We start from the raw sequence: 72089 nt of genomic DNA on the forward strand, positions 1-72089 counted from the left end.
GAACTTTATTGGGACAGCATTACTGTCCCAATGGACAGGAAGTTATTTTTCCAGTTAAGGTCTGGTTCCCTTCCCCTGAGATCCTTGACGGGTAGATGGCGGAGCTCGAATACCTCATGCTGCCCGGTGTGTGGTGCAACTAATGAAAGCATAGGCCACTTTTTATTTTTGTGTGAGGCCTATGCTCTTCAGAGGAGAGTATGGCTGGCCCCAGTTTGTCGAAACCTTGGGGCATCTAGTGGTGTTGAGGGGCTAAGAATCATCTGTACTTCCACTGACATGCCTATTGTTCTGGGAACAGCAAAGTATTTGGGGTGGGCAGTGTCCATTAGGCGGAGGGCTATATCTGTTAATACAATCTGATATTTGTTTTAAAGTCTAAACAACCTTTTTATTGTTAAAGCTTGCACAACTGTTTTAAAAGTATTTACATGTATGAAATACTGATTTTAACTAATATGTATTTTTAAATGTATGTTTGTGCTTTTATGAGTATATATCTCGAATAAAGCTTTACAACAAGAACAGATAATGCAACAACAGAAGTTGAAATAGACGTATCAAAAATTTTACATCTAAACAGAACACATCCTGATTGGAAAAAGTGGTTAATATGGCCTACTGACACACACAACTGTCAAGATAGATTCCTGAACAAAACATAGGGGTTAAAAATGACCAGACTAGACCCTAGATACTCCCAGAGACAACATCCAGGGATAGTAACAACATACAGTGTAGAGAAACTGTGCCTTGAATGGCTAGAATCATCCACACTGGCAGAAATTAAGCAACACTTAACTTTACTTAAAGATGGTGCTGACTTGCGTGATTTCATTATGGGACCACGCAAACAGCGTCAAAAACGTTTCATAGCGGCCAGCATATATGCGGCATACAACGAGGCTTGGAAAGAAAATCAAATTGAAACAGCTGAAAAAAATACGAGAAATTGATTGTATTAATTTGGAAAAATCACTTTCTGTTGTGGACAATGGGTTAATGACTCTGTCCTCCAGATTATATTCACTGGACAGTATTGTATCATCTGCCATAGATATAATAGAAAAAGACTTGCTAATGTTACAGCATGGCCAGTCGCAATTGCGTTCTATTGTACAGTTAGGCTGGACGCTGCAAAATCTTCGTTCAGGCTATGTGCCATGGCGTTTAATCAACACAACGTCATTGTTTTCCATCTTTAACCTTACTTTATTTATTTATTTTATTTATTTATTTTAAGAGTTTTCTATAGCGCGAACATGACCCATGGGTATCAGAGCACTTCACAATACAAGAGGTAGTTATAGACAAGCATTGTTATATCACTTTTCACAGTATTATGAGGTAGGTAATATACAGCAATAAAATGATAATCTCAGTTAAATTTATACCAAAAAATATATATATAGCGTATAATATAGGTTTAGTATATAGCTAAATATATGTGTAAGCAGGATCGATCGATCATAAGTGTCTATTTCCTGTGCATATTTCAGTTCCAGTACTTGATTATGTATTCTATAGTCCCAAGCCTTGCCTTACGGAAGGAACTTAATCATTAGGAAGGCCTTAGTTTCTCTCTTAAAGGATGCTGTGTCTGGTATCTTTCTAATGGTTGGAGGAAGTGAGTTCCAGATTCTGGGGGCTGCTCCTGAGAAAGCTCTATTGTACGTTTTCTTCTTCCGGAAGATGGCTGGTCTCAACACACGCTCCTTTGTACTCCTGGCCAGTCTGTTTCCTCCAGATAGTTTAATTTTCTGAGCAAGTAATTAGGTGTATTGTAGTGGAGCGCTTTGTGGGTTATGCATGCCATTTTTAGCTGGATTCTGGCTTCATAAGGTAGCCAGTTTAATGCTTTCAGGTGTGGGGATATGTGGTCAAATTTCCTCGACCCAGTGATCAGTCTTGCAGCAGCATTGAGACATGCCTTCAGTGGTGCTGTTGAGATTTTTGGTAGACCTGCTAGCGTTGTACATCCATATTCAATCCTCACGATAACTAGTGATTGAACTGCCAATTTGAGGTCCGCCTTAGATATGAATGGTTTCACTTTTCTAATGTAGTTCAGATGATAGCGGGCGCTTTTTGCCATTGAATTGATGTGGGCTTTCATGTTTAGGTTCTCATCTAGTGTGATTCACAGTGATTTTGCTGAGCCAACTAGAGTAGGGGTGCAGTTTATTGCTGTGATCATATTGGACCATTCCTTCACTTCTGTGTTTTTCTTTGGTGGTGAGATTAGTAAGAATTCCGTTTTTTGTGCGTTTAGTTTCAGATGATTGTCAGTTAGCCATTGTAGTGACATTTTTAAGGCCTCATTCATTCTCTTGATGTCTTCCATGGATGTGATCTTGATGTAAATCTGCGTGTCATCCGCGTACATGTGATAGGATATTTGAGATTTTTGAAGGATTTCTGTGAGAGGTTCGATGTAAAGGTTAAACAGTGATGGAGATAACGTAGAGCCTTGAGGGACTCCAATTGAGTTGGGGCATGCTGGTGATAGTGATTGGTTGACCAGGAATCTTTGCGTTCTATTCTGAAGGAATGATTCAAACCATTTTAGCACATTTCCAGACAGTCCCATCCTGTCCTGAAGCCTGTTCAGTAATTTTTCATGGTTTACCATGTCAAATGCTGATGATAGGTCAAGGAGGATAAGTAGACATGTTTGATTAAGGTCTAAAGCCTGTAGTGCATCATCGACAATATGTAGGATCGCTGTTTCTGTGCTGTGTCCTGTTCTGAATCCTGACTGGCAGTCGTCTAGTAGCGAGAAGTTAGCAATGTGTTGGCTTAGTTGGTTTTGTACACATTTCTCTATTAGTTTGGCAAGGATAGGGATGTTGGTCACTGGGCGAAAGTTATTTCGATCTGCTGGGTCCGCAGTAGGTTTTTTGATGATGGGGACGACTTGACCTGTTTTTAGGCAATCTGGAAGGATCCCTTGGGATAGTGAGGCGTTTATTATTTTCGTCCAGATGGGAATCACCATGTGGTTTATTTCTTTGAAGCATTTTGAGGGTAGTGGATCACTATAGTGGTTGTTAGGTTTGATGTTTAATAGTGTTTTGGCGATGGTATTTTGATCAAGTAGTTTGAAGTTAGCCCATTGTGCCTTGTTTTTTGTCCTAATGTGGGTGTTTTCCAAGGTGATGTTGGGTGTTCGGTTGTCCGTATCACCAGCTTCTTTCCTGAGCTGTCTTTCTAGTGTATTGGCCTTGTCTGTGAAGAATGTTGAGAACTCTTCACAACTTATTTGAGTTTTTGTAGTTTCTTTGTTGGTTTTGGACAATTTATTGGATTGCTGTTTTAGAATCTCGAATAGTTTCCGAGGTCTGTTTTTGGCATTATCTAGTTCACATCTGATAAATTCTTTCTTGGAATTTAGGATCTTTTTGTTGTATTTGCTCCTGATTCTTCTGAGGGATTTCAGTTTGGGAGATGATGGGTGTTGTCTCCATTTTCTTTCAGCTAGTCTTAGTTTCCTCCTTTCTTCATTCAGTGTTTCACTGAACCATGGATTTTTAAACTTCTCTGTGACTCTTTTCAGTTTTAGTGGCATCGTGGCGTTGACTATATTCGTTACTGTTTTAGTGTAATGATCTGTAAGATCCTCTACATTCTGCAAGTTGTTTGGTGGATTCAGGTTCTTCTCACAGCTCTCTACTGGTAATTCCATATTCGGATCTTTAGTGTCTCGCATCCATTTCTTGTGTCTGGTAGGTTGTATGGTCTTATTCTTTTTCATAGTGTTTATCTGGAAGGTTATGGCATGGTGATCTGACCAGTCACACGGCTCAATTGATAGAATTGAGGTATTGTTGGTTTTTGAAATTATCCAGTCTAATGTGGCTCCTTTTACGTGTGTTGGCTGTGTGCATGCTTGGTTAAGCTTTAACTCCGTTAGAAGGTCTTTCAGAGCATTAACCTGTTTGTCATCTTTGTCATTCCAGTGTAGGTTAAAATCCCCTAGAACAATGTTATTATTTTCCGTATTGGCGTTGGTGGTGAGGATTTCCATTAACTGGTCTATGAAAGTAATATTATTACCTGGAGGGTGGTAAAGCGCATGCAGATTGCATCTTTGACTATCTGCTGTTCTTATCTTGAGACTTAGGTGTTCACACGATTTGAGTGGTTCTGATAGATCTTGGCTGACCTCTATGTCTGATCGGTAAATGCAGGCGACCCCTCCCCCTGTCTTTTTCAGTCTATCATGTCTCACAATACTATACTGTGGGGGTACTAGTAGGTCCATATACGGAGACGAGGATTCCGATAGCCATGTTTCTGTCAGGGTTGTCACATCAATTTCCTTGTTCATGATGAGGTCAGCTATGTCTGATGCATGTTTTGCTGCCGATCGACAGTTAAGAAGTAGGCATTTCAGATGTTTCCCTGTGTTCCTCGTGTTCATGTTCTGAGAATCGGAGATTAGTAGCACTTGCTTTAAGTTGTTAAGATTGGTTTTCCTTTCATTTTGTCTTGATGTTCTATTAGCATCGATCTGGACTGTTCTAATTTTTTCCCCTCTGTCGCAGTTTGTAGGCTCATATTCCCATAATAAGGATAGCGTTTCTTCTTCTGATAGGTAATTAAGGTTCCTATCAGGTTGGTTTTGCCTGTTTGATAAGGGCAATGCCATCTTATTGTCCTTTCTTTGAGAATTACGTAGAACTTCTCGGATGTGCTCATCTTTGGTGTGGGTGCTTACTATGATTTCAAGCACCTTTTCCATCGCTTGTAATGTGCTTAGAATATTGTCTACTCGTGTTTGAAGCTCTTTGATTCCTCTTAGAGTCTGGGCTGAGGTATTAAGGGCGTTCACCCTCGTATTTCTATATCCTCGTTTTGCAATCCCGTGTTTAAGTTTTGTCCTCTTCATCGGACATCTTCTCTTTTTGTCATTATTTCGGTTGTCTGCTCCGTCTCTGTTCACACTGCTCTCTTTGTTTAGTGCTCTTAATACCAAGTTTGGGTGATAACATACATTTACATACATTTACATTTACATTATACATTACACATTATACATTATACATTACATTACAACATACATTTACATTTACATTTACATTTACATTTACATTTACATAACTCTTTTGTGTCTTTCTAGTTGACCTTCGTGTTGTGGTAGCGTGGGGTAAGGAAGTGGTGTTATCTTCTATTTCAGTTGTTTCCATATTTTTATTGGGTGCCATACTCGTCGGTGATGACATGTCCATGTTGAGAGGTGTCGAATCTTCCCTCTGAGAAGGTTTCAGGCTGACATTCTCATATTGTGTATCCATTACAATTTTTCCTGTTTCCTTTCTGTTATTATGGAGATGCGTTGAATCTTCTTTATGAGAGAGTACCCGGGCTATATTTGTATATTGTGTGTCCACTTCGGTTCTTACTGTGTCATTCCCCGATTTCGATCCTCCTAATCCGGTAATGTCTCCTTGATGTGTTGGCTGTAGTGGATCCTGAAGGTTTCTAGTTGGTGTGCAGTCTGTGTTGGTAGTACTGGAGGGGTCTATGGTGTCTTCTTGTGTAGTCAGGTGTCGTTGAGATCTTGAATTTTCTACGCATTCTTTTAAGGTTGAGAACAAGTTGTCGAATTTTTCTAATTCACTGTCAGCTGCTTGTATGAGTACTATACCGTTTTTATATATAGTTATGCATAGGTTCGCTCTACACCTTTGTGATGGTTGGCTCATACGTTTTGTGCCATGTGGGATGTTGGTTATACATTTTATGTTAAGCATTTCTGTAATGGTATTGCGCCAGATCGCCATTCTTCTAGTGAAGAATATAAAGTCATTCACGATAATACCTTTATCTGTGTGAGAGGGGTCCAAGATAAGCGTGTCCGGTTTTTTCCTCAATAGATTGTGTTTGAATTTTTTGGCTGCGTTCTTGGATAATTTGAATGGATATTTTATGACATGAGCGTTCGTGCCTTCCCGCTCTAAGTAATTGTCCGTCATAGTTGTTGATAGGTATGGAGTATGTTTAATTATGGCTTAAGTTTAATTATATGGAGTAAGTTTAATTATATGGATTAAGTTTATATATATATATATATATATATATATATATATATATACATATATATATTCACTGAAAAAACCATAGGTTATAGACCATATATAGTTAGGAATTCGCATTTACAAAACCTTATTTTACTCACACAAAACCATTGAAATTCCATATATAGTTAGTTGCACTAACTATATATCGCGCACCCGCAATCCACTGCTGATGATGTCACATATTACATCATTCATGACATGGTCAGTGACATCACTGATGACATCACTGATGACATCTCAAATGACATCACTGATGACATCTCAAATGACATCACTGATGACATCGCTGATGACATCTCATTTGACATTACTGATCACATCACTGATGATATCATTCATGTGATAATACGATGAACCTCTTCAGACTCTAATATAACCTTAGATACAATCAGTGTAAACAGACATTCACAGACTGTCACTCATCCATGGAGTTACTCACACACCTAGTCAGTCATGCAAAGAATCAACCACACCTCCATTTCCTCAACTATACAGTTATACAAACTTTACTTATTCAAACATATACTAACACATATTTACTCTCTTATACAATCCCTGATACAAGTTCACAATGATCCATACAGCCACTCACACATTCACTGGCTCTTATGCACAGTTATTTATATATGTCAACTCTCACATGTACTGTGTTTTACATATGTTCTTACTTTGACATGTAGCACTGAGATATCCATTCACTCACCAATACACTCATGCACACAGTCAACCGCCCATACAGCTGTTTCCACATGCACTTTTGAAACCATACATCTAGTGAATCAACTGCTCACACATCTATGCACAGAGTCATACGCCTCCCAGCCACCCACACACACACTCAGTCTCCCATACAAATACCTGGGCAACCAATCAATAACCCATATAGTTACTCATATAGCTACTTATCAACACATGCAACAGTTTACAGAACAACAGACATAATGATGCACAAATTAAGACAGTTTAGTCACTAACCCATGCACTCAGTGAGACACATTTAATCACTCACTCATACAGTCAGTCATGCACCTACTAAATCCTTCATCCAGACACTTATACATCCACTCATTCTTCAATATGTAAGACATATTTTAACTTTACAGAAACATACAGTCACTGGATGTTGTCATCAGTGATGTCATCAGTGATGTCATTTGAGATGTCATCAGTGATGTCATCAGTGATGTCACTGACCATGTCATGAATGATGTAATATGTGACATCATCAGCAGTGGATTGCGGGTGCGCGATATATAGTTAGTGTAACTAACTATATATGGAATTTCAATGGTTTTGTGTGAGTAAAATAAGGTTTTGTAAATGCGAATTCCTAACTATATATGGTCTATAACCTATGGTTTTTTCAGTGAATTTTCAAGGTTTTGTAAATGCTAATTCCTAACTATATATGGTCTATAACCTATAGTTTTTTCAGTGAATTTTCAAGGTTTTTTAAATGCTAATTCCTAACTATATATGGTCTATAACCTATGGTTTTTTCAGTGAATATATATATATACATACATATATAAACATATATCATCTGTATATCTATATAAATACAAACATAAATGCATGCATACATATACTTATATGCATACAGATGCATGTTATTTACATGAAAGTTGAAAAAACACTAATAAAAGCAAAGCTAAAAAGCCACCTCATTACAAACAGAATGGCTTTAACTTAAACGAGGGCGAGATCTATTGCATTTTCAATGCTTGTTTACTTTGGTTCCATCAAGAAGGCATTCAGATGTGTCACACATTTGCCATAAATTCTGAATGTTAGCACTCTAGTTGCACATTAGATCACTGTAGTAAAGCTACTGCTCACCAGGGACGTCTGCTGCTGGTATTCAAAGTGCATGTTTCAGTCTGCATGTCAGAATTTTTTTCATGAAATAGAAGAGGATTTGAGAAGTCACTCAAAATGATCCCTAATTTTTCTTTCTGAAGCATTAATCATACTTTCTATGGCAAAATTAACCCCCTCATGTTGTTCCTTTTTAAATTGAGTGTTTTCAGACTTACCACTTCATTCCAATCAAGATGGCTTCTGGTGTGCCATACTTTTGTCATAAGTAAGACTGTTAGCGCTCTAGTTGTTCTTTAGAACACTCTGGGACATTCTGTCATTGGGCTATACTTGGGGTACATCTGGGTGATATTTGGGCTACATTTAGGCTCTTTTGTCTCTGGTGGCCATCTTGGGAGACTGTATGTCAGAATTTTTTAATGAAATTGAAGAGGGTTTGAGAAGTCACTCAAAATGTGCCCTAATTTTTCTTTCTGCAGCACTAATCATAATTCATATGGCAAAATATACCCCCTCATTTTGTTCCTTTTTAAATTAAATGTTTTAAGAGTTACCACTTTATTCCAATCAAGATGGCTTCAGGTGTGCCATACCTTTGTAATAAGTAGGACTGTTAGCGCTCTAGTTGTTCTTTAGAACACTCTGGGACATTCTGTCATTGGGCTATACTTGGGCTACATCTGGGTGATATTTGGGCTACATTTGGGCTCTTTTGTTTCTGGTGGCCATTTTGGGAGACTGCATGTCAGAATTTTTTAATGAAATAGAAGAGGATTTGAAAAGTCACTCAAAATGTGCCCTAATTTTTCTTTCTGCAGCACTAATAATACCTTCTAGTGCATAATATACCCCCTCATTTTGTTCCTTTTTAAATTAAATGTTTTAAGAGTTACCACTTTATTCCCATCACGATGGCTCCAGGTGTGCTATACCTTTGTAATAAGTAGGACTGTTAGCGCTCTAGTTGTTCTTTAGAACACTCTGGGACATTCTGTCATTGGGCTATACTTGGGCTACATCTGGGTGATATTTGGGCTACATTTGGGCTCTTTAGTCTCTGGTGGCCATTTTGGGAGACTGCATGTCAGAATGTTTTAATGAAATAGAAAAGGATTTGAGAAGTCACTCAAAATGTGCCCTAATTTTTCATTCTGCAGCACTAATCATACTTTCTATGGCAAAATATACCCCCTCATGTTGTTTCTTTTTAAATTAAATGTTTTAAGAGTTACCACTTTATTCCAATCAAGATGGCTTCAGGTGTGCCATACCTTTGTAATAAGTAGGACTGTTAGCGCTCTAGTTGTTCTTTAGAACACTCTAGGAGGCTGCAGTAGAACACAAAGGAATCAACTGACAGTCTCTGTCCTTGTTGGATGTACATGTTTTACTGAGAATGTCAGACTTCATTTTCACATGACTGAGAAAGATAATGTGAATTTACAGAAAATATGCTTTCAGTTTAGCTTATAGATCCCCTTCCAAACCACTGTGGGAAAATCATGAGATATTAGTTTTCTTTCAAACAATATTCATGATATCACAGCAGAAGGTTTTTTCACATGGTAAAATCACCTTAGAACCCACCACAATTCCTAAAACGAGTATGGTACCATCAACAAATGATTTATAATGTAACTAAAGTCCTAAAACCCTCTATTAACTACAATGCTTTTTAATGAGGTGCTATCATGTATATTGGTCCCAAGATGGCTGCCAACACTTCTTGGATGAAGTGCTGACAGCCAATCAGATCAGATGTGTGGTTAGGCTCCGCCCAGATATATATCTTTTTTTGAACCTAAATTACTCAAAATCCACTGGAGCACATATATTGAGACCTAGCAAAGGCACATCGGGCTAACAGTCCCTACAATTTTGCCAAGTTTCGTGCAAATCCATTCAGCCGTTCGAGCTAAAAGTGAGGCCAACCGCCCTATGGAAATTAACATGGGAAAAACGCGTTTTGGGACCCCCTTTTTTCTCGGCCCCCCCTTGATGAAACCCCCCCAAATTGTTAGGGGCTGCTCAGAAACAAAATGTTCCATTTTCCTGAAAATTTCAGCCAATTCCGTGCACAAACGCCAAAGTTATTAGACATAGAATTTTCAAAAATCCCATAGAGAAAAAATCCTAACTATATATACCTACTGGCGACCGCCAGTAGGTAATATATACACACACACATATATATATACACATATATACAACCATTTATTTATTTATTTTTGTCTAACTACTTAGTTTGTGTTGTCCTTTTCGTGTTCTCCAGACTTTCTTCCAGTATCTGTTATTGTAAAAAGTTATTTCAAGATGGCCGCCTGTTATCTGGCTTATCTGAGGGCTGTATGCCTTTCTCACTTTCAAGCAGCCTGGAAGTCCTCTTTCAGTTGCCTTTATTTGCTGCAGCTATCCTAGTCCTGGAGCTCTTTTCTCTTTCCATAGACTGGTTGTCATCTTTTACCTTCACTTACTTGCTGCTATCATTTTTGGGTGGTGTTTCACTTTTGTGCAGATGTTCGTGGCCCCAGTCTGTAGGACTAGATATTGTCAGCCGCTAGTAGTATGTGTGAGATGTAGCTCGCTGTTCCTTCAGTGATGATTATTATCCTGTTCACTTAGGCTATCGATGTCAGCGGCGGCCGCCATTTTAAAGTCAGGCAGACCGGGTCCTGACTCCTCCGGTTCTTCTACTTTATTTATTTATTATGTTTTATTTCATATTTGCATTTGCATCGGGGAATATGGTGTATTTCGGCTCCGTGATCTCATTACGGGATTATCACAATTCTGATAACAACTTTCCAATTTAAAAATTGCCTTGAATATATACCGACTGGCCAGTATGAACGATTGGGTAAAGGGTACATTAAGTCAGCATGGAAATTACCATGTACACACACATGCTATAGTGACAGCAACAAAAATGTATTTCTTAGTGGTGAAAATTGCAAACATTCACTAAGCAGTATACTTTTGTTCCAGGAAATTAATTTACACGGGCCTGTGAAGGAACTTCAAACAACCTTTCATGCCACCAGCATGTCACACCTGCAACGCAGATAGAGCCTTTCTTTAAGCAACTTTCTAACGGGAGTTACATTCTGATAACGGATCACAGCCGTTGTGGCTTAATGCCAGGGAAAGCATATTTCGTAAGCGTAACTTCCATGGTCACTTGCTGTATGCAAGCATTGTTTCCAAACGGCCCTGAAGATTCCGAGACGCTGATTTGGCCTACGTTGAATGTCTCTTCTATACGAATTGATACTTTAAGCAGAATGAAGTCTGTGCTTTTACAGACAACAGTGCCCATAACGTCATCAAAAGAGACGTATGATCTCCAAGTTGCAAGGACAACATCGGAGATACATGACCTTTTATCAACAAATTGCCCGTGCATTTCACAGAAATGCTTAGCCAAATTCTAAATATGTCAGATGCCGTAGGTATCTCAGGCGTATTTAAGACGATTTTTTTGGGACTGTTAACACCATTCAAAGCAATCCTAGGAATTATTCCTAATTTTGTCCATTCAGTCTTTGGCGGCATACCCCTGACTTTGGGACTTGTAGCAGGCATTTTATTTTTGACCCTCCTGCTCCGATATGGCAAGCCAAAACACAGACATGACTCCGGCAAGGATGGAAGAAATGATCCTAGCAGTACGCTACCGGGACCACATAACTAGAGTCCTTGGATTGGCCAGGCTGAGAGATCTGAACATGACCTGGTTTCTTTCATTCAGACCTATATGGCAGACCTGCATCTTACCTGTGCTTCGATGTATGCTATGCGGAGAGGAATGCATGTTAGACACCTGTCTTGCACTTCCATCAGCAGTACCAATGGATATCGATACTTTGCTAAGTCCTGTAACGGCTCATGCATCGTGTTGTCCCCAGCGGCTACCAATCCTGATGACGGCATTCGTTGAGACTCCTGTGCTACGACTAGGTGGCGGCAGTGGAGCAATACATGAAAGCAACATCACCCAGGTACGGCCTTCTGTGAGCATTGCTGTTCCAAACATCGATGATAGCAATCATTCTCACACCTGCCAAGTTACAGCATTATCGAACTTGGTCGAACTGTCTTCTGAATATGTAGACCTATTCTTTAAGAGCCTGTCTGATATGATGTTCTCCCCTGAACAACAACAATGAATTTTTGGAAAAGCATTCCGGCGCACAGCGTTCCCATGAACTCTGAATTTGGCCTTCAGTTTTGATCAACAAAATCTACAAAAAAGCGTTTGGAACTCTATTCCCCGTTCACCATGAAAACATGTTTTTTTTAAAATTGAACACTTTTTCAAAATATTTACCTTTTTTCTTGCACGAAAGCTTTGCTTAAAGTAGAACTATTCATGAAGAACAGAGCTTCTATTTTACGGTAGATCTAGAGACATAATAACTTTACCTCAGCCTCTAGCACATGTTACAGCAAATGCATTTATATGTGATGAAATCTGTATTCAGAGACATTTCATGTGTCATTTTTTCGCAAAATCGTTCAAATGATTACAAATGCTATAAAGTTTGAATGATTTCTATGCTTAAAGACGTACAGTACATATATTTACATGTATTTCAAATACGCCATTTCAAATGCAATATGTATTTTGGGGTGGGAAGTATTACACACGCATCTTATTGCTTTAGTTTTAGTAATTTGATGGACATAAATTCGTGGAGTGGGTGTCGTGTTCTTATCTAGGACCCCAATCAATATTGTGACCTTATGCCCCTATACGGCTATAATCAATTCATACCCCTATAATGGCATAAACGATCAGAGCCATATTTCAGAAACTCGCCTCTGCAGCTCATTACACTAGATGACACAGCAGAAGCCACTATCTTAGATTCCTAGATTACACACAGAGTTCTTTCAACAGATAAAACCCCCAGCAACCTGGGAAAGCCCCGCTTGCTATGTTTTGATTAGTAATAGAACTCTAATGAGCACTGTAAGAACGACCAGTTCTTAGTAACATCCTTATTGACGTCTTATGTCCAAAAACTTACATCAAACAAGGCACCTTTTAGGTATAAATAATCCCAACATTGCTTAAGCAAACACAACAGCGGTGGTTGTGAATACAGGAGCAGAACAGCTGTCCCTTGCAGAGTCCAGCAGATGCGAGAAGCCCACAGACGCTGCCCCTCCTCCTCCTTGACCCGCTGAGAAAGACGCTGTCTTTTCTCCTGCCGAGAAAATCCAGCTCCGGCGTTTCCAGCCTACCCTTGCGGGTAACTGGGATATCGAGTCCTGAGGGGAGATACCAGGCCTCCAACATTCTATTCCAGAGGTACAGTGTTGACTAAACCCGTAGAGAGAATTCTTGAAGCAAACCCCTGGCAAAACCAACTTAACTTAAATTGCTACTTACTTATTCCCTCCCATGTATTAGGCTTAGGTCAGGTACACTGGGGTAGGCGTAGTTAGAAGCACCAGTTGAGGACGTTATCTAAATGTATATATGAATGTATATATTGTACTCATTTTAACTATCGTATGGCTAAGAAACCATATCAATGCTTTTACAGTATTATTTCGCAATCCTCCTTTTACTGTACGCACTTTTTATAATAACAAGTCTTGCAATTGTGGCAATTCATTTCTCTTGCATGAGAAGAAAGACTGTTCAATAAATATTACCTTTTTATTGAAAACACCCGTCTCTCTATTCTCTGCATCCTGGTGAAAGTAATTCTTGCACAACTGACTGAGTGAAATAGCTGTCTATTGTTTCACACAACTCTAGAGATTGACTCTTATTCTAAGGGAGCAAAGTTGTCATGTTGATGCGGTTGTTGGAAAACTGAATCTCTTCTTGTCTGAGCCAGGGGAGCTGATCACTTCCTATTCAGTCAAGAAAGTTTCCACTGACCTCTGAGCTAGTTGGTACAAACCCAATTAAGTCTAACATAGTCAGTAGAGACCTGGAAGACCGCACTTCTACGTCTACACTGCTGTTTATGTTATTCCAATGCGCAGGGCCTATAGGTAAAATACTAACTACACTACAAAATGAGTCAGGGTTGTTCACTGAAATGTGGTAGTTATATACATGGAATGTGTATAGTCACTTAAACTTTTTACAGTAGTAAATGTGTTTTGGTATAATGCATGGTCTCATATTTTTTTGTCTAATATCACACTGTGCATCTGTGTACATTAAGGAATTATATTCGCCCTTTTTTAGATATTTTCCATCCTCTCTTGTCATACTTCCTCCTCTCTCCTCTTACTCTTTCCTCTGTCCTGATACTACCCCCTTTTTGTTATATTCTCCTCTGTCCTCTTACTGCCCATCTTTGTGCTTATATTTCCCTGTTTTTCCACATTTTCCTCTTGTCTCCTCATTTTGTTCCCTCTCTCTTCATACTTCATCTTTCTCTTCATATTCCCTGTTCTCTCCTCTTTCTCCTTTCTCTCTCTCAGTACACACTCTGGGCAGATTTACACGCCCCTTGTGCGTCTTTGTTGTTTTATTGTGCTACTTTGTTTATGTAATATTGGCAGAAATAATGTAGTAAATTGCATATGTATTTGCAAAATGAGTCAGGGTTGTTCACTGAAATGTAGTAGTTATGTACATGGAATTTGTATAGTCACTTAAACTTTTTACAGTAGTAAATGTGTTTTGGTATAATGCATTTGTCTCATATTTTTTTGTCTAATATCACACTGTGCATTTGTGTACATTAAGGAATTATGTTCACCCCTTTTTCCATATTTTCTACACTCTCTTGTCATACTCCCTCCCCTTTCCTCTTACTCCTTCCTCTCTCATCATACTACCTCCTTTTTCTTATATTCCCCTCTCTCCTTATACTTCTCTTTTCTCTTTATACTTGCCCCTCTTTTTGCATACTTCCCCTACTCTTCATATTCTCTCCTGTCTTCATATTCACCCCTGTCCTCATAGTTTTTACTGTCTACGCATAGTACTCCCTCTCTCCTAATACACTCAGTCTTCCCTTATATTTGTCTTTTCTCCATATTTTTTTCTCTCTCTTTCATTATATTCCTTCCTCTTTTATCATACATACTCTTCTCTCCTTATATTCTCAATTTCTTCTTATTCTTGCTCTTCTTTGCTCATACTCCCTATTCTTTTCTCATACTATTCTTTCTCTTCTCATACTGCCCTCTCTCTGCTCACACTTCTCCTCTCTTTTCTTATACTCCCCACTCTGTCCTGATATTCCCCTCTTTTCTAATTGTCACCTTCCTCTCATCATTCTGCCCCCTTTCTTTATACTCCCCCTGTTTTCAAATTCTCCTCTCTTTCCTCTTACTTCTCCATGTCTCCTCACACTACTCCCTTTTTCTTATATTCCCTTTTGTCCTACACTCCTTCTCTCTGTGTTCATCTTCTCCTGTCTCTCTTCATATTCCTTTTCTCTTTTCATGTTCTCTTCCCTCTCTTTATACTTTCCCTTTCTGTTCATACTGCCTGTTCTCTTCTCTTACTCCTCCTTGACTCCATGTGTATACTCTCCCGCACTTTCCTCATACTCCCCATCTTTTCATACTGACCTCTCTCTTTATATTTGTTTCTCTTGTCATACTCCTCCCTCTTCCCTCATACTCCTTTCACTCTTCATAATCCCCCATCTGTTTATACTCCTTCCTTTCTTCTCATACTGTATCCTCTTTTCATGTACACCCCTTTTCTCCTTATTCTCCACTTTTCCTCACATTCTCTCTGCTCTCTTCTGGTACTCTCCTCTCTTTCCTTATACACACCCCTCTATCCTTATATTCTTGTTTTGTCCTTATACTATTGCCTTTTTCCACATATTCCTTGTTTTCTCTTTATAAGCCTTCTCTCTCTTCTTATACTGCCCCCCTCTCTCCTCACACTCTCTCTCTTTCTTCTTATACTCCCCCATCTCTCCTCATACTCCCACCTTTCTCCTCATACTCCCCTTATTTCTTCAAACTTTCTAGTCTCTTCATACTCCCTTTATCCCCTTATACTGCAGTGTCTGCTTATACTCCCAGTTCTCCTCATGTTTTCCCTTGTCTCATACTCCTCCTTCTCTTGTTGTAACTCCTTCTATTTTCATACTCCCACATTTGTCCTCATAATCCCCCCTCTCATCTTATAAGTAATGTAATAGTATATTTCATATATTTATTTTTGTAGTGTCATATATATTTTTTATAATAGATTCTATGTATCAAAACTGAAAAAAGTCATCATGCCTACAAAAACTGAAAAGAAGAAACAACGAAAGAAAGCTGTTTATTTAAAGAGAAGTCATCCACAAGATTTACCTGAAGAACAATGTGTTAACAAAAAGAAAAAAAGTCCTGGTAAGAGAAAGAAGACTTTTCTGAGGAAATTATTAAACACTAAGAGTAGTGTGCACAAAGTCAAAAATACTATTAGTGTATCTGCAACTAAGAGAAAAGTGAACAACCATGGAAAATCATCTTGTGAAAAAACAGTATATAGTAAAAGGAGGAAAAACCAATTTAAGGTAATTAGGAAAATAATGTTTTATAATACAGTTGTGTCGAATTTGATTAAGGAAGTGAAGAACCGTAAAAAAAACAGCATTTTATAAGAAGAAGAAACGTATAGAAAATCTAGTTGAGAAAGCTTTCGAAATGAAAAGAAAATTGTTTGTTTTAGTAATCAATAGAATTTGATCACTAGATAAGCCAATCCATTTAATGAAGGCTAAAAGTAAGTGGAGAAGAGTAATTAACAGAAGTAATTTTTCAGATTTTTTTGGATGAATGGAAACATAGTTCAAGTTCTGAGCCTTTTTTAATGAAGAGAGGTATTTTCAGAGCAATGATTTGTTGCATGCAGTTGACACCAGTGGTCGTGCTTATGAGGTTACAAATGGTTGTCTTATTGAGAAAGAGAAAATTGTTCGTAAAAATGCAGAAGAGGTGTTAGCTGATGAAGTTTTAGCTAGACGTCCTAAAGCTCCAGTGTACACTTGGAATTGCAGTAGTATTTGTAGTGTACGGCAAGAATCTATTGATTTTTTACGCAATTTCGTACATAACTTTACTAAGAAAAGTGTTAAACAAAAGATTAAGATGTTGCAAGGACTAGACCCTTGCAGAGTGAGAGAAAATACTGGTTTGCAAGGTCATTCTCTGGCTTGTCTTTCTAAAAAAGTATTTTGAAGTGTTTTTCACCATTTCAGGATGTTAGCAGTTCATCATGCTCAAATGAGGAAATTAGTCATAAGATCGTATTATGCAAAAAGTCCAGCACTAATGTTAAAAAAGTTGAACAGTGCTCTTTTGCGTGGATCTGTATCAGATGTAATGAATATTTGTGATGAAATTCAGGTTAGTTACTTTGGTCCTCAGGAAGACAGTGTAGAAACAGACATTAATAGAAGGAAATGTGAAGAGAATGTACAACATTTTAGTCTAGAAAATTTTGAGCAAGAAATTACAAAGTTTAGGTGATTTCAGGTGAAAGGCCAAGTTATTCTTGTATCTGCTGTCGACGAACTCATTATAAAAATCAGACCTGGACTGTTGATTTGTATTATAAAAGTGAAAAGAAAACTAATAATGAGTGGAAGGGTTTTGCAACTTATTCGTTGATAGAGAATTGTTTTGATTTGGGTTCTGATCAGCGTATTTGTAAATATTGCTATAACAAATTAGACGAGAACAAAATGCCTGCTGGAGCTGTGCATAATAATTTTGAGTTGGTAAATATTCCTTCTGAACTGATGGATTTAAATACCTATGAGTCTATTCTTATTCAATGTGTGCATCCATTTCAGGCTATTGTTGCTATGGAGCCTAAGACAGCCTAAGACAGGGAAATTACCTCCTTCAGATTTACAGAGAGGATTAAAGGGAAGAAGTGTATATTTGCCTCTAGATTTAAAGAACAATATTGAAACAATTGGTGTAGAAAATGTAGAAGATGAACCTTTAGTTATTCTTGATAATGGCATCCCTACTAAGAGTAAGAAAAAGAATTAGTGGATGTTAGGAAAGTGAAAAAGACAACGTTGTATCTGGTAAAAAATAATCAATATTAGAAAAATGTGTATGTGAGAGAAGAAAAAATACCTGTAGAATCTAGTGACTCGCCATCTGGACAAATTGAAAAAGTGGATGTGTCAGGAACTGAAGAAATCTACGAACATTACAGTGTTTATCCACTTCATTCCAAAGAAGTGATGGGGAATACTATTGAGTTATTCCAAATGAAAGAAGCAAAGGGAAGTCCCATTAGTGTATGGGAAAAAAGCTTGGAAGCTCGTTGTTTCTCTCAGTTGTTTCCCACAGGAAAAGGAGGACGATATCATGACCGACCTGTGCAGATTCCTGCATCTGAATACCGGACATCAAGATTGTATGCAGAAGATCCAAGATTTCGACAATGTATTCTGTATTTGTTTCATCTTTTGTTTGAGAGTGATTTGTCTGGACTTTCTTATGCAGTAAACCATATATTGAAAACAGGTGTACATCTGCGAAATGTTTCGGCAAAGGAGTTTATGGATACAGTACTGCAGAAAGATAATATTTTGGAATCTCAGCTAATTAATCTCATGGCATGTCAGCGTGGTACTAATGAGTACTGGTACCATCGTCATGGAGAAATTAAATGTATGCTAAGGAACTTAGGAACTCCTACATAGTTCCTTACTCTAAGCTGTGCTGAATATGTTTGGGATGATTTACTTCAATTTCTTCGATAGGCAAATTCAAATATACCCAATAATGAACACAAGACACCTGGAGAATTGTGCTCTTTGGATCCAGTTAATGTATGCAGGTATTTCAACCATAGATTTGAAGCTATGATGTCTTTTATCACCAATTAAAAAAAAATCCTCCTCTTGGAGAGGTTCTGGATTTCTTTTGGATAAAGGAGTATCAAGCGAGAGGTGCTCCTCACATACACTTGCTAATATGATTCAAAGATGCTCCCAAATTTGGAACAGACTCAGATGATACTGTGTTGTCTTTTATTGAAGAATATGCTTCATGTGATATACCAAAAAATTCAGCAGATAAGGACTTAAAACAACAAGTCTTACGATTCCAAAGCCATCGTTGTGGGAAATACTGTTGTCGAAAGTACAAATCTAAGGACAAGTTCTAAACCAAATGTCGTTTTGGAATTCCAAGTCCTGTATTATCGAAAGGAAGATTTAACAGTTTTATATCATCTTTGCAACATACTATCACAAGAAAGTCTCCAAAAAATACCTACAACTTAAGAAGAAATGAAGAGTCAAAATACATAAATGACTACAACCCAGTCATTTTGTCCATGTGGAATGCTAACATGGATATTCAGCATGTTGCTGACAATTCCATTGCTGTAGCTCGATATGTAACATCCTACATAACCAAATCAGAAAAGACAGAATTGAAGGAAATGTGGGAAGAGATTTCCAATGAGAAGAGTCTAAGTAAGAAATGACATAGTTACAGTTTGAAGATGTTATCTCATCGAGAAATTGGAGCATATGAATGTTCGAATCGTTTATCATCTGCAAGTCTATACTCCAAATCTTGAAGAATCATTTGGGTGAGTCTAGGTCTTGCTGCAACACAAAATTGAGTACTTAAATCTGTACAAGAAATTGAATATTTGGAGGAAAAAGAGCCAGAAAGCACAGATATTGTGAAACAAATATGTTGGATACATATTATCCAAATAGAAGTCATCATCTTGAGAACATGTGTCTCTATGAAGTGCTGCAAAACTATATATTTAAACGGAATGTTACCGAAAACATCAATAATGGTATATATGCCGTGATTAGTTCTGAAGGATGTTTGGTGAAACAAAGAAAAGGACATTTGATTAATCACCGTAAACTGAGTTGTGAAACTGCTGACAAAAGGGAATTTTACTATTTAGCTCTTTTGCAACTTTTCAAGCTACGCCGTTCAGAATTTGAACTACTTGGAGATTTTGAGAGCTATGAAGATTCGTTCAACGCGAGTAAGGATACTATAGAATGTCCTGTTTTTGCTAATTATGTGAAAATGTTGAACGACGAAATTGAGGAAGAAGCTACAATTGCAACTGAGATTGCTAGAAACAGTTCTCAAGACAGTCAAACTTCTGCTCCGTTGAGTCAGGATCCACTGGGGGAACCAATTGTTCAAAATGAAGCAGCAACTGCAAATGGGAGAGGTGGTAACAGCAATGTATCAAGCTCAAGAAGATGTAACAAACTTAGGAAACTTGGAAGAACAATGAAATGTTGATCAGAAACAAATATGTGAGCAAGTGAGAGAACAGATTGATCATGGATTACTTCTTGCTCATCATTTCAACCTATCCGAATGTACGTGAATGGACAAGCTGGAACAGGCAAACGTTTTTTATTTAAAATAATCACAACTTTTCTACAGAAAACAACTGAATCACATTTCTCTTGTGTTGTCACTGCTCCAACTGGATTGGCAGCACACAATATTAAAGGAATTACTTTACATTGTTTATTAATGCTACCAGTAGAGCATGAAAACAAATTGGAATACCACAAGCTATCTGGAGAAGCTTGTTGTGAAGTTTCAAGATTCTTGAAGAAAATGAAACTTCTCATTATTGATGAGGTAAGTATGGTATCAAACTTAATGCTTGCCTTTGTGCATTTAAGAATGCAGCAAATTCTTAAAACAGAATGTGACGTATTATTTGGAGGAAAACACGTCATAGTTTTTGGAGATCTACTTCAACTTACTCCTGTAAAAGGACAACCAGTGTTTAAAACACTGGCGCATGAAGATACCAGAAAGTCTTGGGGGAGCATTGGAAATGTTAACATTTGGTCATATTTTGAGTATAAGGAACTTATTACAAATATGCGACAGGCAAATGATGCTGGTTATGTAACTATTCTTCAAGATATAAGAATTGGAAAAGTGACTTAACATGGCAAAAAAGCTTTACAGAGATGATTACTTTCCAATTTGTTTCCAAATGAAATTATTGTTCCTGAGAAAATATATATGAGAATTGCAGAAAACAAATCGGTAATCTGCTTAATGCCAACACTGCGTGAATGTTCTATATTTAATGAAGAAATTTTAAAGTTGGAAAATGAGGAAATTATATTTTGAGTATAACAAACTTATTACAAATATGCGACAGGCAAATGATGCTGGTTATGGAACTATTCTTCAAGATATAAGAATTGGAAAAGTGACTTAACATGGCAAAAAAGCTTTACAGAGATGATTACTTTCCAATTTGTTTCCAAATGAAATTATTGTTCCTGAGAAAATATATATGAGAATTGCAGAAAACAAATCGGTAATCTGCTTAATGTCACCACTGCGTGAATGTTCTATATTTAATGAAGACATTTTAAAGTTGGAAAATGAGGAAATTATAAAACTGGAACCTTCTGATAAAATAGAACATGAAGGAATCACTATTATTTTGACCAAAAAGTTGAAGAGGAAATTGGATTCTTTTGAGAAATCGAAACTGCTGCTTAAAGAATTTATATGCAAGTGTAAACTGTAGGGTAATTTTACAACATAATTTGAATGTGGAAAAAGGTTTAGTAAATGGACAATGGGTAAAATTGTTGATTTTGTAAATTATGTAAATAGAGATGGTATTGAATTTTTGAAAATCAAATTTGATGAAATTGCAGAAGTATAACAATTTAGTCATTGTTCAGCTCGGTTTTTGCTTGTAAAAGATATGTATGTACGCAGAAAACAGTTTCCTATTTCTTTGGCGTATGCGGTGACCATTCATAATCTCAAGGTTTAAGTGTAGATAGTGCTTTAGTGAATATTGGTAGTACCGTGTTTAAAGAGGGTATGGCATATGTTGCTTTGTCTTGAGTGGGAACTTTATCTGGATTGTACTTGATTGATTTTGATGAGACAAAGGTTAGTTCAGATGCAAATTGTGTGAAAGAGTATAATAGGTTAAGAAGAGAATATGCACCCAATTTAGGTCAATATCCAGTATTTGCAAAGCATGTGGTAGGTAGAAAAAGAAAATTTGAGAATATCTGTAGTGAAGCTATAGAGACAGAAAAAGAACAAGATGAAGTTGTGATTGCAAGCAAAAAGAAAAAGGACAGTGTTGAAGAGAATGTTGGTTATCAGTTTGAAAATAGTTCTGGTGTCAACTGCTATGATAATATAGTTGTTAATGTTGTTTTTTTTTAAAAGTTTGCAACAGCAAATTGTTGAAAATCTGGAATAAAGATTCTGTTCATTGTTGTATTCTGTATTTGAGCAATGTAGTTGTGATAACAGTAAAATACAAAGTGTTTCTGATATTCAAAATGTTTTGGACATGTGTTCTGGTTCTACTCAATTTACGCAGAATATTCTGCAAGATTGTCAGGAATTTTTAATGTTTATGCTTGTTGTATTGGAAGATGATGGCATAGATATTGAAGGAAAAAGGAGACCTGGATGAACGCCTCCTCAGCGCCCGACATCGCCATCGCCATCCCAGACGGCTACAAGATCACCCGGAGGGACCGCAACGCCAACCAGGTGGGAGGAGGCGTCGCCATCATCCACAAGAACACCATCCGCATCACGACCAGCACCGACAACACCTCACCCTCCGCCGAACACCTGCATTTCCAGATCCACACCGACCCGAAGACCACCCTCAGAGGCACCCTGATCTACCGACCTCCGGGACCACGCACTCAATTCAGCGAGGACATCGCCGACTTCGTCAGCCCGCACGCCCTCCCCTCCGCTGACTACATCCTCCTGGGGGACTTCAACTTCCACCTGGAGAACAACAACGACTGCAACACCAGCACCCTGCTCGACAACCTCGCCAACCTTGGACTCAAGCAGCTGGTGTCCACCCCCACCCACCTCGCCGGACACACACTCGACGCCATCTTCTCGTCCAGCAAAGACATCACCTTCAGCTTCGCCACAGAACTCCACTGGACGGACCACAGATGCATCCACTTCACCTTCAGAAGAACGACGATCCACCACCACCAGCAACAGGTTGCCCGAAGAAGCTGGAACAAGATCACAGCCGACCAGCTCGCCGCTTCCCTGAGTCAGCACCCTCCCGCCAGCTCAGCGAACCCCAGCCAGGCCGCCGACAACCTCACGAAGTGGATCAGCAACTGCGCAGACTAACTCGCCCCTCTGAGGATCCCGCCCGGCAGACCCAGCAGTAAGAGAGCCCCATGGTTCACCGACGAACTCAAGAGCTCCAAGAAGAACTGCCGAGCCCTCGAGAAAACCTGGAGAAAGGAACCCACGCCGGACAACAGGACCACCCTCAAGCTCGCCACCCGGAAACACCACCAACTGATCCGCACCGCCAAGAAAACGGCTTTCAAGAACCGACTGGACAACAACGCACACAACTGCAAGGAACTCTTCAACATCATGAAAGAGCTCTCCAACCCCAACGCCGGAAACAACGACATCACCCCATCGCAAGACCTCTGCAACTCCCTCGCCTCCTACTTCCACAACAAGATCGCGGACATACACAACAGCTTCAGCACTCAACCGACGCACACCACGACCGCAGTAACGCCACCCACCACCACCCTCCGCGCCTGGACCCCGGTCAACACCGAAGACACCGTCCGCATGATGAACTCCGTCCACTCCGGATCTCCGACCGACCCCTGCCCTCACCACGTCTTCAACAAAGCTGACGCTGTCATCGCACCCCACCTGCGGGACATCATCAACACCTCATTCGACACCGCCACCTTCCCCGAGAGCTGGAAGCACGCCGAACTCAGCGCTCTACTCAAGAAACCTACAGCAGACCCCACCGAACTCAAGAATTACCGCCCCATCTCTCTACTCCCGTTCCCAGCCAAAGTCATCGAGAAGACCGTCAACAAACAGCTGGCCGCCTTCCTCGAGACGAATGGATCCCTCGACCCATCGCAGTCCGGATTCCGTGCCAACCACAGCACCGAGACCGCCCTCATCGCCGCCACCGACGACATCCGAGCCCTGATGGACAACGGAGAAACAGCGGCCCTCATCCTCCTAGACCTCTCCGCGGCTTTCGACACGGTCTGCCACCGCACCCTAGTGCAGCGCCTCAGCAATGTCGGAATCCAGGAGAAGGCACTGGAATGGATCGTCTCCTTCCTCGACGGAAGAACACAGAGAGTCCGCCTACCACCGTACAAGTCAGAGGCCTCCGAAGTCATCTGCGGCGTCCCTCAAGGATCCTCGCTGAGCCCTACACTCTTCAACGTCTACATGAGCCCCCTCGCGGCCATCGCACGCCAACACAACCTCAACATAATCTCCTACGCCGACGACACCCAGCTGATCCTCTCCCTGACCAACGACCCCGCCGCCGCCAGAGCCAACCTGCACGAAGGTATGAAAGAGGTAGCCGAGTGGATGACGACGAGCCGCCTGAAACTGAACTCAGATAAGACGGAGGTCCTCATCCTGGGCTCCTCGCCCTCCGCCTGGGACGATTCCTGGTGGCCCCCCGCCCTGGGCACCGCACCCAAACCGACGAACCACGCACGCAACCTGGGCTTCATCCTGGACTCCTCCCTCTCCATGACCAGGCAAGTCAACGCCGTCTCCTCGTCGTGCTTCAACATCCTGCGCATGCTTCGGAAGATCTTCTGGGGGATCCCCACGGAGACCAGGAAGACCGTCACCCAGGCCCCCGTCACCAGCCGACTGGACTACGGCAACGCACTCTACGCCGGAACCACCGCCAAGATCCAGAAGAGACTCCAGCGCATCCAGAACGCCTCAGCCAGACTCATCCTCGACGTCCCACGACACAGCCACATTTCCGGACACCTAAGAGACCTGCACTGGCTCCCGGTCAACAAGAGAATCACCTTCCGCCTCCTTACCCACGCTCACAAAGCTCTCCACGATCAAGGCCCGAGCTACCTCAACGACCGCATCAACTTCTACGCTCCCAAACGCCACCTCCGATCTGCCAGCCACGCCCTCGCCGCCGTCCCACGCATCCGTAGAGCCACCACAGGAGGAAGGTCCTTCTCCTACCTGGCCGCCAAGACCTGGAACTCCCTCCCGGCCGACCTGCGCCTGACCCAAGACCACCTCTCCTTCAGGAAGAAGCTCAAGACCTGGCTGTTCGAGCAGTAGCGGCACCCCCCCCCCCCAAGCGCCTTGAGACCCTACGGGTAGGTAGTGCGCTCTACAAATGTCCTGATTGATTGATTGATTGATTGAAAACCTTTTTGGCCTTTCTTATAAATGGCAACATGACTGTGAAAATTGTTTGTTTACATGTACCACTAACATAGACACTGAAAGATTCATATATTTGACTTTATCTGACTGTGAATCAGTGTCTTTTAACAATCTTGTTAGAGGAGCAAGTCAAAACATGAAGTGTAGCCAATGTGAATCAGAAATGTGTAGTATTCTCTGTCTTTAGTTTAGAATGCTTTTGCTGTAGGATTCTGGGCTTAGGCATTCCTTTTGGAGTGTTGGTTTGAAATGATTACGACAGTTGGGTTATGATGATGTTTTTGCCCGCTGCTGCGCAGCTCCTGTTCTTATTTGAATAAATATACATTCTAATACCATTTTTAAGTGGTCTACTTACAACATTTATTGTGGCGATGATCACAGGTGACTACGGGACCCTTCGCGAAAAGTAGAAGATAACCACGTCATCCGATATGAAGATTTAATCCATATCATTTTCTGTAGGAGCGAGATAGAAGCTTCGACAATTCTGTAATCAGCTTCCTGGTCAACCGCCCGAGCAGAGAAATGAGGTACTGTTTATAACACTGTCATTGAGGCAGCGGAAGATAGCGTTTAAATAAAAAGTCTACGTAATGAGGGAAATTGAAGTCAGCGTTCCAGCGCATATTTAACGCCATCTTGGAAGTAAAACAACGTCCAATAGCGTACTTTGTTTGGTTCACATGACGCAGTGACGTAGTGTCACGCACGACGTGGAGGCCATTTTGGTGAAGGAATCTGTCGAGTTCATTAGTGAAGTAAAGCATCGAGTTGCTTCTAGTTTGAAGCAGAGATAATTTCTTCAAGGCGGCATTTTTTTTAAGTTGAATATTGCTCTTTCAAAACATCGATTACACGTTTTCTTCGACTATTCCTTTAAAATAACAATACTGAAGAGAACAGTGAGTTCGTCAGCGGAGAGACTACAATGAATATCAAGTCCTTAAAAATAAAGAAGAAATTAACTTTTGCCTTATTTCATTCAGTTCTTGTTTTGGAGATTGCAACAAGTTTTCAACATCAAGTAAACAACTCTGACTTGTTGGGGTATTTTATTGGTCCGCTTGTTATTGATTACACATACATCAAATTTACTATAAATAATACTGCATTATTAGTGTGAATTTTCACAATAACGAAAGTAAATAATGTTACATTGGATTAATGTTTTGCATACTGCTTATTAGTTAATTTTTGGGATGAAATTACATGTTAAAAGTGTTCTTGGAACCCATCTTGTTTTAGAGTTTAGATTAGCATGCTCATTTGAGAAGTTGCAGTAATTACTTTGAGAAAAGAAGTATTATTTAATATGCAGTCTGTTTCTCCACCCCCACCTTTTCTAGAGACACCCGGAGATCCACCAATTTCATGGAAAAAGTGATATGATGCCTTAATCACTTATATTGGGGCAATAAGGGGTTCACGTTATAGAGCAGAAGGGAAAACATTTATTTTATTAAATTCATTAGGTTTTGAAGGAAGATCAATATTTAAACATCTGCCTCCTCTAGTGCGTGGTATTGATGAGGGAGAGATTGATGAATTTGTTGAAACAGTAAAAAAAACTAGAATTACGTTTTGACACTCAACCTAGTTTAGTGGTCGAAAGACATACATTTTTCAAAAGAGAACAGAGAGTGGGTGAAAAGGTAGAAGATTTTATTTCAGCTTTACGAGTTTTAAGTGCTGAGTGTTAATTTGAAAGATTCAGAGTCCAAATTATAAGGGATCAATATATTTGTAAATCTACTGACAAGAGTATTCAGCAAAAACTTCTTTCTTTAGGTTACCCAACTCTTGAAGAGACTATTCGCATAGCTAAAAGCATTGAACTTTCAAAATTATCAGTGAAAGAACAAGATGAAAAGCCATCATCAACATCCATCAAAGAAGATTCTGTCAGTGCAATAAGATTGAGGGATCCTAAAAGTTCATCTTATAATCGTAGTGAAAATACGTTTTTTAAGCAGACCAATATTTGTTTAAATGTGGTCATTTTCCTCATTTTAGGTCTGGGCGACCCTGTCCTGCTAAAAATGTAACCTGTAGAATGTGCGGTAAGTTTGGCCATTTTTCAAAAGTATGTCAAAATGTGAAAAGAAATGTCGAATTCCAAAAATATTCTAAACAGGTTACCGGATTGCCGTCTTCTGTTGCAAATGTTTCTATGTTAGAAGCAAATAATTATTATTTTGACAAAATTCAAGATGATCTAAGGGACATGGTTGTTGTTGTTGGTGATATGAGTGCGAAGGGTAATGAAAATTCAGAGTGTGTTGACCCTTATGTGGAAATAAGAGTTGGTGATAAGAGTTTGTGTTTGTTTGTTGATTCTGGTGCGAGAATCACCATGATTACTCAAGAAAAGTTCAGCGAAGTTTGGAGTTCTCGCACATTGTTATCTCCTGATCAATCCCCTGTGTCGTATGAGGGAAGGACGATTAAACTAGCAGGGAATTTTGAAGACACTTTGGGGTAGGAAAATCTTTGGAAAGGTATATATCGCCATCAAGGGAATAAACATCCTTGGATGGTTCCATCAAGGACTATTCAAAAGGGTACTTAGACCTGGCACGAAGGATCAGGTTTCTATTCTTCGTTCAGAAGATTTTTGTGGATATCTTGTGTGAACGTTATCCTTAAGTGTTTAGCAATAGTCTTGGTCAGATTAGAAGTTTCAGTCATTGTATCAAAGTAAAGGATAATGCTCTACCAGTCAAGCATAGACTCAGGAATGTACCTTTCAGTGTGAGAGAACAATTAGAGCAAGAACTTAAAGAACTATTTTAAAAGGGGATAATTGAACCTATTGAGTCTTCTCTTTGACTCAGTCCTTTGTTCGTGGCAAAGAAAAAAAATGGCGATCTTCGTGTTTGTATTGATTTGCGCAGTTTAAATAAAAATATTTGGATAGATTCACATCCTCTACCGAAAATATCATGAAATGTTATCTTTAATCAATGGTTCTAAATGGTTTAGTAAATTGGATATAGCGTCGGCCTATCTCCAGGTGGTTCTAGATCCATCATCCAGGCACTTGACAGCTTTGGTTTCACCCATTGGATTTTTCCAATACTGTTGCATGCATTCGGGTTGGCCTCTGCTGTAGCAGTTTTCCAAAGGATCATGTCTAATTTCAATTCAATTCAATTCAAAGAATCTTTATTCGGTGATTAAAAAACACCATAAAAGCACACATGTATATACATAGATAAAAAGTCATTAAACATTATTCAAGATCCTTATACAGAGTATTAGTAAAAATAGAAATACCAACGGGCAAGTCCAACAATTTTAAAATATAAAATCCAAGACATTTCATCCCTCTCCCCTGGTTAGCCTTAAACGGACCGCTACCTTTATAAAATTCATTATACAACACAAAGTTAGGGGGTCCGAACCTTTTTGTAAAAAGACTAATGCCTCCCTAGCATGTTCCTGTTTGGCTTTTTTTAAAACATTTACAAGAAATCTGCGCCTGGGCATAGTAAAAAAAGGACAGAGCAAAACAAAGTGAAGGGAATCCTGCGGAGACCTGTTGTCGCAGCCGCAGGGTCCCTTCTGCTCGATTGATGTGGTGAAACCTGCTGGTGAAGCCAACATAAATGGAAGTAAATTCAATCTGAAACGGCACATCAGGAATCTATCCTGTGCGTTGTGCATAAGGTACAGATAAGGCTCCATACCCTCCACACTCTTCACCAGGTTATAGGCCCTCACTGTCTTTTTAGCCCCTTCAGCCTCAGCTCTGCATTGGCTTTTCCGCTCTAGGAAAATTTCCCCTACTTGCTTCTTATGCTGGGCTAAAATTGTTGCAGGGTTAGTGAAGAGGTTTCCAAAGCCTAGTTCCGCTAGGGTATTCTTTACGTGTTTGAACCAGGGAATGCGCATACATTTGGTCCTCTCTAAACAGTCCAATAAAATTTTTCTGCTGAGAGACGCATCAGGATTAACCCAGATTTTTAGCCAGGCCACAATTGGCCTAAGTTTTACCAGGTCATCCAAGTATGGCCTCCCTAATTCTCTGTGTGCTACAATTCCAGCAGTACTAGGTGGTGCCCTCAGGATGGATTTCAAATATTTATTTTCTTCCTGTTGGATTCTTGTGGTGTTCACAAAGCCCCATACTTCTGCCCCATAAATTACTTTGGAGCATGATACGGAGCTATACAAGTTCATCACCTGTTCCGGGCTCCATCTGCCTAGCCTCCTGCCGTAGCTGGCTATTGCCCCGTTGGAGGCAATCATTTTACTACAACGTTCCTCCACCAGGGAATTAAACTGCAAGGCACCGTCAAAAGTTACTCCAAGATAAGAAAACGTTTTAACCTCTTCTAAAATATGGCTGCCTATTGTGTAAGTAAATTTAGAAGAAGTTCTTTTACCAGCCAGGAGCACATACGATTTACCCAGGTTAACAGAGAGATTTAAGGCACCCATGAACTTAACAAATCCGTCAATCAGGATTTGTAAGCTCCGGGGTGTACGTGCGATCAAGACCGCGTCATCTGCGTAAAGCAGAACAGGAATATGACGCGACCCCACCCTTGGGGAATCTGCCTTAAAACCCAACAGAAACTGCTCCAAATTATTAATATAAAGGGAAAACAAAAAAGGGGCGCGAATGCAGCCTTGTCGGACTCCGCTCATACAGGGAAAAGAGTCGGACAATCCCCCCTCCCTGGTAAATCGGACCTTGGCCGTGGTGTCACTGTGCAATTCCCTTAGTATGTTAATTAAACCGCTCTCGATCCCCATGCTTGACATCATATCCCACAGTTTCTCCCTATTAACGTGGTCGAATGCTTCTGCCAAATCCATGAATCCCATATAGATTGATTCATCGCTGGCCAGAGTATATTTGGCAGTCAGCATATACAGGTTCAGGCATTGATCACTAGTGGACCTCCCTGTCCTGAAACCGTATTGGGTGTCCGAGAAGGTGTTATTTTCTTCGGTCCACTCGGACAGTCTATTGAGGATTGCCCTACCCAAAAGTTTGGCCGATACGTCAATCAGGGAGATAGGCCGATAGCACTTAGGATCGTCCCTATTGCCCTTCTTAAAAATCGGCACAATGATCGCTTTGGACCAAGACGGTGGCAGACCACAGGTAATTGCAGTATTTATAACCCTGGTCATTAAAGGGGCCCATAGTTCTATGCTGCTCAGAAACAGGTCGGGGGGAATTCCATCAGGGCCCGCGGCTTTATTTTTAGTCAGACCCTCTATCCCAGCAGTAATCTCCTTAATGGTAAATACTACCGGTAAAGCCTGAATTGAGATTACCGGTAACTCTACAGGGGTGCCAGGCTCATGGTTATATAGACCCCTATAATGGGTGACCACTGCTCTGGGAGGATGTTAGCCCCTATCTCCGGGGAGTCATTTTCTTGGAAAGTCGGTTTATTAATGATTCTCCAGAAACCCGCTAGATCCTTTCTTTCCCCTGCTTCTCTTAGTTCTGCCCATGCTTCTGCCTGCAAAGCAAGTTTCCTCCTCTTGGTCTCTTTTATATATTTTTCTCTGCGCACCTTAACTTTTTGAGGGTCCCTTGGTTTAAATTTAAGGCAGCTTTTCAACTCCCTCAGTGCTTTAGAACAATCTTTGTCAAACCACCGGGGATTATCATGGTTCCGTGTGGGCGCACTAGTTTTGAGTAGGCCATCGATCAGGTTAGCAATCTGGTCGAATGCTTCCAGTAACCTTGATCCGTGGACTTCTAAGTCTAAACAATCATTAATGGCCGATTTGCCCGTGTCCACCAGGGCTTTATAAAACTTTTCCCCGTCTATTTTGGACCATTTTAATCTCCTGCCTTGGTCTGTGACCCTCTCCGTAATTGTGTGGTGGACTCTGATTCTCGCACCCACCCTATACATCAGCTCCAAAACAAGAGGGTTATGGTCGCTGAAACTGCTCCATCCTATCCCTACGCTAATTATCTTATTTAGCAGGGATCTCGAGGCCAGAATATAGTCTATGACAGATTATCATCCCCTGCCCTTGAATGTGGGTGGGAGTGTGCCGTCCATCTGTGTGCCTATCATGTTAATGGTATGCTCTAAGTCATACTTAAGCTGAAGCATACTGAGAGCCGACCCAGTGGGCGTATGAGAAAAATGCGGCCCCTTCTCCATAGGGCATTGGGACCAGTCTGTGTTAGCCTGGACCAGTGCCGGACAAAGATGGCAGTTAAAGTCTCCCATTAGTAGCAGCGCGTATGACTGCCCCTTTTTCTGGAATGTTGTTTCTTGACCCAGCCTATAATCCAGTTCAGTTACTAGTGGGATATGGCTGTCCGCTATCTCATTGTTATAGATGTTGAAAACAGTAAATCTTAACCCCTTCCCAAGGAACCGGACTGCCTGAATCCCATATGAGTTCCAATCTGGGGAGGACCAGCTACCCGGAAGGTCTAAATCTACGTAAATGGATAATCCACCCATGGCTCTCCCTGATCTTGTTTTTCGCGCGGGTACAAAGAAACACTTGTACCCCTGTAAGTGATAATTATTCACCGGGGCCCATGTCTCCTGCACACAGATTACATGGAATTTTCTGATGTAATCAAGCCACTCTTTGTTATTAAATTTGCCTGCCAAGCCTGCTGTATTCCAAGAGATCAATCTCAGTGCCTCCCCACTCTGCTCTAATCCCCCCTGAGGCCTAGTTTGTATCTCCTGCTCTAACCCTTGCGTGTCCAGCCCATGTCCCCCTCCTATACATTCTATCTCTATAACCCAAGGTTCAGCATACACAGACTTCCCAACACCACTCGATGGAGTTTGCTGAGCCTGAAGGCTTTGCTCCTCCATCTCCTCTGCCAAAGCACCCTTTTCCCCGTCACCCAGGGGGGCATTATCCATTTGTCAATCCACCCCCTCGAGACCATTCAAACAGTTGAACCGGTTGAAGGTGTGAAAGGGTGGCTCTGGTCGGCCAAATAGTGGCCTGGGGTTAAATTCATGATGCCTCCCCCTCCGGCCAACCCTCTCCCAGTTATCATGATTTTGGGGCGGTTGCAAAGGAGCAGGGATAAGGGGAAAAAAGAAAGACACACGAAGGGTTTGAATGGTGGATTCCCTAGATCTATTCTTTCCTTGGCATATGTAAGACACAGTGCCAACGTCCCTGAAGCTCACCAATATGCAGTCCCCTATTATAGATTTATATGTTCTCCCCACCCATGGCACCCTTCTTACCATTATAATTTCAATATTTAGGTGTACCGGGAGGGGTCTGTTTATGTTTAGCCACTTGATAACCCTACTTTTTAGGGAACAAAAATCCTCGGTTTCACCTACTTCAAGTGGAGGGACGCCCGCCATAACTACAGTGAAATCATTTGTCTCAGGGGGTAGATTAGGCCTACGTGGTCTAGGGGGAAGCTTCATTAGAGGAGTCAATGTGGTGCTATCCACGGGCTGTGCCAGGGGAACAGGATCTGCAGAACGAATGGGCGTATTAGAGTTGGGGGACTTAGTTGGTGCAGGCTTGGTCCTCAAGGATTGTTGGGGGGCCGCCGCATTTGCGGCCTGTAGGGGGGCTGGATTCGCTACACTATTTAAGGACTGATGAGGGGCCAATGGGGTAGGAATGGGCTCTGATTGCCTTCCCTGGTGACCAGCCGAGATTTTCATGCTACTTAATGTAGCCTCCAGAATGGTAAGTCTAATCTCGACCTTTTTTATACTCTCACTAATTGGTAGTAATAGTGACCTTAGCAGGAATTCCAAGTTACCAAGCGGGACAACAGAAAGAGGGACATTAGCGATATTAATTCCTGTATCTTTTATCGGAGCGGGGGCCAAGGCATCTTGAACAGTAGGTTTAGTGTGTGGTTCATCCGATAGTTTCACCGCCGATGTGGGGGGTTTTGAAGACCTCCCAAAGTCGGAGTGAGGGATTTTGGGTTTACTTTTCCCCTGGGCTCCCTTCGACTTCCTCCTGCGTTTGTTAGGAGGGGGCCCATGTACTCCTTGTGTGGTGGCTGGCTTAGGTTTGGCTTTCCTAGCTTTCGGGGCTGGAGGGGGTTGGGAGACTAGATCAATGGTCACCCTAGTAGGGCTTGGGCTGATGGCTGGGGCTGGACTCATGGTTGGAACTGGTGAGGTGTTCGTACAATCCCTCAACAGGAGCGGTACATCATCTATTAGGGTCAACTCCTCCCTAGGCGTAGTGGGGTATTCTCCAAGGGGTCTGTTTTTCAAATTATCTATTGAGCGTCTCCGCTCTGCCCTTAGCCGGGTTAAGTTACTCTCCTTGTCCCCCTCCCCCACAGCCCGGGAGAAATAGTTCTCTAAGGTCCTGTTTTTAACTCCTCCCTGCTTCATGGGGGTGCTCTCCCTTGCCAGGGATGGCATGACAGTAGATGGTCGATTGTATTCAGCGGGGGGCTGTGACAGCAAATTGGACCAGGGTTCAAATGACCAACACAAGAGGGTAGGCCCAGCCCGGCATACTCCGGCCTATGACGGCCTTAGATGGTCCCGCCCTTGTCCCGGGCTTCTCCCGGTGCGCTCCCACTCGCTCCCGCGAAGCGGAAGCCCTAGGGACTGTTATACTCTATGCAGCTCTGTGACGGGCTGATAGGCGGGGGGCGTGGCCAGCGGGGAGAGCAGCCCAGGTGTTGCGAGTTGGGCGCGCAGGGACTCCTGGACACTGGAGTCCCTGCCAGTAAGCTCGCAGCCCCGCCGACACACTTGCCTGCCCCGCGCTTCCCTCGGTGATATTTCAGCCTCTCAGCAGTCCAGGTGACGATTTCCTCAAGCGCTGCGGGACCCGCGAAGCGGGTCCGGCGAGGCGCTTAGCGGGTCCTTGGTGAAAACAGCAATCAGCAATCCAGAGGTCAGTTCCACGCACTCCAGAGGGTCCCAGTAAACTCAGGGCCGAGTCCGCTTTTACTCCGTAGGCGGGGGGCGTGGCCAGCGGGGAGAGCAGCCCAGGTGTTGCGAGTTGGGCGCGCAGGGACTCCTGGACACTGGAGTCCCTGCCAGTAAGCTCACAGCCCCGCCGACACACTTGCCTGCCCCGCGCTTCCCTCGGTGATATTTCAGCCTCTCAGCAGTCCAGGTGACGATTTCCTCAAGTGCTGCGGGACCCGCGAAGCGGGTCCGGCGAGGCACTTAGCGGGTCCTTGGTGAAAACAGCAATCAGCAATCCAGAGGTCAGTTCCACGCACTCCAGAGGGTCCCCTTTATTTACTTAAGGACATCAAAGGTGTTATCGTCTTTCAAGATGATGTTTTGGTGCATAGCAAAACTGGTGAATTGCATGATTAAGCAGTTTTTTGTGTGTTGGAGACTCTACGTGATGCAGGAGTAGTTTTGAAGAAGGAGAAATGTGTGTTTAAGGTTCAGAAGGTAGAGTATATTGGTCATGTTCTTCCTGAACAAGGAGTGGAACCAAGACCTGGTCTTGGTAAGGCAATTGTAGTTTCTCCAGCTCCTTGTGACAAAGCAGGACTCAAATCAATCATTGGGTTATGTGAGTTTTATTCGAGGTTTTTACCTGATTATGCTTCAAAAATCCAACCACTTTCCAATATGTTAAAGAAAAATGTTCCTTTTGTATGGGACAAAAAATGTGATCATGTGTTTGAGTGGATTAAGACGCGTCTAGTCAGTCCTATTGTACTCAAGCCGTTTGACCCAAATGTTATGTGCACCATCCCGGTAGATGCCAGTGGTGTGGGATTGGGTGCTGTCCTCACCCAAAATATTAAAGGAGATGAGCACACGTTAGGGTATGCCTCAAGAGTTTTACGTGTATCAGAGTTGAATTTCTCGGTTATTGAAAGAGAATTGTTAGCATGTTGGTGGGCCATAAGGAAATGTACTCCTTACGTTTGGGGAACACATTTTAGATCGTGCACTGATCACAGCCCGCTAGTTTCTATTCTTTCTGGTGACAAAGTGAAAGAACACACACCAAGGATTGCACGTTTATTAACCAAATTACTGCAGTTTGACTTTGAGGTTACCTATTTTCCTGGGAATAAAAACATTAGAGCAGACTATTTTTCTAGACATCCTGTTCAACATGAGAATGAACATGATGATGATGATGATGATGATGAAGATAACTGTTTTGTAGCTGCTGTTGTTTTAGATGAGATGTGTGCTGTCAGTGAAGCAGAGTGGAGAGATCAGTTGTCCAAAGACATTTCACTGGGAGAGGTCATTACCTGTGTGAAAAATGGCTGGCCAAAAAGAAACATTTTTTAATCTTTCTCTCCAAACTTTTGTAAAAGTTTCACAAGCACTTTCCATTGAAGATGGTTTACTTATGCATGTAGACAGAGTGATTCCGCCTGAGCCATTAAGATCTAGGCTTATCCAAGGAGCGCATGAAGGTCACTTGGGTAAAACATTTACAAAAAAAAGATTACGTGAACACTTTTGGTGGCCACAAATGGATAAAGAAGTCGATATGTTTATCGGTGAGCGTGTGATTTGCTCCAACTTTGAGAAAAGTTTGAAGGTACGTACAACTCCCCTACAACCCATCGTTTTACCAAGTAGACCTCGGGAGAAAATAAGAATTGATTTGGTTGGGCCTTTTAATACTCTTCCTAATAATGCCAGGTTCGCAATTGTGGCTATAGACTATTATTCAAAGTGACCAGAGTTTCTTTTTATTTGTGAACCTAATTCAAACAATGTTATTGACTTTTTTAAAGATGTTTTCTTGCGGGAAGGATTTCCAGCTACTATTATAAGCGACAAAGGAGTTAAGTTAATCAGCCATAAATTTGAATGTTTTTTTAACCATAGTGCACTATATCATCCGGAAAGAAACGGATTGGTGGAGCGTATGAAAAGAGTTATACAAAATTGTGTGCAGTGGGAATTAGCTGGTAATTGCAATGTGCAAAATGCAGTAAGATCCATGCTATGGTTTTATCGTACTACACCCCATTCTTCCACTAAAGTGTCCCGTTTTGAACTTCTTTGAGGAAGAAAACCTTGTTCGAAGATTTGTCCTGGTTGGATGTCATGATGAGTAAAAATGAATAACATCGATAACATTGTAAGATCTAATGTTTCACAAGCTCAGTACCAACAAAAGTTGTATTTTGACTCTAGGAAAAGATCTGTTTCTCAACAAATCCAGGTTGGAGACATTGTACGTGTTAAGATTCCTACTCATGCAAAGAAAGGTAGTTCAAAATTCACTGAACCTTTTCCTTTGGACAAAGTTTGTGGCAATGCTATAAGAGTTAATTTTAAAAATTGGTGGAATTTATCTAGGGTTGTCAAAGTCACTGATTGTTCAAGTCAGATTACCCGGTTCGAATGATGATGTTAACAAGCCTAATACTAGTTGCATGGACAATGATGGTTTTTCTGATCCTGCTATTGTAGGCCTGCGGAAAAGCTTCTGTAAATGTTCTGTTCCAGCCAGATATCATTAGTCCAGCATTGTTGATGTTCTAATGCAATTCTTATGCTCTGTTTATGCTTTTAGATCTTTTTCTCTTCTTCATCTTATTTTCTCAGGTTGTGTAAATTTGTACTTGTTTTTTTTCATTGTTTTTAAGAGGAGGAGGATAATGTAGTATTCTCTGTCTTTAGTTTAGAATGCTTGTGCTGTATGATTCTGGGCTTAGTAATTCCTTTTGGAGTGTTGGTTAGAAATGATTAAGACAGGTGGGTTATGATGCTGGTTTTGCCGGCTGCTGCGCAGCACCTGTTCTTATTTGAATAAATATACATTCAAATACCATTTTCAAGTGGTCTACTTACTACAAAATGTCATTAACATTATTTATACAAAGATATGGACAGTATGTAATTTTAATGCTGCAACGTTGTAGAGCTGATGGAAGAAAACTGGAAACTTTAATTAAAATGTTTGTAGCTACTCAAGTATCAATATCAGGAAGAACTTTTGTAGCTGTTGCAATTATTTTTCATGATGGACCTTCTACAACATCTTGACATTACACTGTTTATTTAAAATGTCTGAAAGGTTGGATACATTGTAATGATAGTCAATTGGTTTTTAAACAATGTTTGCCTAAAGAGTTACCAAATTCTTACCTAATATTTTTAAAGCCAATATTTTAGGACACAATTTGGCCTTTCAGGATTACTGCTGTTAAGGTAGGTTGGTGTAGTGTTGTAGCGTAATTTGTAAGTGAGGGTGAGGAGCTTGAAGGTGATTCTCTTGTTGACGTGAAGCCAGTCTAAATCTCTCAGGTGGTGGGTGATGTGACTGCGGCAGGGGACATTGATGATCAGTCAGGCGGAAGTGTTTTGGACTCGTAGTCATTGTAGATGTTTGTCCAAATTGAGATTTTGTGAGTTGATCCTTATACAGTTGGTTACATCTTTCAGTGGTGTGTGGCTCCTTGGTGAGGGAGAAGATGAGTTGGGTATCGTTGTCTTAGCAGATAATGTTAAGGTTGTGATGGTGGGCCACTTGTGTAAGGATGCCATGTAGATGTTGAATAGTCAAGTTGAGGGATGAGCCCTGGGGGATGTTGCAAATGATGTCAGTGGTTTTGAATCAGAAAGGTAGGAGACAGATGCTGATGATTACCATTGATTAACTTCTTTACTAAGAATTTGAGATATACTATTTGGCCATGAGGAAAAGTGTATACAACTATTATGGACTATTTGTTGTATATTTTGTCAGCATATATTTAAAAGTAACTTTGTTTACAGTGTATGAAAATTAATGATAGTGTTTTGGTATTTTAAGATTCTTTGAGATATCTCATAGTTACGTAAGAAATTGCTGTTTGAAAAAACATTTAACATATGTTTTATTTCTATTTTTTAGATTATTATTGAAAATGTTGATTTTTTTTAAGATAATCTTATTGATTGTCTTTTTTTGCCCACTGTTATGTGATGAGTACTATTGAACTCACTGTTTCTAGTGAAATTCAATATATTCTGAGAACAGCAAAAAAGGCAAATGAAATACTTTACAAATTATATGGTGTTGTAAAGATATATAGTAACTGTATTTTTTTTGTCTTCCACAGATGCTAATTTTATAATATATAATTGTTTATTATTTATTATTTTGAAGGTAAGAATAAGTAACTGTTAAAAATGATCGATGGGATGTGTTTCTACAGAACTGAAGTAACAATACATGGATGAGTACATAAGTGTGTGAAGATGGTTTGTAGCTATTAAACACATTTGAAAACATTAAAATATATATACTGAGTGTACCTTTATTCTTTGCATTTTACTACAACACATCTACTAGTTTGGAACAGGTGTGGTGAATAGACATATTGTACTTTTTTTAGTACTGCATTTTATTATAACAGCCTTAGTTTTTTCCTATAGTGATTAGGAGTGACTGGTTTGAAAATGTAAATTTGTTTTATAACTGAACAGTCATATAAATAATTATATTTATATAATCTTATAAAGTAGTTGAGAATGGTATTTGTATAATATTTTAAAGGGCAGAATAGTTGATAAAGCTAGTTTTGTATTATATAATAGGAAAAATGATAAAATGAAGTATTTATGTTTTTGTACAAGGATCTACAACATAAGAGATTCACTATGGAAAAAACAACAGAACAATATAGAAGACGGTTTCAAAATTAGTAACACTCTCATAGAAGAGCTAAACATACCTTTCATGGGCAGCAAGAATGAAGATGAAAAAATTAGTGCTGCAGATATCAGCTGTGATTTCCTAGAAAAAAAACTTGGATGCTGATTTTGTGGAAGCATTAGAGGACATAGAGTTTGATCATATGACTTTTAAAATTGATAACCAGGAAAATGAAATCCCTGATGAAAATATTTTAGAAGCTCTATTAAATTATGAGATGTTACAAGAATAAATGAATTATTATATAATAATAATGGTTTGAGAGACTCTTCTTGCAGAATTGTAATCATTCAGCTAGTACCCAAGTACTCATGGTGCAAAGTGGGCCTTAGGGCATGGACTGCTTCAAACCCCGATAGACTATGCACCGGCAAACTTGTCTTTTATAGCTTCTATTTCCCAGTCTATATCCTTACACTTCCAGCAAACTCTCTGTGATTGCTGATTCAGTATTGTACTGAGCTATTCAGCAGAATGTCCTTATCTATGCACTGTGCTAAAAATTAAGCTCTTTTAAATTCAGTCAGACACTCTCCTTGCAGAACTGTAATTATCCAGTCAGTACCCAAATAATCATGGTGCAAAGTAGGCCTTAGGCCATGGACTACTTTAAACCCGAATAGACTATGCATGCAGTCTTCTATGTACATGCAAACTTGTTTTTTACACATTCAAATCCCCAGTCTGTATCATTGGACTTTCAGAAATCACTCTCACTCTACTGTTTCAATATTGTAATGAGCCATCCAGCAGTATTTCCTTATATATGTACTGTGGTAAAACGGAAGCTGTTATAAATTCAGTTAGGCACTTTCTTTGCAGGACTGTAATCATCCACTCAGTATCTAAGTACTCATGCATTAAAATAGGGCTTAGGTCATAAACTGCTTCAAACTCCTATAGACTTTGCATGCAGTCTTTTATGCACCGGTAAACTTGTCTTTTATACCTTAAATTCCCCAGTCTGTATCCTTACACTTCCAGCAAACACTATCACACTACTGTTTCAGTATTATATTGAGCCATACATCACTATGTGCTTATCTATACACTGTTTTAAAATTGAAGCTGCTATACATTCAGCCAGACATTCTCCTTGCAGAATTGTAATCATTCAGCCAGTACCCAAGTACTCATGGGCTAAAGTGGGCCTTAGGGCATGGACTGCTTAAAACACCTTTTGACTATGCATGCACTGTTCTATGCACCGGCAAACTTGTGTTTTATACCTTCAATTCCCCAGTCTCTATCCATACACTTCCAGCAAACACTCTGTGATTACTGATTCAGTATTGTACTGAGGTATTCAGCAGAATGCCCTTATCTATGCACTGTGCTAAAAATGAAGCTCTTATAAATTCAGTCACGCAGTCTCTTTGCAGAACTGTAATCATACAGTCAGTACCCAAGTAATTATGGAGCATAGTAGGCCTTAGGCCATGGATGCTTTAAACCCCTATAGACTATGCATGCAGTCTTCTATGCACCTGCACACTTGTATTTTATACCTTCAATTACCCAGTCTGTATCCTTATACTTACAGCAAACGCTCTAACACTGCTCAGCTTATCTATACACTGTTCTAAAAGTAAAGCAGTTACACATTCAGCTTGACACTGCTTGCAGAACTATTATCATCCAGTCAGTACCCAAATATTCATGTAGTAAATTAGGCCTTAGTAAAAGGACTGCTTCAAACTCTTATTTACTATGCATGTACTCTTCTATGCACCTGCAAACTTGTCTTTTAAACTTTTAATTACCCAGTCTCTATCCTTATACTCCCTCCAAACACTTTGCCACTACTTTTTCAATATTATAGTGAGCCATATAGCAATATATGCTTATCTATACACTGTACAAAAAGTGTAGCAGTTATACATTCAGCTCTACACTCTCCTTTGAGAAGTTTAATCATTCTGCCACTACCCAAGTAGTCATGCAGCAAAGTAGGCCTAAGGCCATGGACTGCTTCAAAGACCTCTAGATAATAAATGCACTTTTCTAAACATCTGCAAACTTGGCTTTTAAAGTTTGAATTGCCCAGTCTGTATCCTGACATTTCCTCCAAACATTTTGCTACTGCTATTTTAGTATTGTAGTGAGTTATACATCAGTATGTTCTTAAGTATGCACTGTTCTAAAAGTGAAGGTGCTATATATTCAGCTAGACAATCTCTTTGTAGAAATGTAAGCATTCAGTCGGTTTCCAAGTTGTCATGCACCAAAGTAGGCCTTAGGGCATGGACTGCTTCAAATCCCTATAGACTAAGCATTCACTGTTCTATACACCAGCAAACTTGCCTTTTATACCTTCAATTGCCTAGTCTGTATCATTACACTTTCACCAAACACTCTGACACTACTGTTTCAGTATTGTAGTGAACCACTCAGCAGTATGTGCTTATCTATACACTGTTGTAAAAGTAAAGCTGCTATACATTCAGCCACACACACTCCTTGCAGAATTGCAGCCAGTACCTAAGTACTCATGGTGCAAAGTGGACCTTAGGGCATGGACTGCTTCAAACTCCTATAGACTATGCATGCACTGTTCTATGCACCTGCAAATTTACCTTTTATATGTTCAATTCCCCAGTCTTTATCCTTCCACTTCCACCAAACACTCTGTCATTCCTGTTATAGTTTTGTAGTGAATCATTGATCAGTGTGTAGTTATCCATTCACTACATTCAAACAGTAATCAGCAGATGTACAATAAGTGGTACATCCCCAGAGATATGCCAGTTATTGTGCACTGTGACATCACCACAATGGATGCACCGTATTTACAATTTGGTGCATTATGGGGCAAAAACTGCACAGATATGTGTTGTATTTGTGTTGTGAAGGTGGCACATTGCTTGACTTGCGTTGCAAGCACAACACAGCTCCAGCAATGCTCTTGGGGCCCTATGCTTACAATGCTGTGTCAATCCTTACACCTTTCTCAAGCAGATGCAGGGTTTTGACGCAGCATAAGCCTAAAAGTGACTAAATGAAATCTTATAGATTTCACTCAGTCACTTTTAGGAGGCGTTCCTGCGCCAGAACACCTCCACCCCCCCTCTGCGCAGGAAAGCCTCCTTCTGGCGCAGGGCTTTACAATGTGATGCACCTTCCATATGCATCATATTGTAAATACCACACACCATGGCACATCTTTTGCACCACTGCTGCATCACAAAAGTGATGCAACAGATGTGTAAAAGAGGCACAAGGGGGTTGTTAATCCGCTCCTAACACATACAAATTCACCCAGGCAGTTTCACCAGCAGTGCAAATTGAAGCATAGACTTGTAACATATTTATATGGATATGTTACATTCAAGTGCTTCAGAAGTACTACAGTATACTATAGGTAAACACCTTATAGATTTATGCAGTAGCACTTCCTTACTTCCTTATAGTTCTGCACTTTCACATTCACCATACACTAGTAATGTATTCATTCATTCATTTATGAACTACACATTCATTCTGACAAACATTTACACACTAACATAGAAATATAGTTCTTTCTTTGACCAGTGAAGGTAGTTCTAAAAAGAACTGTTTTTTTGTGTTTTTCTTTTTCTTTTTTTTTGTATTTTTTTCAACAATTTTTTATTTTAAATTTTTTAAACCCCAAAAATGGAACTGGAACCCAAACAGTGTCCAACAGGAACAAAATGGAATGTGAAAGAAAAAAAAATGACGGGGACAGCGATGCTCCTGCTTCCTGTATTTTATCAGGTCGATAGACTGTTCCCCATAACATAAAAGTTCGCCACAATAAATGCAGAGGATTTTAACTTCACCAAAATCAGGGTCGATCTGTGGGTGTGGACTGCTTCCCACAGGTGGTGGTGGTGCACTTGATGTACTTGCTACAGCAGCAGGTGGGTCCTCTTGCAACCTCCGTGTTACAGCTCTCACAAAATTGTTGGGGTGCAAGTTCGTCACGTGCCGCACCATACTTGCAGTGCCAAATGAATATTTTTTTGCAGGATTGCCCCTGGAAAGCGTAGTTTGGCAAATTTAACAGGTCACAAGAGGTGCATTGACTTTTGTTTCCCCTTCAGGGAACGGAAAAAACTTCCAAATAAGCGCCTCTTTTTTCTTCCTCTGAGGTGCTTCTGCAACAAATTCTCCATCAGAGGAGTGGCTGGAAGATGAGTCCATAGGTGTTGTCATGGTTCTAATTTGACAGGCTTCAGAGAAGAGATCCTTCTTCTTAGAAATTCAAAGTAGAATGAATAAAATAGGAGGGGTCTTTCAACAGTTGGAATAGGAAGTGTTATGAACCAATCAAATCTCTTCTTTTTAAGTCACATGGCTTTGCGTACGCTTACGGTGCGCTTACGGTGCCCCTTCGCTGCGAGTACGTGCAACGTATCTCCACGATTTGCGTAATTGCTTTTAAAAGTAATATACGCTTAATAAAAGTTAAAAAAACTAGTTTCATGATTATCCCAGATAATGTCTTTCCTTAATATGTACATTAAATACATAAATATATGTTTTTGGACGATTAGAAACTTTCACGCCGTATGCGTACGGGGCACCTAAATGACGTCACGCGTAAGGGTTGATGCGACGCTTAACGTCAAAGCGTATCCGTAACATGTGCGTGGGTAAGCGCAGAAGACGATTTACCCTACGAAGTATGGTGTGATCAAAGTAGGCGTACGGTGCGATTACCCTAAAAAAAAAATTAAAAAGGAATTATATAGAATTTAATTTCAATATATTGAAAACGAAATGTAATTAATAAAAAAAAAATTAGTTTTGTTATTATTTTATATTAAGAATATGAAATATAATTAAAAAAATAAAATAAATATACATATTTATAATAAAAATGTAAGAAATTAGTATAAAAAGAAAGAAATATAATTATACATTTAAAAATGATCATTTACAAAACCTTTGAAATTCACTGAAAAAACCATAGATTTCACAGACGTTATAGTTAGGAATTAGCATTTAAAAAACCTTTGAAATTCACTGAAAAAAACCATAGGTTTCACACATGTTATAGTTAGCTGGACATTTCGCTCATAGACAACCATTGAAATTCCTCCGTTATAGTTAGTTCAGCTAACTATAACTCGCGCGCCCGCAATGCACTGCTGATGATGTCACATATTACATCACTCATGAGATGGTCAGTGACATCACTCATGACATCACTGATGACATCTCAAATGACATCACTGATGACATCTCAAATGACATCACTGATGCCATCATCCAGTGAATGTGGTTTGGTTCGATATTTAAATAAGTATTATATATATAGCAATCTGCATTGAAGACTGAGTGGATGTAGACGTGTCTGGATGGAGGATTTGGTAGCACTGTGATTGACTGTCTACGTGACTAATTTAAATTATCTCACTAAATATATGGAATATTGATTAAACTGTGTGAATACCTGTATAACTCTATCTTTTGTTGTATAAACTACTAAAGAAGTTGGTTACCAGTTATGTGAAAGTCTATATTAGCTATTAATTAGTTAAATGAGTATTTGTATGGGATAGTGAATGTGTGTGTTGTTGGGTGGGAGGTGTGTGATTGTCCACAGATGTGTAAATAGTTGATTTAATAGGTATATGAGGTTAAGACTGTACGTGGAAACATTTGTTTGGGTGAGTGAATCTCTTTATCGATGTGGTGATGAGTAAATATATTTCTCAATGAGACATGTCAAACAAAGTAGAAATATAAAAGGCAGTGTATGTGACAGATGTTGTTTATAAATAAGTATACATAAGACTCAGTGATTGTATGAGTGACTCTATTGAAACCTGTATACTTGTAATAGTGATTTTAGAACACACTAAGGCCCCCATTAGGATGGCGGGTGGATCCCCCCATCCAGGCCGGCAGTAGCCACGGCCGGGCTGGCAGGGGCGATACACCCTCCATCCATGCTGGAATGACCCCCGCCATATTTTCATGGCTTGGGGGGTCGGCAGCAGATGGAAATACTGTCCGCTGCTTTTCCGTCCCGGTCGCCTTGCGACAGGGGCGGAAAAGGGTTTATATGGTGGCGGTGTCTATCAGACAGCCCCAGTCATATTTGGATGGGCATTTACCAATGCCTTGCCATGGAAAGGCATGCAGAGTCTACTTTGCGGGCCCGTTGAGGGCCCCCAAGGACTCCGGGGGGGTGGGGGGTGCACATGGCGGGTACCTATGGTATCCCCCTGCATTTCAAAGGACAACGTGGCTGGCACCACTTTGAAATGCACAACATGTATTTTTAACATGGCAGCAATGGTAAAAATACAGGATGCGCCCGCCACTGTGGAGGGCCCATCCTAATTCCCCCACGGGACCCCCGCCCTTATGGCGGGCGGTCCCTTTCCATAATGGGATGGCGGGCAGGCAAAGTCCGCCCGCCATCCAAATGGGGGCCTAAGTATGAGTTACTATCTATATGAATACATAAAGTGGTGTTTGTATAAGTGTGTAGCTTGATGAATGTAAGTATGATCAATTGTTTGCATAAGTGAGTAGGATGAGTGCATGAGTGAATAGGATGTGTGCTGGTGTGTAATGTTGATAATGTTTAATAATGTTCTATTGATCTTTGTTAGCATGTATGAGTGAATCTATAGGTAAGTGTTAAGATGTGTGTGTAGATGTAGGAATCACTGAGTGGAGTTTTAGAAACTTTTATTGGTGTGTCAATGGTTTGAAATATGGTACTCCATATTTTATAATGAGTGTTGAAAGGTTATACTAGTGTATGATGAGGTGTATCAGATTGTCACATGGATTATGCCATCATTGATGTCATCAGTGATGTCATTTGAGATGTCATCAGTGACGTCATCAGTGACGTCACTGGCCAGTTCATGAATGATGTAATATGTGACATCATCCGCAGTGGGTTACCGGCGTGCGAGTTATAGTAGAACTAATTATAACAGAGGAATTTCATTGTTTTTTTACAAGTGAAATTGCCAGTTAACTTTAACACCCCTGAAACCTATGTTTTTTTCAGTGAAAAAAAAAAAAATAAATAAAAAAAAAAAAAAAAATATATATATATATATATATATATATATATATATATATATATATATATATTCACTGAAAAAAAACATAGGTTTCAGCCACGTTACAGTTAGGAATTAGCATTTAAAAAAGCTTAGAAATTCACTGAAAAAACCATAGGTTTCACACATGTTATAGTTAGCTGGACATTTCACCCATACAAAACCATTGAAATTCCCCTGTTATAGTTAGTTCAGCTAATTATAACTTGCACACCCGCAATGCACTGCCGATGACGTCACATATGACATGGTCAGTGACATCAATCATGACATCACTCATGACATCTCAAATGTCATCACTGATGATATCACTGATGACATCATCCAGTGAATGTGTCTTTCTGAAAAATAAATATTTTTTATATATGTATATCTAAAGGTCGATGGAAGAATAAATGGATAAATAATTGTCTAAATGGATGTTTTTTTTGTACAATTGATTGTATAACTGACTTATTAAGTATATCTTAGTGAATATATGTATTAGCGAGTAATGTTTAAATATGTAAATATCTGTAGCAGTGTCTCACTTTGTGTATAAATGGCTGCATGGGTTGGTGAGTAGCTACATGAGTGTCTATATGAGTTATTAGTTGTTTTTTTGAGTATCAGAATGAGTGTCTGTATGGTTTGGTGAGGGGTATTACTTAGCGCACAGATGCATGTATGACTCACTGTTTGTATGTGTTTTGTAGACACCATGTGTACAGGACTGTATGGGTGTATGAGTGTGTGGATGGGTGTGTTAGTGACAATAGAAACACTGTAAGTAATCTCTGCATTAATGATATTAAAATGTTGCATGCAGTAAATGAATTGGGAGGTCAGCAGGATTTTAACTCTGACCAATAGCTGAACTTGATAAATGATAATATTAGGTTGGATTTAAGTTGTGAAAGTCAATTTAAACCGAAGTCTATTTTCCTACCGCAAATTCACAATGAAGCCCTAGATATTTTTGAAAAGGGAGTTGTAAAGGGTTTCAGAAAATTGATTTATGTCCCACGACAAAGTTGTAACAATTTAACTCTTCAACAAAGTTTGGCGATTAAAACGTTGAAAAATGATACCACCATTGTTATAAAAAAATCTGATAAAGGGGGTAACGTGGTGGTTTGGGCGAGTGGCAAATATGTGGATGAGGGTGTTAGACAATTGAGTGACACCACAACAATATGACATGACTACAAAGGCTGTATATGAGAAAACTAATACAGAATATCAATTAAAATTGTATGAGTGGAAAGAAAGAGGGCTACTTGAACAAGATGAATACAATTTCCTTTTTTGTAAGTTTCCAAAAATACCTGTCCTGTATTTGTCACCAAAAATTCACAAAGACAGAGACAAACCACCAGGGAGGCCTATTGTCTCTTCAAGAGTCAGTATGTTGGAGAATGCCTCAAGGTATGTGGATAATTTTCTACAGCCTTTGGTGAAAAAGTTGCCATCCTTTGTTAAAGACACAGGGTACTTCCTGAAGAAAATACAAAAGGTTGAATAGCAGGACAATTATGTGATGATGTGTCTGGACGTAACACTTCTTTACACGGGTATTCCACATGAATTGGGAATACGTGCGTGCAGACTCTTTCTTGGAGAAAGATCTCTGTCATATCTGCTGCATACTGAGATGGTATTAGATATGATGCTTACTTGCCTTACTAATAATTTTTTCTTATTTAACAATGTGACTTACCGTCAAATACTCGGAACAGCGATGGGAACCTGCTTCGCCCCCAGCTTTGCGTGTCTCTACCTTGGCTGGTGGGAGGATCAGGTGGTCCATGCCCTGGATGCATTCCAAAAAAAGGTGAAAGTTTGGTCCAGATACATTGACAATATTTTCTGTATCTGGGAGGTCACACAAAGTGAGGCTGATGAGTTTGTTACTATATTGAACAACAATAACTTGAACTTATCATTTTCAAGTCAATTAAATCCTACTAGGATGACATTTTTGGATGTGATGCCAGAAATATGTAATGGGAAACTTGAAACTACATTGCATCACAAGAGTACTGCTGGCAACAGCATGTTACATGCTCGAAGTTGCCACCCCAAAAATTTAGTACAGAGTATACCATACGGGGAACTCTTACGAGCAAAAAGAAATTGTAGTACCTTAGAGAAATATGAGACAGAAAAGAAGGTCGTGACAAAAAGATTTAGAGAGAGAGGCTATGCTCCGAAGCTTTGGAACTCTATCCCTATCCAAATAAAAACCCTTCCCTCAATGGAGACATTTAAAAAGGCTCTTAAAACCTACCTTTTCAGGAGGGCATACCAATGAGAGAAGGTTGTAGAAAGGGGGACATTGCTGCTTTATTTGATTTAGGCACCTTGACGCCTGTTTCGGGCTAAGTTTGCACATGAATAAGACTTGGTTCATTCATAGTGAAGCATGTATAAGAACAGCATGTAAAAAAGCAGATGTGAGGGACAGAGATGATTTATTGAAAATTAAGGATAAACCACGAGAGAAAGTAGAACCTGACACTATCAGGTTTATGACCACCTTTAGTAATAAATGGTTGGGCCAAAGAAAATGCTTAGCTAAACATTGGAGCATATTGCAAACTGACACTGACTTGGAAAAATGCATTGTGAATCTCCTCAGATTACATAAGGGAAGGCCAAACCTTCAAAGACCGTATGTGTCCTGCACTGCTACAAAAAGTAAGTAGAGATCAACTGGAGCTGTACAAGGGTTCTTTGTATGTGGCAGGTGCAAGGCCTGTAAATACAGCTCCAGTTCTAAGACAGTGAAACTGTCGAGTGAATGTAGCACATTCAGGATTTTGAAACACTTGTCCTGTGAGACAGAATACGCGGTATATGCCCTCAGATGTCCCTGCAATAGGTACTACATTGGAAGTACAATCCATAAGGCCAAAAAGAGAGTCTTGGAACATCTGAGGGCTATTACTCATCACGACCGGCAATATCCCATTGCACGTAATTTTTTTGCTGAACATAGGCAGAATACTAGCCTCCTGTCATTTGTCGTTTTGGATTGTATTCCGAAGCGGAAAAGAGGAGGTGATAGACTCAAAGAACTGCAGAGATTGGAATCAAAAATGATAATCAAATACCATACGTTACAACCATCTGGCCATAATGGAGATGAGGCACTGGCCGTACCTTTGGGTTAATGGAATGAGTAAATGTCTGTCTCTCTTTTATAAAATGAAACGGAAGATAATTATGGTTTTAGCTGATCCACTTTTTCTATTTCAACAATTGGTGTGTGCATATCAACATCACTGTTATTATAAGATTTTAATTGCTACATTCTTTGTTTTTTATTGCAGATGCTCTGTGGTCCATTGAAGAGTATCAATGAAAGTTAAAGAGCCAAAGTATTATTACTTTTCATAATGCTTTATAATTTGAATATGATGATTGCATTTGCTGTGATTGGTAGCCCACATGGGCATGAGGTTGCATTTCTTTGGTGACTATAAATGCAAAAATTAATTGATCTTCTGCCAAAAGCCCACTGGGGCAAAGAAGGATACTCATATAAGTTGAGCAATACCTTTATGTGAGAATTGTATTTCCCACTAGGGCGTTAAACTGATCCAGGATGCAAATGTCTTGAAACTGCGGTCATTGAAGTCTAGTACAATGATAATATTGCCCACTTGGGCATTGAATTATTGTGCAAAAGGATGTGGAGTATTATCTATTCTAACTCCCGATAAGCTCTAGGTCTCAGTGGCTCAATGAGCAAGAGCATGGTGTATCGAACTTTGAATTTTGGTATCGAAAGACTAGGGTTCGTGTCCCAGAAGTTATTTCATTTATTTAATATGCTATATTTTGCATTAATAAGCACTTGTTTTTGAATGTAATAGAAATTGCTCTGTATAATTAATTTTGTTATACAAGTCACCAAATGGACAGCGTAAAAATTCAATCATCAAATTGAATTTTGGAAAATGTCAAAAATGACTATGTAAATACTTTGGTTGAGAAATTAATTTGCAATTATGATTTATTTTGGACCAATTTTGATAAGCATTAGAATTGTTACAAAGTCTGTTTTCGCTAACCATTGTGGGAATGATCACATGGAGTATTTTTCAATATAACTTTATTGAGATGATGGAGCACCCGTACCCGTGACAAAGCGGCTAAAGCTGCGAAGCGCATCGGGTGAGGTGATTGTGCTGGAATAAACTTTACTTGAGAAAAGGATTATGGGCTGCAGCATGTTGTTTTAGTGATCAAGGTAGACAACTGTTTTTTGTATATATATATATATATATATATATATATATATATATATATATATATATATATATATATATATATATATATTTTTTTTTCCTCCAAAGGCCCGAAAGCATAAAGATGCACTCCCAGCAGCTGTCACCAATACAGGCTTTATTCACTTCAGAAAACCGGCATTTCATTTCAGGTAAAATTTCATTTCTTCAGCCTACGCATTTCGAGGACACAGACTCTTCTTCCTGGGCTGCTTTAGATAATCACACAAGTGCTCCAAATTCCTAGATTTAAATCTATGCAGCAACCCCCAGTGGGCCTGCTTGCATGCTGGGACATTGAGTCCAATTTAGAGAAAGTCATTACTCATAGTTTGTCCCTTTTGTGATTAATCATTGTTTGAGCAATAACAAAGCATTAAAACACCCTCCAGTGGGCCCCCAAATGTCATTCCGGTATTATTAACTCTCAGCTGCTGCATTTACCCTGGCATTGGCACAGTTCCTGGTTGCCGCGCAGCCTCTCATTCCAGTGTTGGGATGGTGCAACCTTTCACGGCAGGGCAGCCCTATGATTTATTTTCTCCGAAGGCCCAAAAGCATGAAGATGCACTCCCAGCAACTGTCACCAAAACAGGCTGTATTCACTTCAGAAAACAGGCATTTCATTTCAGGTAAAGTTTCATTTCTTTAGCCTACGCGTTTCGAGGACACAGCCTCTTCATCCTGGGCTGCTCTACATAATCACACAGGTGCTCCAAATTCCTTGATTTAAATACATGCAGCAACCCCAGTGGGTCGTGCTCAGTGCCTGCTTGCATGCTGGAAATACTACCACTGGGTCTGGGCTCCCAACAGCACAGCTTGCCACAAGCTAATAATCAACAAAAAAGAAGTGCACGTGCTGCTACCTAGTTAATTGCCCTAGTTTTTGGCAAAACATCTGAAATCAAACCAATGTTTTTGTGATCAAAAAGTATCTTTTTTTTATTTTTGCCTGAGTCAATTATTCATTTTAGACCTTTTTTGAAAAAATTAATTTTTTACAAAGTTTATATTTTAAGACCTTATGTACAACATAGAAGAAAAACAACATTTAGTCATATTCATATTTACAATAAACATTCTAGAAACATTTCAAAGTATATCTCATCCCACAGTCAATCATACAACTTTCATACCACAAAAATACATACAACAGACAGTGCAAAAAACATATAAATAATTTTCTGGTTGGAATACAAATATTCACAACAAAGCCATAGACATTTCTTTTGTTCAACAAAAACCTGTTTGTATTTTAAGATTTTTACTTATTTCAGGCTTTAATAGTCTACGCGTTTCGAACTCAATTAGTTTTGAGTTCTCGTCAGGACCATAGTCTGTGGAAAAAAAAAAAAGAATTTTCTTGATTTTAACTTCCCTTTTCAACAGTGCACTGCCTCTACCAATACTGCAAGCTCCTTTATCTTACCTCTCAATCAAAGAAACCAGAGGGAATAGGGTTGTCCCCGTCGTCAGCACACATCTAATGTAAAAGCATATATGACACGTGGTCAATAACCAGCTTCATATTCTTAACTCTCAGTCACCCATTAGATCACTAAGTCTCATTAGACTTACTTTTTATTGAATGTCCATTTCCAACTTGTGTTGTTGAGGTAGCCTGGAATTCCCGTTTCTAATGACAAAGAGGAACTGATCAGTAACATTTTTGGTTCTCCAACGCACACTTGTTTGTATAAAAAGGCTATGTGCTAGCGCTTACCTTCAATGAAGGTTTGGGCTGTTCGGGCTGTGGATTCGGAGCCTTCGCCTGCGAGTCTAAAATGAAAGATTTTGGTCTCATTATCTATTTCAGACATATCCCTAACTACCGTCCTGCTGGGTTCTTTTTGTTGTTATTGGCGAGTTATCTTCTTACCTTCATCCGACGAGGCGGTGTTTGTCTTCACCGTTTGTTTTAAAGAACCACGTCTTAGTCGCGTCTGCTTCCAGGTCCGCAAAGGATCAAGGGGCATGTAGTTTGGTCTCTTCTCACTCCTGTTATATGTCCGGAATCGCGCTCGCGAAAAATTCTTATGGGACACTTTAACTGAGGAATCAGGAATCACCTGCATCCGGACCTGCCCCGCACCAGCACCCGCCAAGCCGAACACCAGCAGCAACCACCTCAAGTGCATCCTGCTCAACACCCGTTCCGTCCACAGGCACGCCATCGAACTCTGGAACCTCCTCGACACCACAGCTCCTGACGTCGCCTTCCTCACAGAAACCTGGATGAACGACTCCTCAGCACCCGACATCGCCATCGCCATCCCAGAGGGATACAAGATCACCCGAAGAGACCGCGCCAAACAGACGGGAGGAGGGATCGCCATCATCCACAGGGACACCATCCACATCACGACCAACACCGACGACATCCTGAAAACCGCCGAACACCTACACTTCCAGATCCGCACCGACCCGAAGACCACCCTCAGAGGCACCCTGATCTACCGACCCCCGGGACCACGCACACAATTCAGCGAGGACATCGCCGACTTCGTCAGCCCGCATGCCCTCCTCTCCGCTGACTACATCCTCCTGGGGGACCTCAACTTCCACCTGGAGAACAACAACGACCGCAACACCATCACCCTGCTCGACAACCTCGACAACCTCGGACTCAAGCAGCTGGTGTCCACCCCCACCCACCTCGCCGGACACACACTCGACGCCGTCTTCTCATCCCGCAAAGACATCGCCTTCAGCCACGCCACTGGACTCCACTGGACGGACCACAGCTGCGTCCACTTCACCTTCAGAAAAACGACGATCCACCACCACCAGCAACCGGTTGCTCGAAGAAGCTGGAACAAGATCACAGCCGACCAGCTCGCCGCTTCCCTGAGCCAGCACCCCCCCGCCAGCTCAGCGAACCCCAGCCAGGCCGCCGACAACCTCACCAAGTGGATCAACAACTGCGCGGACGAACTCGACCCACTGAGGACCCCGCCCAGCAGACCCAGCAGGAAGAAGGCCCCATGGTTCACCGACGAACTCAAGAGCTCCAAGAAGAACTGCCGAGCCCTCGAGAAAGCCTGGAGAAGGGAACCAACACCGGACAACATGACCGCCCTCAAGCTTGCCACCCGGAAGCACCACCAACTGATCCGCGCCACCAAGAAAACTGCATTCAAGGACCGGCTGGACAACAACGCACACAATTGCAAGGAACTCTTCATCATCGTCAAAGAGCTCTCCAACCCCAACGCCGGAAACAACAACATCACCCCATCGCAAGACCTCTGCAATTCCCTCGCCTCCTACTTCCACAACAAGATCGCGGACATACACAACAGCTTCAGCACTCAACCGACGCACGCCACAACCGAACCACCGCCCCCCCACCACCACCCTCCGCGTCTGGACTCCGATCAGCACCGAAGACACCATCCGCATGATGAACTCCATCCACTCCGGATCTCCGACCGACCCCTGCCCTCACCACGTTTTCAACAAGGCTGACGCTGTCATCGCACCCCACCTGCGGGACATCATCAACACCTCCTTCGACACCGCCACCTTCCCGGAGAGCTGGAAGCACGCCAAACTCAGCGCCCTACTAAGGAAACCTACAGCGGACCCCACCGAACTCAAGACTTACCGCCCCATCTCGCTCCTCCCGTTCCCAGCCAAAGTCATCGAGAAGACCGTCAACAAACAGCTGACCGCCTTCCTCGAGACGAATGGATCCCTCGACCCCTCACAGTCTGGCTTCCGAGCCAACCACAGCACCGAGACCGCCCTCATCGCTGCCACCGATGACATCCGAGCCCTGATGGACAACGGAGAAACAGCGGCCCTCATCCTCCTAGACCTCTCCGCGGCATTCAACACTGTCTGCCACCGCACCCTAGTGCAGCGCCTCAGCAACGGCGGAATCCAGGAGAAGGCACTGGAATGGATCATCTCCTTCCTCGACGGAAGAACACAGAGAGTCCGTCTACCACCGTACAAGTCAGAGGCCACCGAAGTCATCTGCGGCGTCCCTCAAGGATCCTCACTGAGCCCCACCCTCTTCAACATCTACATGAGCCCCCTCGCGGCCATCCCACGCCAACACAACCTCAACATCATCTCCTACGCTGACGACACCCAGCTGATCCTCTCCCTGACCAACGACCCCACCGCCGCCAGAGTCAACCTTCACGAAGGGATGAAAGACGTAGCCGAGTGGATGACGACCAGCCGCCTGAAACTGAACTCAGACAAGTCCTCATCCTGGGTTCCTCGCCCTCCGCCTGGGACGACTCCTGGTGGCCCCCCGCCCTGGGCAGCGCACCCAAACCGACAGACCACGCACGCAACCTGGGCTTCATCTTGGACTCCTCCCTCACCATGACCAGACAAGTCAACGCCGTCTCCTCGTCATGCTTCAACATCCTGCGCATTCTACGGAAGATCTTCCGGTGGATCCCCACCGAGACCAGGAAGACGGTCACCCAGGCCCTCGTCACCAGCCGACTGGACTACGGCAACGCCCTCTACGCAGGAACCACCGCCAAGCTCCAGAAGAGACTCCAGCGGATCCAGAACGCCTCAGCCAGACTCATCCTCGACATCCCACGACACAGCCACATTTCCGGACATCTGAGAGACCTGCATTGGCTCCCCGTCAACAAAAGAATCACCTTCCGCCTCCTCACCCACGCACACAAAGCCCTACACGATCAAGGCCCGAGCTACCTCAACAACCGCATCAACTTCTACGCTCCCAAACGACATCTCCGATCAGCCAGCCACGCCCTCGCCGCCGTCCCCCGCATCCGAAGAACGACAACAGGAGGAAGGTCCTTCTCCTACCTGGCCACCAAGACCTGGAACTCCCTCCCTCCCGACCTGCACCTGACCCAAGACCACCTCTCCTTCAGGAAGAAGCTCAAGACCTGGCTATTCGAGCAGTAGCAGCACTCCCCCCCCCCCAAGCGCCTTGAGACCCTCCGGGTAAGTAGTGCACTCTATAAATGTCTGTGATTGATTGATTGATTGATTTGTTGTCCATTTCTTAATTATTCACAATGATGTTCAATGAAGACATTGATGGTAATTTTATCCTTTAGAAAGCAGTATTTCTTCTACGCATTTTCAGGCCGTTATCTTGTTTATTGCTATTGCGTTGTGTCTTAATGTGGTCCAATGCATTTCGGTGAAGGTAGTCTGGGAAAGTGAAATCGACCCCATTGAAAAACCGACATATCACGATGTGCGAACAATTCTAAATGCTTTTTGGCATTAAGATGGTAACACTCCTTATTCTACAATTGTGAGTGGCTTGCCAGTCCAGTTAGATGGATTCTTCAGGCATAGTTAGATTTGTAATTAAAACGAAGATACATATTTAGCGTGGTGCTATTCTGGGGAAGCCTATTTTAAGGAATGATCTAAACATTTTAGTGGGTTAGGAGTCTTATGATTTTATCTTTACAACAATAGAGGCCTGAAAATGCGTAGAAAAAATACTGCTTTCTAAAGGATAAAATAACCATCAATGTCTTCATTGAACATCATTGAGAATAATTAAGAAAAAGATAACAAATACAACTGATTCCTTCGTTAAAGTGTCCCGTAAGAATTTTTCGCGAGTGCGATTCCCCGACATATAACAGGAGTGAGAAGAGACCAAACTATATGCCCCTTGATCCTTTGCGGACCCGGAAGCAGACGCGACTAAGACGCGGTTCTTCAAAACAAACGGTGAAGACAAACACGGCCTCGTCGGACGAAGGTACGAACATAACTCGCCAATAACAACAAAAAGAACCCAGCAGGACGGTAGTTAGGGATATGTCTGAAACAGATAATGAGACCAAAATCTTTCATTTTAGACTCGCAGGCGAAGGCTCCGAATCCACAGCCCGAACAGCCCAAACCTTCATTGAAGGTAAGCGCTAGAACATAGCCTTTTTATATAAACAAGTGTGCGTTGGAGAACCAAAAAGGTTACTGATCAGTTCCCCTTTGTCATTAGAAACGGGAATTCCAGACTACCTCAACAACACAAGTTGGAAATGGACATTCAATAAAAAGTAAGTCTAATGAGACTTAGTGATCTAATGGGTGACTGAGAGTTAAGAATATGAAGCTGGTTATTGACCACGTGTCATATATGCTTTTACATTAGATGTGTGCTGACGACGGGGACAACCCTATTCCCTCTGGTTTATTTGACTGAGAGGTAAGATAAAGGAGCTTGCAGTATTGGTAGATGCAGTGCACTGTTGAAAAGGGAAATTAAAATCAAGAAAATTCATTTTTTCTTTTCCACAGACTATGGTCCTGACGAGAACTCAAAGCTAATTGAGTTCGAAACGAGTAGACTATTAAAGCCTGAAATAAGTAAAAAATCTTAAAAATACAAACAGGTTTTTGTTGAACAAAAGAAATGTCTATGGCTTTGTTGTGAATATTTGTATTCTAACCAGAAAATAATGTATATGTTTTTTGCACTGTCTGTTGTATATATTTTTGTGGTATGAAAGTTGTATGATTGACTGTGGGATGAGATATACTTTGAAATGTTTCTAGAATGTTTATTGTAAATATGAATATGACTAAATGTTGCTTTTCTTCTATGTTGTACATAAGGTCTTAAAATATTAACTTTGTAAAAAATGTAATTTTTTCAAAAAAGGTCTAAAATGAATAATTGACTCAAGCAAAAATAAAAAAAAATGATACTTTTTGATCACAAAAACATTGGTTTGATTTCAGATGTTTTGCCAAAACTGGGGCAATTAACTAGGTAGCAGCATGTGCACTTCTTTATGGTTGATTATTTGCTTGCATGCTGGGACATTGAGTCTGATTTAGAGAAAGTCATTACTCATAGTGAGTCCCTTTTGTGATTAATCATTGTTTGAGCAATAACAAAGTATTAAAACACCCTCCAGTGGCCCCCCAAATGTCATTCCGGTATTATTAACTCTCAGCTGCTGAGCTTACCACGGCATTGGCACAGTTCCTGGTTGCCGCGCTGCCTCTCCTTCCAGTGTTGGGATGGTGCAACCTTTCACGGCAGGGCAGCCGTGTGATTTATTTTCTCCAAAGGCCCGAAAGCATAAAGATGCACTCCCAGCAGCTGTCACCAAAACAGGCTTTATTCACTTCAGAAAACCGGCATTTCATTTCAGGTAAAATTTCATTTCTTCAGCCTACGCGTTTAGAGGACACAGAGTACGGTGAGCGCATATAGATATATAATTTGCTCAAATTCAATTTTTAACAACAACTACTGGAGGGATTTTCACCAAATATAGAAAAGGCACTACTGCATACCTGTCCCTAGTTTGGTGTAATTCCATTCAGCCGTTCGGGCTGTAGCCCTGTCTAAAGGTCCCTATGGAACTTAACATGGGGAAAACACGTTTTGGGACCCCCCTTTCTGCCCCTGCTTGACGAATCCCGCCGAAACTTTCAGGGAAAGAGCGGAACGTAGATGAGAAAATTTAAGGAAAATTACACGCAGATTCCTCAATCGGCGCCAAAGTTATTCCCAATAGAATGTTGGGGATTTCCTATGGTAACTAGGTCCTAACTATATATACCTACTGGCGACCGCCAGTAGGTAATATATATATATATATATATATATATATATATATATATATATATATTACCTACTGGCGGTCGCCAGTAGGTATATATAGTTAGGATTTTTTCTCTATGGGATTTTTGAAAATTCTATGTCTAATAACTTTGGCGTTTGTGGACGGAATTGGCTGAAATTTTCAGGAAAATGGAACATTTTGTTTCTGAACAGCCCCTGACAATTTGGGGGGGTTTCATCAAGGGGGGGCCGAGAAAAAAGGGGGGTCCCAAAACGCGCTTTTCCCATGTTAATTTCCATAGGGCGGTTGGCCTCACTTTTAGCTCGAACGGCTGAATGGATTTGCACGAAACTTGGCAAAATTGTAGGGACTGTTAGCCCGATGTGCCTTTGCTAGGTCTCAATATATGTGCTCCAGTGGATTTTGAGTAATTTAGGTTCAAAAAAAGATATATATCTGGGCGGAGCCTAACCACACATCTGATCTGATTGGCTGTCAGCACTTCATCCAAGAAGTGTTGGCAGCCATCTTGGGACCAAAATACATGATAGCACCTCATTAAAAAGCATTGTAGTTTATAGAGGGTTTTAGGACTTTAGTTACATTATAAATCATTTGTTGATGGTACCATACTCGTTTTAGGAATTGTGGTGGGTTCTAAGGTGATTTTACCATGTGAAAAAACCTTCTGCTGTGATATCATGAATATTGTTTGAAAGAAAACTAATATCTCAGGATTTTCCCACAGTGGTTTGGAAGGGGATCTATAAGCTAAACTGAAAGCATATTTTCTGTAAATTCACATTATCTTTCTCAGTCATGTGAAAATGAAGTCTGACATTCTCAGTAAAACATGTACATCCAACAAGGACAGAGACTGTCAGTTGATTCCTTTGTGTTCTACTGCAGCCTCCTAGAGTGTTCTAAAGAACAACTAGAGCGCTAACAGTCCTACTTATTACAAAGGTATGGCACACCTGAAGCCATCTTGATTGGAATAAAGTGGTAACTCTTAAAACATTTAATTTAAAAAGAAACAACATGAGGGGGTATATTTTACCATAGAAAGTATGATTAGTGCTGCAGAATGAAAAATTAGGGCACATTTTGAGTGACTTCTCAAATCCTTTTCTATTTCATTAAAACATTCTGACATGCAGTCTCCCAAAATGGCCACCAGAGACAAAAGAGCCCAAATGTAGCCCAAATATCACCCAGATGTAGCCCAAGTATAGCCCAATGACAGAATGTCCCAGAGTGTTCTAAAGAACAACTAGAGCGCTAACAGTCCTACTTATTACAAAGGTATAGCACACCTGGAGCCATCGTGATGGGAATAAAGTGGTAACTCTTAAAACATTTAATTTAAAAAGGAACAAAATGAGGGGGTATATTTTGACATATGAATTATGATTAGTGCTGCAGAAAGAAAAATTAGGGCACATTTTGAGTGACTTCTCAAACCCTCTTCAATTTCATTAAAAAATTCTGACATAGTCTCCCAAGATGGCCACCAGAGACAAAAGAGCCTAAATGTAGCCCAAATATCACCCAGATGTACCCCAAGTATAGCCCAATGACAGAATGTCCCAGAGTGTTCTAAAGAACAACTAGAGCGCTAACAGTCTTACTTATGACAAAAGTATGGCACACTAGAAGCCATCTTGATTGGAATGAAGTGGTAAGTCTGAAAACACTCAATTTAAAAAGGAACAACATGAGGGGGTTAATTTTGCCATAGAAAGTATGATTAGTGCTTCAGAAAGAAAAATTAGGGATCATTTTGAGTGACTTCTCAAATCCTCTTCTATTTCATTAAAAAAATTCTGACATGCAGACTGAAACATGCACTTTGAATACCAGCAGCAGACGTCCCTGGTGAGCAGTAGCATTACTACAGTGATCTAATGTGCAACTAGAGTGCTAACATTCAGAATTTATGGCAAATGTGTGACACATCTGAATGCCTTCTTGATGGAACCAAAGTAAACAAGCATTGAAAATGCAATAGATCTCGCCCTCGTTTAAGTTAAAGCCATTCTGTTTGTAATGAGGTGGCTTTTTAGCTTTGCTTTTATTAGTGTTTTTTCAACTTTCATGTAAATAACGCACCGTTTTCACCAAATCGACTTTGCCCAAGCACACCCTTCCCTTCGGCCAACAAATCCCAAAAATTTGGCACACCTGCCGATCCACTCTCCCTACAGCTCACCCAAGCCCCGTCCCTCTAGCGCAACTGGAACACCCCAAATTCACCTTCTCCATGCGCACCAAAAACTCCCATTGAATAACATGGCAATTCGCTACTCCGCACAAAAATTGCTCTTTAAAGCACTTCCACTGCTCCGATCCGCTTCAAACTTGGCTGGACTCTAGTTCCAGCGATTCCCTAACATCTCACCAAAAATCAGCCCAATCCATACACTGGAACGGGGACGAATTTCAACCCGAATACGCGCCACCCGCAAACACAAAAAAAGCCATAAAACGGCCAAATCTCGACCAAAAACCGCCAAAATCCCTCAAAACCTTGCCAACACCAATACGCACGAAACTGAACCGGCCCCTCAGCCCTAGGCTCCAGGAACCCTACTTAATTGACCCAAAAGCCCTAAAAAAGCAACATAATACACACGAAAACGCCCTAACAACCCTAAAATGCATATAAGTATATGTATGCATGCATTTATGTTTGTATTTATATAGATATACCAATGATATATGTTTATATATGTATGTATATATATATATTCACTGAAAAAACCATAGGCTATAGACCATATATAGTTAGGAATTAGCATTTACAAAACCTTGAAAATTCACTGAAAAAACCATAGGTTATAGACCATATATAGTTAGGAATTAGCATTTACAAAACCTTGAAAATTCACTGAAAAAACCATAGGTTATAGACCATATATAGTTAGGAATTCGCATTTACAAAACCTTATTTTACTCACACAAAACCATTGAAATTCCATATATAGTTAGTTGCACTAACTATATATCGCGCACCCGCAATCCACTGCTGATGATGTCACATATTACATCATTCATGACATGGTCAGTGACATCACTGATGACATCACTGATGACATCTCAAATGACATCACTGATGACATCACTGATAACAACATCCAGTGACTGTATGTTTCTGTAAAGTTAAAATATGTCTTACATATTGAAGAATGAGTGGATGTATAAGTGTCTGGATGAAGGATTTAGTAGGTGCATGACTGACTGTATGAGTGAGTGATTAAATGTGTCTCACTGAGTGCATGGGTTAGTGACTAAACTGTCTTAATTTGCGCATCATTATGTCTGTTGTTCTGTAAACTGTTGCATGTGTTGATAAGTAGCTATATGAGTAACTATATGGGTTATTGATTGGTTGCCCAAGTATTTGTATGGGAGACTGAGTGTGTGTGTGGGTGGCTGGGAGGTGTATGACTCTGTGCATAGATGTGTGAGCAGTTGATTCACTAGATGTATGGTTTCAAAAGTGCATGTGGAAACAGCTGTATGGGCGGTTGACTGTGTGCATGAGTGTATTGGTGAGTGAATGGATATCTCAGTGCTACATGTCAAAGTAAGTACATATGTAAAACACAGTACATGTGAGAGTTGACATATATAAATAACTGTGCATAAGAGCCAGTGAATGTGTGAGTGGCTGTATGGATCATTGTGAACTTGTATCAGGGAATGTATAAGAGAGTAAATATGTGTTAGTATATGTTTGAATAAGTAAAGTTTGTATAACTCTATAGTTGAGGAAATGGAGGTGTGATTGATTCTTTGCATGACTGACTAGGTGTGTGAGTAACTCCATGGATGAGTGACAGTCTGTGAGTGTCTGTTTACACTGATTGTATCTAAGGTTATATTAGAGTCTGAAGAGGTTCATCGTATTATCACATGAATGATATCATCAGTGATGTGATCAGTAATGTCAAATGAGATGTCATCAGTGATGTCATCAGTGATGTCATTTGAGATGTCATCAGTGATGTCATCAGTGATGTCACTGACCATGTCATGAATGATGTAATATGTGACATCCTCAGCAGTGGATTGCGGGTGCGCGATATATAGTTAGTGCAACTAACTATATATGGAATTTCAATGGTTTTGTGTGAGTAAAATAAGGTTTTGTAAATGCGAATTCCTAACTATATATGGTCTATAACCTATGGTTTTTTCAGTGAATATATATATATATATATATATATATATATATATATATATATATATATATATATATATATATATATATATATATATATATATGTATATGTATATATATATATATGTATATTCACTGAAAAAACCATAGGTTATAGACCATATATAGTTAGGAATAAGCATTTACAAAACCATATTTTACTCACACAAAACCATTGAAATTTCATATATAGTTAGTTGCACTAACTATATATCGCGCACCCGCAATCCACTGCTGATGATGTCACACATTACATCATTCATGACATGGTCAGTGACATCACTGATGACATCACTGATGACATCTCAAATGACATCACTGATGACATCTCAAATGACATCACTGATGACATCACTGATGACATCTCATTTGACATTACTGATCACATCACTGATGATATCATTCATGTGATAATACGATGAACCTCTTCAGACTCTAATATAACCTTAGATACAATCAGTGTAAACAGACACTCACAGACTGCCACTCATCCATGGAGTTACTCACACACCTAGTCAGTCATGCAAAGAATCAATCACACCTCCATTTCCTCAACTATACAGTTATACAAACTTTACTTATTCAAACATATACTAACACATATTCACTCTCTTATATAATCCCTGATACAAGTTCACAATGATTCATACAGCCACTCACACATTCACTGGCTCTTATGCACAGTTATTTATATATGTCAACTCTCAAATGTACTGTGTTTTACATATGTACTTACTTTGACATGTAGCACTGAGATATCCATTCACTCACCAATACACTCATGCACACAGTCAACCGCCCATACAGCTGTTTCCACATGCACTTTTGAAACCATACATCTAGTGAATCAACTGCTCACACATCTATGCACAGAGTCATACACCTCCCAGCCACCCACACACACACTCAGTCTCCCATACAAATACTTGGGCAACCAATCAATAACCCATATATTTACTCATATAGCTACTTATCAACACATGCAACAGTTTACAGAACAACAGACATAATGATGCACAAATTAAGACAGTTTAGTCACTAACCCATGCACTCAGTGAGACACATTTAATCACTCACTCATACAGTCAGTCATGCACATACTAAATCCTTCATCCAGACACTTATACATCCACTCATTCTTCAATATGTAAGACATATTTTAACTTTACAGAAACATACAGTCACTGGATGTTGTCATCAGTGATGTTATCCGTGATGTCATTTGAGATGTCATCAGTGATGTCATCAGTGATGTCACTGACCATGTCATGAATGATGTAATGTGTGACATCATCAGCAGTGGATTGCGGGTGCGCGATATATAGTTAGTGCAACTAACTATATATGAAATTTCAATGGTTTTGTGTGAGTAAAATATGGTTTTGTAAATGCTTATTCCTAACTATATATGGTCTATAACCTATGGTTTTTTCAGTGAATTTACAAGGTTTTGTAAATGCTAATTCCTAACTATATATGGTCTATAACCTATGGTTTTTTCAGTGAATTTCATTGGTTTTTTAAAAGCTAACATCTGTAGCTGTAAAATGTATTCTTCTTTAAATCCAAAAATATATTTTAGATGTTTATTGATAATTTTTTAAAAAATATTTTTTTTCTTCGCTTCCAGTTCGCGAACCGGGAAGCTTTCCGTTAGCTCATCTTGATGCCGCGACCTAGTCCGCGAACCGGTAAACGTTTCGTTTGCGCAACTGTGACGCGTCGCGGAAGCGCGACGTATCACTTTGTCGCGTAATGCGTCTTATGACGCGCCGCGTTAGCGCTCCCGGAAGTGCTCCGGACAGCGAACCGGAAGCGATCCGGGACGCGGTGCGCACCGCGTAACGTGAGCGGAACAAGTCATGTGACTTGTTTATAAAACTTTTCATTGGTTCATTTCACTTTTGGTTTCCAAATGATGTAAGACTAGGTCATATGACCTAAAAATAACACTTTTCATTGGTTTAGAACTTTTGCTTTTCCCAAATGATGAAAACCCCTCCTTCTTTCCTCACTCTGACTTTCATCTTGGTGAGAGAAAGACCATTTTCCTATAGTTGAGCAATGGCTTCTGTACTTGCTTCAGCTGGTGCACCCCCACCACCACCTCCACCTCCTCATGAGAAGAGAGGACCACCATCTCAGTTCATCACCAACACAGAGGAGGAAGAGGATGAACTAGAGGAAGAGGAGACAGAAGAACCAGAGTTCTTACAGGAGTTGCCCCGTGTTTCCCGTCGGAAAACCAGTTTTATCTGGCAGTTTTTTTCAATCCCTCGAGGGGAGAAGAAAGTGAATGCAAAGTATGCCACCTGCCTTATTTGTAAAAAAAGGTTATCAAGAGGCACTGAAAAAAAGTATAGCACGGGAAACTATACCATGCATCGCCATGTGAGCAGGTGGCATCCACTAAACTACAGCCGTGCAGAGTTGCGTGACCTGCAGGATAATCCACCAACAACTCCTGTGGCCAGGTCAACAACACAAATATCATTGACAGGAGGAGAGGCACAGGAAACCGTGCCAAACATTCAGAAGAACTTTTTACACATGAAAGTAACTTGTTTGTTTTGCGGAGCATTGCTTTCATGTGGTAACATGAGCATAAAGTTAATGAACATTGCTTTTGAAAATCACAATTGCCCTAACCAACCCAGACAGTAATTTTTTTTTTGCTCCTGTTGAGCCCTTTTCAATGCCTGTTTTTTGTTGTTTCCCCTCCATCAAAAACAAAAAAAAACATAAAACTGTTCCAAAAATACAAAAAAAACAAAAAATGTTTAGAAAAAAAAAATAATAAAACAACAAAAACATTAAAAAAAAGTTCTTTTCAGAACTACCTCCCCTTTCAAATAAAATTGCTAGAATGTTTAGCACTCTGGCAAGCTCTATTTCTTTTAGTTCGCTTTCCCGTTAGCTGCCCGGTTCGCGAACTAGGAGCGAACCAAAAAATTTTTTTTTTAAAAAAAGAAGAGTAAGTATAAGGGAAGTAAACAGAGAGTAATGTTAAAAGAAAGACAGCTATAGGGAGTAAACCAGAGATACTGTTTAATAGATCTATTTACCGAAGAAAAGATGGAAGAGGGTATAATTGCGAAAAACAAAATGGATAAGGAAGTGAAAGAAAAAAAAGAGAGTAGAACAATAACAAAGAAGAGTTTCTTGGAGAATGTGAGTGAATGTTCAAAATAAGATTAAAACATGTGGAATAACAGAGAGAAAAAATAGAAAACAGAAAAGAAAAAATAACAGAAAAAGATTAATTGAAACAGCAAAGAAATGTAAATAACATAGAGCCATATCATCAACATAGGCAATAAAAGTTTTGCATTTTTTATCAGCAGAAATATGTCGCCAAAGCATTCTAATTAGCTTGATACATATGACCCCAAGTGAGGCCTGTCTTGCAACATGGTGCATGTTTTTCATCACTGCTGCATCGGTTTCATGTGGCACGGTTTTAAAACAGCATGACACATTTGCCTAGATGCATCAATTTGTAATTTTGACGCCTCATAACATATCTTTTGCACCGCCACTGCGTCACAAAACTGACGCACAGTGGCGCAAAAGAGGCATACATATATCATAAATCTGTCCCTAACATTTTAAATAATTAATTCAGGATGACGATAAGGTGTGGTCTCTCCTGAGGTTTGTTTAAGGTGAGACCTACTCAGGGTTACAGATCAATTTTATGCTTGTTGAAGAATACAGAGGAGATAATACATGTGAAGGCCTACCAATGAAGTAAGTCATGTCCTCTTATTACATCATTCATGACATGGTCAGTGACATCATCAGCAGTGCATTGCGGGTAAAAAGAGTAGAAAACATTTACCTTATAATTCTTGTTAACTTTTTAAAATATTTTTTCATACTTTAAATCTGTAAAAGAGAGAACAAACATTTCCAAAAATATTAAAACATGTATTTAAAAATTAGAAAAGAGAAGGGAAAAGGTTCAAAAACAAACAGTTTTTCAACAACTTTGACATTTACAGAAGCCTCTGCTTCTCTACGTCCCCTACACAATCCTAAAGATATATATTTTAAACAAACAGTATCTTCATGCTGATGAAGTGAGGCCTATTTTGGAACATGGTGCTTCTTTTGCACTGCTGATGTCTCACAATAGTGATGCAATAGCAGCGCAAAAGAGATGTAAAGCCATCATAAAATTGTGTCTAACATTGTAAATGATTGTTTCAGGATGCAAATAAGATGTGTCCTTTCAAGAGGTTTCTTTGAGGAGAGGCCTATTCATTTTTTAAAAAAAAAACAGTACCCAGAAGTGCAGCACTGTAAGCATTAACTTTGACACTTACAGAAGACTCAGTTTCTCCATATCTACCTCACATTTCTAAATGTATATCATACGTACAAAAAGCAGAACATTAATTATACATGTTAAATGGTTTATTTTTGCTGTTCTCAGAATGTATCAAATTTCACTTAAATCAGTGACTTGAAGGTATTCATCATGTATATTGAGCCTGGGGCTCAATATAAGCAACAACGGTGCCACACACATAGGTGGGCACACCCTCGACCTTATATTCTCAAACTGTTCCAAAATACGTTGTTTCCCTGCTAAAAACATCCTTTGGTCAGATCATTTTTTGATTGAGTTCCATCTGGCTGGACCAATCAATCGACCTCAGAAAGCCTTGCCCCCGCCTATTCTTCGTCGAGAATGGCATAAAATCTCAGTAACCAACTTGCACAAATACTGGGTGCAACCGACTATTACGGAGACAGATACTGCTGAGTCTGCATTAGAGAAATTTAATCAATCCCTAAAATCTGCTATTGACACCATTGCCCCCCTTAAACTACACAAACAATTTCTCCATACCAAACAGGAGAAATGGTATACCGCTGATCTTAGGAAAGAAAAGCAAAAATGCAGACGTTTAGAAAAATTTTGGAGAACATCAAAAAATGAAGAGGCCAGGGAAGCCTTTCAGGAGGCTCAGTCAGCATACTATAAAAATATAAAACTAGCCAGGAAAGTCCACCTCTCCGCGCAACTGGAGGAGGCAGGGAACTGTCCGCGCGAATTATTTAAAATTCTAAAAGATTTTATTAAACCCACAGCCACTGAAAGTACCGATGATGCTTCTCAACCACTCTGTGACGAAATCTCTGAGTTTTTCGAGGAAAAAATAAATTTGATTTATGACAAAATTTTAACCTCTAAGGGTGGGGCCACTACACCCATTCCTGAAGCTAAACTCGGCACTCAGGCCACAAATTCCCTGTTTGTCATTCCCCCCGTCACAGATCTAAATCTGGCAACTCTTATTGGCCATATGAAAACTGGCTCCCCCAGCGACCTCCTTCCTGCTAAAATGGTGGCCCCTTTGATTCCCATCTTAGGCCCCTCGATCCAGGCAGTTATCAACACCTCCCTGGCCAAAGGCCAAGTCCCCATGGAATGGAAGACTGCGGTAGTAAACCCAATCCGGAAGAAGGCGACCCTACCCTGGACGGACTTATCTAACCTCCGACCTATCTCTCTCTTGCCTTACATCGGCAAGTTAACAGAGAAGCACGTGAACACCCACCTTTCTAACTATATCGAGACAGCGGGTGGCCTAGACCCTTCACAATCTGGGTTTAGGCCCAACCATAGCACCGAATCCGCCCTACTGGCCGTCACCAATAACATCAGGATGACGCTTGATAGTGGAGGGTCGATGATTCTGGTGCTATTGGACTTATCCGCTGCCTTCGATACGGTGTCTCACGATTTGCTTCTCTGTCGGCTGAGAGAGATAGGACTGGGAGGTACAGCCCTGTCCTGGATGGAGAGCTTTCTTTCGGGTCGCTCTCAGGAAGTCCGATTGGGCTCCCATAAATCCATCGCTAGGGAGCTCACCAGGGGTGTGCCACAGGGCTCATGCCTAAGCCCCACATTGTTTAATGTGTACGTGGCCCCCCTGGCTGACTTGGTGAGATCTTTTGGGTTTATACCGGTGTCCTACGCCGACGACACCCAACTTCTGTTCCCTTTTAAGACCTTTTCTCCTGCTTTACAAAGAACTTTCGCAGAAGGCATGAGGGCAGTTTCCAGATGGATGACAAACAACTGCTTACAGTGCAACGTGACCAAAACAGAGGTTGTACTCTATGGGGAAGCAGTAACACTATGGTCCAATGAGTGGTGGCCGCTTGAACTAGGACCTGCCCCTATTCCTAAACAGACCATAAGAAATCTGGGAGTGCTGTTTGATCAGTCACTGACCTTTAAAGAACACGTCAACCAGGTTGCTGGTACCTGTTTCGGGGTTATTTCTTTGCTGAGAAGGGTGTTTCCTTTTCTCCCAGATCACCACAGAAAGACCTTGGTCCAGGCTCTGGTCGTCAGTAGACTGGACTACTGTAATGGCCTTCTTTTGTCAGCTAATGAAGGCCAATTCAACAAACTACAGGTGGTCCAGAATACGGCCGCGAGGTTAGTCATGAATGCTCCATCTAGGACTCCCTCCCGGCCACTACTGACAGAACTTCACTGGCTGCCAGTGCGACTGCGGACCAAATTCAAAATCTTGTGTACAATTCACAAGTGCCTGATGGGGAAAGGACCGAAATATCTCACCTAAGCATTCCTTCCTTATGTTCCTGGACGTTCACTACGATCAAGCAACCTCCAGCTCCTTAAGGTTCCAAAAATTAAAAAAACTCGGCAAGGAGGCAGGGCCTTAGCATATACAGGGCCTGTCCTATGGAACACCCTGCCCCTCGCATTAAAACTTAGTACTGATCACCTGTTTTTCCGAAAAACCCTGAAAACGTACCTTTTTTCCAGCATTTAATTCACTCCCCTCCTACCACCCACTAAAAATGTTTATGGGCAGAGTATGGCAAAGCGCGGAGATACCCCTTCGGGGGTCTATTCAGGCGCTATAGAAGCATATAAATAAAATAAATAAACAGCGGGGAAAAAAAAACACAATCAAAATGATTGTGTTTAAAAAACCCATACAACCTAAGAAATCTGAATTCAAAACTCCTTAAAATTAACTTACTTTCCATAACGTCGAAGGATGTCCTATGAACAGCGTCCACTCTGTTGTGCTATAAATATTTTCAGCCCGCCACTTTCTGAAAGAAAACCTCCATCGTTTTGAAAAATATGTTACATACAATAAAACACTTCTCACATTCTACCACATGTTTCCACTTGGCCAAATCATGTTGCAGCGATTCACAACTCTTGTAATTCTTCCAATCAAATCCCGTCATTTTCTATTTTCGCAACTTTCAAAAAGAAAACATTTAAGATTATTTTCACAATCCTGGACTACTAATATCTTACCCTTCTTTCTCACTCATGTTCTCCTTTTCCTATGACACTGATACTGCTTACTATGAAGCAGACTTACTTGCATCAGGTTTATATAGTTGGATTTTTAAATTGACATTATAATTAAAAGTTTTGGACCAATAATCTAGACAGCATTGCAGACTTACATTCCCTCTACTTGATGAACGTTTTGCAATTCCTCAGAGGAAATCCCAAGATTCTTTCCTTAAAATTTTGGTTTTAAAAACACCAGGTAAGAATTTTTAAGGTCAAACGGCAATTTTTTTTTGAAAGTTACAACAGAATCGTTGCAGAATGACCAGCCATTTCGAGACTTTAAATAAGCTGTGTAATGTCCTGATGTTGTTGAAGGACCATCGTGATAGATAATTGCTACAGTTACAAAAGTCCTTCCTGATATTGACAGCTGAGAAGCAACAACATTTTTTATTAAAGTTGACAATTTTGATCCATCAGGCCTACATCGTTGGATCATTAAAATGACATACTGGCCATATCTTCGTATAAATAATGTTGACATCATTTCAGATTTACATTGGCTACACTCCATGTTGTGATCCGCTGCATTTACTAGCTTATTAAAGGAGACTGATTTACTGTCTGGCAAAGTTAAATATATAAATCTTTCTGAGTCTACACTAGTAGTACTTGATACCATACAGTTCTCGCAGTCATGCTGCCATTGATAAGAAATCCCAAACAGGTGATCTACATCTACACCCTCATCTTGCAATACATCAAGCATATACATTAAAAACTCCTGACAATCCTGCTGATTATTTTCAGAGAAGTCTGTTTGACCTGAACATTCATCTAACAGATAACGAACTTCAGACACATTTTCTACTTTTGTTCGATCAGTGCTACATTTCTCTAACACAGAATTCAACAAGCAGCATAAACTTTGTTCCGAATTGAACACAATCTGTTCTTTTAAAGTCTCTAGTGAAAAGAGAACATTAACCACTACATTTGCATAGCAGTTGACACCAGAACTGTTTTCAAATTGAAAACCGACAACATCTTCAACAGAATCCACTTTCTTTCTGCTTACAATTTTCGGTTCATCGACTTTTGGGCTTTTAGCTACAACCTCCCTACTATTACTGATATTTCTTCGTTTCCGGCCTACCACACGTTTCTCAAACAAAGGATATTGAGGCAAATGTGGCGCATACTCTTTTCTTAACCTGTTGTATTCCTTAACACAATCTAGATCCGCACAAATGTTTGTGACATCACAGTCAATCAAGTACAATCCCGATAAAGTTCTAACTCGTGACAATGCCACATATGCCATACCCTCCTTGAACACAGAACTGCCAATATTCACCAATGCACTATCTACACTTAAACCTTGCGATTTATGGATTGTCACCGCATATGCCAAGCAAACAGGAAACTGTTTACGGCGAACATATAAGTCTTTAACAAGCAAAAACCTAGCAGAACAACGACCAATTAGCTGTACTTCCTCAATACCATCAAATTTAATTTTTAAAAATTCAATTCCATCTCTACTTCTGTATTTCTCAAAATCAACAACATTACCCATTGATCCATTTACCAGACCTCTTTCAACATGTAAATTCCTTCTTAAAATGATTCGGCAATTTAAACACACATTCAAAGTCTTTTCAAAACCCGCTGTTTTAGATATAGTCTTCTCTAATGAATCCAATTTTGATTTCAAATTCTCAGACAAAATAATTGTTGATCCCATATGCTCTATTCTGTCAATAGCTTCAAGTTTCACAATCTCTTGCTTTTCTAAATTCAACATTTTGTTGTTGAAGATGGCACATTCTGCAAGAGTTGGCATCAAACATATTCCGGATTTCTTCTCAGTAATTTTCTGAAAAATATTCTCAGGCACAATGTCTTTTTCGGGATATAAATTTGACAGTAATCGTGCATTTAAAGCTTCTTTTCCATGCTCGGTCACTTTTCCAATTCTAATATCTTGTAGAATATTCTTGTAATCTTCATCCTTCGCCTGACGCATATTTTCATGCAGTTCAGCATAATTGAAATTTAACCATATATTGACGTTGCCAATGCTCCCTAGGCACTTCCTGGTATCTTCATGCGTGAGTATTTTGAACACAGGTTGTCCTTTTACTGGTGTCAGCTGCAGAAGATCTCCGAAAACAATGATGTGTTTGCCACCAAATAACACATCATACTCAGTTTTAAGAACTTCTTGCATTCTCAAATGCACAAAGGCAAGCATGACATTGGAAACCATGCTTACTTCGTCAATGATAAGAAGTTTAATTTTCCTCAAGACTCTTGAAACTTCACAACAAGCATCCCCAGATAACTTGTGGTATTGTAATTTGTTGTCATGCTCCACCGGCAGCATCAGTAGACGATGCAAAGTAATCCCTTTAATGTTATGAGCTGCCAGTCCAGTTGGAGCGGTCACAACACAAGACAGCGATGACTCAGTCCTTTCCTGCAAATAACATGAAATTGCTTTAATGAGGAAACTTTTTCCAGTTCCCGCTTCTCCACTCACGTACAGTCGGAGAGGCTTCAACGATGTACATGAGCACTCTTTCTTCTCATGACTTAATCCATGCTCAATTTGCTTGGTAACTTCATCATATATTTTCCTCTGCTCAACGTTGAGTTGTTTTTCCAAGTCTTCTAAGTTAACTGCATCCTCCTGAGCATGTGCCATGGCTCTTTCCACTTCATTCATAGCAGTGGCAGCTTCATTTTCGATAATAGGTCCTCCTAGTGGATCCTGACTCAATGAAACAGAACTCTGACTGTCCTGAGAACTGTCTCTGGCAATCTCGGCTGCAATCGTTGCTTCCTGCTCAATTTCCAAAGTCAACATTTCTTGATATTTGGGAAAAGCAGGACATTCTATGGTCTCCTTAGCAACAGTGAAAGAGTCTTCGTAAAGCAGTTCCTCTTC

The sequence above is a fragment of the Lissotriton vulgaris genome, chromosome 8 (assembly GCF_964263255.1).
Source record: "Lissotriton vulgaris chromosome 8, aLisVul1.2, whole genome shotgun sequence".
NCBI lineage: Eukaryota > Metazoa > Chordata > Amphibia > Caudata > Salamandridae > Lissotriton > Lissotriton vulgaris.